The sequence below is a fragment of the Trichosurus vulpecula genome, chromosome 7 (genome assembly GCF_011100635.1).
Source record: "Trichosurus vulpecula isolate mTriVul1 chromosome 7, mTriVul1.pri, whole genome shotgun sequence".
Taxonomy (NCBI): Eukaryota; Metazoa; Chordata; class Mammalia; order Diprotodontia; family Phalangeridae; genus Trichosurus; species Trichosurus vulpecula.
In genome coordinates, this window is record NC_050579.1 from 236,202,780 (window position 1) to 236,274,868 (window position 72,089).

At 39.4% G+C, this 72,089-nt stretch overlaps 1 protein-coding gene across 1 annotated transcript; it reads left to right on the forward strand.

Moving 5' to 3' along the window:
* The first annotated feature begins 886 nt into the window (after positions 1-886).
* ADGRF1 (adhesion G protein-coupled receptor F1) lies at positions 887-54,825 on the forward strand. The gene is made up of 14 exons (XM_036769453.1): positions 887-964; positions 2,649-2,706; positions 4,643-4,792; positions 6,705-6,878; positions 23,819-23,919; positions 28,397-28,455; positions 35,690-35,841; positions 38,120-38,283; positions 40,476-40,664; positions 42,299-43,672; positions 45,256-45,297; positions 46,637-46,702; positions 51,799-51,862; positions 54,752-54,825. Exons 1-14 carry the CDS (start codon positions 887-889, stop codon positions 54,823-54,825), a joined length of 2,745 nt encoding a protein of 914 aa, XP_036625348.1.
* The last annotated feature ends 17,264 nt before the right edge of the window (positions 54,826-72,089 follow it).

Genomic DNA, 72,089 nt, shown 5'->3' on the forward strand with positions numbered 1-72,089 from the left:
TCTCATTTTTTTGGTCCTTATTCTTCCATCCTTACACCAATCAAGATGAGGAAGGGAGAAGATATTCTTTTACACCTGGCCTTACCTTTCTTTAAAAAATAATCTGTAGTTGACTTTGCTCTAGGCTTTTTTTAAATTTATTCCAAACAAACTTACTGTCCCTATATTAGATCACAGAATTCAGAACTACAGGGGATCTTTCAGATGAAGAAATTGATATCCAGGGACTTTTCCCAAGTTACATAGTTGTCACGTTAGTAGCAGGGTCAAGATTTGAACTCAGGTTATCTGGTTATAAATGCAGTGCAAATATTTGGGGGAGGGAGGGGACTGGGGAAGCTAGAAATGAAATTTTGCCAGATCTCATGAATTATGCTTAATTTGTTGCCAGTTAGTAAAGCCTCAAGGAGGCAGGTTTTCAAGGTTGGTTGGCTCTTATCTCTCTATATATAATGAAATTCTGTGTTATTTATACTCTAGTATAATAAAAAAGGGCAGCATGATCAATGTTCCTAAATATAAAGGAAAGTGCATTACTTTTTTTTAAAGCCCAAGAGCCTGTACTAGCGATACCTGTACAGCTCCAAGGAGGCTGAAGATTGATCTCTTAGTAAGACCACAAAGTCACTAAAAATCATTTTTTTCTGCAAAGAAAGCCCTAAAGCATTGCCCCCTCTGGTAGCGTAGAGTAGAAGTAGCAATTTTATCAAGCTATACAGAGAATATGATCAATGTAGAAATCTCAGTTTATATTGGGTTTAGTAGTGCTTTATCCAAATTTTTTAAATGGCCCAATAGAAGAATTTATCTTTTGATCCTGAACTATAATTTAACTCCAACCTACATGCCCTGCTATTTATATTCAGTCTAGGGTACAAAAGAAGAAATGGTGAAGATGAAATTTTGGGAACTCTGTCTGGTTTTCCTCCTAACTTTGGCCATGACATCTGAGAGCCTGCTCTGGGTGAGTCTATTTACCTCGTCTACTTTCCTTTGTCACCGCTCTCATCTCAACTCTCCTGGGATTCTTTAAAAACCAAGCAATTTAAGTTTAGAGTAAAGAACATTGGATTGGAAGTCAAGAGACCTGGGTACTAGTCCTGGCTCTGTAACCAATTAACAATATTACCTTGAACAAGTGACTGAGTTTCTTGGATTTCAATGTCTTGGTGGTTGGAATACTGGTAATAGTGAGTCAGAGCTGTTATATCTGATGGGGTGGGGTCCTCCATGATGTCACAAAAGAACTTACAAAGCCCAGCATCAGCCTTGGACCCTGGAAGAGGTCTCTTACTCATCTTGAGATGACATACCTTCAGTTTTATTACAAGGGAACAACTATTCCCATCTGAAACTGGGGTCATAGCTTTAGAGCTGGAAAGGACATTGGAAATCATCTCCTTACAAATGAGAAAAACATGGTCTTTGAAGTTAAATTAACTTCCCCAAGATCTCATAGGTAGTAAGAAGCAGAGCTAGCATTTAAACCCAGGCCCCAGGACTCCAAATCCCATGTTTTTAGAGGCAACTGGGTATTACAGTGAATAGACCATTGAACTTGGAGTCAGAAAGACCTGAATTCAAATACTGCCTCATCAAATCCTGCCTATATCTATGAACTGTGTGACCCTGGACAAGTCCCCTGACCCTTCTGAGCCTTCTGATTCCTTGATCTGTAAAATTGGGATAATATTTTAATAATTATATTATCATTAATAATCAAAATTAATTAATAATATTGATCACTCAATATTATTAATAAATTAATATTAATACTATTACCTACTTCACAGTTATTATGAGAAACAAATGAGATAAAGTACAAACTTGTTGGTAAAGTACAAATCTTAAAGCATTATATAAATAGTAACATTTTTTTTCTATGACATGATATAGACTCTGTAAGACCCAGCTCAAGGTACTCATTGTGCCATCTAAAGAGACCAAGTCTGTTCTCCATTCTGCTAGGAGTTGCTGCAGAGGTGTGTCTCTGAGGTATAAAATCCTGTGAAAGCTTGCCTTTAGACCCATTTCCCCATAATTCCATTCCTCCGGTGTCCAGTGTCTGGAGGCCCTTTCTGCTGCTTTGTTAGTCAGTGTCATCTGTTTGGAGCCAGCATCTGATCTCCCTGACCATGTTAAGTGTATATTCCTACAAATCCTATGATCTTGGACTCTAAGTCAGAAACCATACGATATTATTTGTCCCCAAAAGAGAAGAGTTCCTTTGCAGGTCTCTGCTTTTGTGGACAGATTCAGAGGTAGGTATTGAGTTGGTTGGCCAAGGTAAAGAAGTCATCACCTATTTATTACTGAGTCGACCTCAACCTAGTCTGCAGACTAGTGTCTGAGAATGTTTTTGAGGCACTCCCCGTGACTGACAGTAGAGGGCGCAACTGGGATAGAGACAGGATCCTTACTCTTAGTTCTAAAATTCTATCTTTGATTGGCGATGTCTGAGGCAAAGGTGTGTAGGGAGAGATCACACAAGATGATGCTAGCAAGCAGAAAAGGACACTGTGGCATTTCTCTGATGCTGCTTTTATTGAGGGTTTCAATCTATAATTTCAATTGAGCTCTAGTTCAGAGAACATAGCCAATTAATTTAAAACACAACTTTTAAAAACCTTATCACGCTTCCCTTTCAGAGAAACAAGGGTCTCAGAACAAAAAAGGACCTCGATATGAGCAAGGAAACACATCCAGGTGAGAGTTTTCAGGTCCCACAGGCAGAACCATAGAGCCATATTCTCATCTGGGGACAAAAACTGTGTGTGTGTGTGTGGGGGGGGTGTGCGTGCGTGTGTGTGTGTTTGTGTGTGTGTGTGTGTGTCTGCACATGCGCGTGTGCAGCTAGGAATGCTATAGAGCAGAAGATGAACATTTTTCATTTCAGGGACCTAGAATTTAGTATAGTAAGCTATACTATTCCTTAGGATGTTTGGTTGCCTAGTGGACCTTCTTTAGTTTCAAAAAGCATTTTACTCTATAAGTCAATTGTCTTTATATGCTTAAATTGACTGCATTTCTAATCAGCCAATTTGGAGAGGAGGTAAGTGGATGAGACCTAGGACATTTCTTTGGATAACCACAGAGATACAGTGAGAAATTCTCAGGCGATCTTTTTAGGGTTATGGACTGGACTGTGATGCCATTGATATAAAGATGGGATTCTTAACATGGGGTCCCTGAATTAGCATTTAAAAATATTTTGATAGCTCGATTCAATATAATTGGATTCTTTCATAATCTTATGTTATATTTTATGTATTTAAAAATATTTTGAGGAGTCCATGGGCTTCGTCAGACTGTCAAATTGACACAGGTAAATGTAAAAAAAAATCCCTGGTATAAAGAGCTCCCGGGTGAAGAAGCTCCCTCTATCAATGCAGAGCCTCACCTTCTCTGTGATGTACAGTGTAGGACTGACTAGAGCATTGAGAAAATTCAAGTGACTTGCCCAGGATCACCCAGCTACTGTGTTAGAGGCAGGACCTGAATTTAGGACTTTCTAGCTCTGAGGCTTATTCTATTCTCTATATCTTACTGCCTCAGGAATTCTTTTGCCAGGGCAACATCAATTGAATGGGATCATCTACAAACCCAACACCAGTTGGGCTTCCTCTCAATCTGAGAGTGTTATGATATGACTCCAAGCAGCAGGCTATGCTAATCAATCAATGAGGATTCGTTAAACAGCTTCTATGTGCAAACAGCTAAGTGGAACAGTGGATGAAATACAGGGCCTAAAGTCAGGAAGACTCCTCTCCTGAGTTCAAATCTCAACCTCAAACCCTGGGCAAGTCACTTAACTCTTTTTTCCTCAGTTGCTCATCTGTAAAATGAGCCGGAGAAAGAAATGGCAAACCACTCTAGTATGTTTGCCGAAAAAAACCTAAATGTGGTCACAAAGAGTTGAACACAATTAAAATTAACACATGTGCAAGGCACCCTGCTTGACACTAAGAATATGAAGGGAAAAATGCCATAACTCCTGCTCTCAAGACACTTACATTCTACAGGAGCTTTTGTAGCAGTGAAAAAAGTACTGTCTGCACTATTAATGCACAATTTCCAGCTAGCACAGCACCTATCTACCATCCTCTCAAGCAGATAAAATAACAGGCAACTTACCAAAATTATTGTGCTCTATGCTTCCCCTTTTCCCTCCCAAATAAATTTTCTCCAGAGTCAAGAATGGAGGAACAACAGTGGGAGAATGCAGACTCCAGGAAAGACCCTGTGGATGGCAGGCTAGTGGAGGACTTTAAGGAAGAGGGATGGCAATAAAAGACCACCAGGGGCAGGAAATGCAAAGATCTGGACCATCCTAGCCAATCTGGGCCATTTGTCCAACTCATTAATTAATGGGTAGGGTTTCCTGTTTATAGAAAACTTCCAACTCCAGGGAGCCCTTCCTATGACTTCACCTCCTTAATGGTGAAATGTGGAGATTGGATGAGCTGGGCATGAAGGTCCCTCTCACATTCTGAGATTCTGTGGCTCTGAGAACATAGTATCTTACTTGAACATCCCTTTGTATCTATGCAATGCTTCACGATCTGTTCATCAGCATTTTTTTCCCATCTTGACTGAAATAAGTAAATAAGTAAATTCTGATCTTTCCTATTTTTTCCTTTAGGCATGGTACAGGTATATGAGCTGTTGCTTCAGGTAACCTACCAACATGCAGCTGAAAAAAGGAAATTTCAGAATTTTCTGAAGGACCTGAAGCATCAATACTCCTGGCCAAATGGGACATTGGAAATTATCAGAAAGAAAGCTACTACAAGTGAGCCGGCACTTTTTTGTTCAGGATTGGTCTGAGGAATGGATCAAGCATGAGTGAGCCCTAAATATTTAGAAGGGGGGGAAACAGTGGAGAGACCACTGAGGTTGGAGCTATGAAGACCAGAGTTCAAATCCTGCCTTAGAAACTTAATAAACGTGTGACACCAGACAAGTCATTGAGCCTCTCAGCTCAGTTTTCCCATTTGCAAAATGCAGGGGTTGGCCTTAACAGCTTCTAAGGTCCCTTCCAGGTCTAAATTTATTTTCATAGTCTGTCCTTCTCACCTTTTAAGATTTACTCCTTCACTTTCAGAACCCTATCCCACAGAGCCTGACCTGCCTGAACCAGGACATTCATATTTTATCTCAACCTCCTCAGTGTTTATCAAAATCTCTAAGGTTCTAAGCCCTAAAAAACTAACTTTCCCAGGTGGTGGCCTTTGTTATTTTTTTTTTTTTTGGTCACCTGGAGTTCGTGATTGCCAAGCTCTGGTTTCCCTTCTACTCTCTTCCCCACTGAAACTTCCTTAGTTTACGTAATTAATGACTGACAGTCAGCCAACAAACATTTATTAAGCCCTTACTAGATGTCAGACATTTATATACATCATTTCATTTGATCCCCATCACAATCACAAAAGATGAACACTTCAATTTCTACTTTACAGATAAGGAAACTGAAACTTGCAAATGTGAAGAATTTGTCACAGTCACACAGGTTATAAATGCTAACAGCAAAATCTGAGCCTAGGTCTTCCCATTGCCAAATAAAACACTCTTTTCACTATCCCTTGAGGCCTTTCCAATACCCTAATGACTAAAGTAGTGTTCTGTGTTGATCTGAGTAAACTATTTCATCATTAATGTATGCTAATGGCAACAGGTGTGGGGAGATGCCCTAGGGCCTTCCCTTATGCCAGGTAATGCACAAATATTTTCATGTTTGTCTTATGGGGCCCAAGGTTTATGGTCTGACCTAAGAAAATAACTCTAATTTTGGGAATCCTGAGCCAGGTAGAAGCAAAGGTCAATAATATCATGGCAAGACAGGGTAAGAACTGCTTGTTCTGCTTAGAAACAAGGACAACCCTAGATGGGAGGGAATATCCTCTGGTAAAATCACAACCAAAGAGAATCTCCTTATCTGCAGAGAAATTATCTGGATCCCACCAAATAAACCCCATAATTCAGAAATATTACTTTTCCGTCACCCCTTCATGGCAAACAGTGTCCAATGAGCATATGTATCCTTGCCCTGAGACTGTGGTTCCTCTGTTGTAATAACTGAATCTTTTAAATTGCGCTTTTCCCTTGCTTGAAGCCTTCCTACTTTGATAACTGGTTCCATTCCTTAAGTTAGGTGGAACATAGGATCATAGATTTTAAGCTGGAAAGAATTTTAGAGGCCATCTATTCCAACACCTCATTCTACAAACACAGAAGCTGAAGACCAGAAGAATTGAGGGACTTGTCCAAGGTTATACACATGATAAAGAAGAGCAAGGATTTAGATTTGGGTCCTCTGACTCCAAACCTAATTGCCTTTCCCCTAGATTGAGTGACTCAGTTCATATAAAACATTCTCCTCTTAGTGATCAGAACTAATGAAAAATCAAACCTTCCTTACAATGAGATAATATTTGTAAGCACCACTCGTAATAGGTGCTTAATAAACACTTGTTCTAGGGTTAATATGGTAATATGTTTTTCGCGACTTAACAATTGGTATCATATTGCTTAATTTCTTAAGAGTTGGGGGAGAGCTGGGAAGGAGGGAGAGAATTGGCAACTCAAAATTTTTTTAAGTGAATGTTAATTTTTTTATGTGTAATTGGGAAATATTTAACTAACTTAATAAAATATATTTAAAAAAATAAACACGTATTCTCATACTCCTTCCTCCTTCTGTGCAGACTGTAGCATCCTGAATAGAATCCTGAGATGTGCTTGTGAAGATGGTTACCACTGGTTTTCTCACACTTGCCTGGATCCTAGGAGATGCCACTTTAACAAGACAGGGGCACATCAAAACTGTGACTGTCAGCTGAACAGTCTTCGTGAGAGCATCAACTTCTGTGAGAGAACAAGTAAGATCATAGACTACAGAAGAATCCTTGGAGGGAAGAATGGGATAAGCTTTCCTCTAAGCCAGGGTCAGGTGGATGGAGGGGTAAGGCTGGGGGAATGATCATATTCTTTCCTCCTGTGGTGCCCCTGACAACAATGCTTTCTTCCTCACCCTACCAGTGACCCCTAAAAGGATAGCTGCTGATAGCAGCTTGCAGTAGCTTGCCAGGGTCAAGATAGGGCCACAGTTGGGCAGCATGGTTTCCAGAAAGTATACCAGATTTAAAGTCAAGGGACATGGGTTCATTTCTCAGTTCTGCCTGTTTACTACCTGAGGGTTGCTGGACAAGTTACTCTGCCTTTCTGAGACTCATTTTCTTCATCTATAAAATGAAAGGGTTGGATCCTGTGATCTTTAAGGTGCCTTTCAGCTCTAAATCTATGACCCCATGTACATAGAGCTATATTAGGAAAATATTAGAACCTTGTTGCTGTATCTCCTGGCATCTTTACCCACTTGCCTTCCTACCACTACTGACTTCCGAAGGATGAGAGAGAGAAATGAGAAGCATGGAGTGGGTGGGTTAAAAGAAAGTTTAAAAAGACCAGAGCAAAGCAGAGATAGATTAAGACTCTGGTGCTAGAACCCAGTGTTGGCCAAGAGCACCGCTGTCAACTCAGTTATAGTTTTGGCAGGGGGTGAATTAGGTGAATTTTTGGGACTTCACGATTTGAGTGACAATATGGAACTGCTCCTTGACCAACCCAATGAAGTCAAGCTAGTTTTAGTTGCTACTTGCCAGAATGGGTCAGAGAAAGTGGGAGACTCAGCTCAAGCAAGTTCATAGGGTCCCAAAGTGGGCAATACTGCCTTGGAGGGGGTGCTGGAACAATCTGAGGGGGTGGCAGTAGTCTTGGGTTACAATTTGGAGGCATTGAATAAAAATAAAGAGTAGTAGAAACAAAGAAAAAAAGATAAGAAAATTTTGAAGAACCATACGTGTTTCATTTGTTATGTAACAGAGTTAAAATCAGAGCGATTACATAATTTTACAAATAAACACACAAAATGCAAGTTATAACTGATCAGTGGTCAAGTCCACCAACAGGTCTTAACAAGCAAGTATTGGCAGGGGAGCTTCGTGCTCGTTGGGAAGTCCAGCATGCATCTGCAGGAATATATGTGCGTAATGACTTGTTTACAATACAGTACTATATGGTTACATGACACAATATTGTGTCATCAAAATTTCATTGCAGGAAAAAACCCTGTAAATTTACAACAAATGATTAAATTTAAAATGTGTCATTTAAAAATATTTTATATTTTTGAAACGATTCAAATTTCAAAAAATCATTAAAGTGTTAAAGAAAGTAGATTTCCAGGAAGGTGATGAGTAACTTTTTTAAAAAGGGAGCAATAGGCCAAATAAGTTTGGGAGCCTCTGTTCTACATGTCTTTATTGGCTCTCCCAGCTGTTAGCATAATCCTTCCCTAAGCTTCCTTCTATTCATTTGAAAATGTTATGTAGATAATTATATATAAGCACATTGTCTCCTTTATCAGAATATAAGATTCTTGAGAACAATGATTGATTCACTTTTGTTGTTACCACTAGTGTGATGCCTGGCAGATAGCAAGTGCTTAATAAATGCTTGTTAATTGATTGATTAAGCAATTAATTAGCTCTGAAACTTTGAGCAATTCACATCCTCTCTGGGCTTCAGCTTTCTCATCCATATAATGAAAGGATTAGACCAGGATCATAAATCTGACATTAGAAGAGAGCCGAGAGGCCATCTAGTCCAATCTCCTCATTTTGCCAAATGAAGAAAATAACATCTAAGGAGGTTAAATAATATATCTCTAATGGCCCTTTTAGCTCTAAGATTCGAAACTGTATGGTCTATGCATAGAGTGCTTAGGAGACTGTCCAGACTGGAATGGAAAGGACATATTGGAAAACAGTGAAAGATGAAGCAGAAGGGGGCCAGTTAAATGAGAGCCTTAAATGCCAAGCATTTGGACTTGTTCCAAGAGACCATAGGAAGGAAGACATTATACTTGTTTGTTTGTTTGTTTTTAAAGTAAAGGAGTGATTTAGAAAAATTAATCTTGTAGACTGGATTAGAATAAGCTAGAGACATGAAGCCTGGTTAGGGGTGGAGTGGGGAGAACAAGAGCATTTAAAAATCTATTTCAGTAATTCATGTGCTCGCTTTGGGTGAGTAGGAGGCTTCCTTAATAGCTCCATTACAAACAATATGGTGGAAAGGACTACTACAGTAACAAGAGAAACGGGGATAAAAGGCTCCCCTTACCCACTGTCTGGCCCCAGCTAAATTGTAGGAATGTCCGAGTAAAGCAGAGGAGAAAATTTCAATTGATCGTCCTAAACCTATCCCATTTCCCAAAGTTGTCCCTAATGTCGATGAATCATTGATTGCTTCTCCTCTTCTTTGAATTCAGCTTTGCTGTAGACTATGAAATCTAAGAGCGATCCTTTATGAATATGGAGAAGGTGTTGGCTCAAATGTAACCCTTGTATTAAGAAGCTTATGCTGTGGAAAGTCCAAAAAAATCTCAGGGCTTTCACATTTTTCTTGGCTCAAATTCCCAACCTGAAACTTTGGGAAAATCCATTAGGCTATTATCAATTGTCTAATTTACATATAAATCGTTCATAATATATTGAAAGGATTTATTAAAAGAAAAATCAACAAACCGTTTCTGTTTGTGTAACCAGGTTCACATTCCCTCTCCGCCTCTTATTGTCTATGTGATCTTGGACAGTCTCAACCTCTCCAGGCCCCAATTTTCTAGGTTTGGACAAGATAGCTATAATATATCGATATATCTATATCTATGTATCTATGTATGTATGTATCTATCTATTTATCTATGTATCTATGTCTATTTCTATATCATCTCTATCTACCATCTCTCCCTCCCCGCCCCACCTCTCTCTCTCACTGTCTCTTTCAGAGGGGCAGTGTGGCATAGCACAAAGAAATCTCTTCTCAAAGCTAGGAAGACAGGTTCCAGTACCATCTCTCACATACAGTAGATATGTAGCCTTGGTCAAATCATCTAACTTCCCTTTAGGCATCTCTCTAAGATTATAAAGTTACAAAGGAAGAGCCAAACCATATTGATAGAAAGAGCTCCCTTACTTGGAAGTTTCCTATACCAAAGATATTACAGGTCCAATCTCTATCTATCTATCTATCTATCTATCTATCTATCTATCTATCTATCATGTCTATTTATCTCTCATTCATCTATTATTTATCATTTGTCTATCATTTATCTATCTACATACATGTGTGTAAAGTATATATATTACATATACACAAATATATACATGTAGTGTATATATGTGCACTATACACACACATATATTTATGTATGTATGTATCATATACACACATATGCAACAGACAAATTAGAATGACTCTGAGGGCCCTATTCTTTGTTATAGTGTGTGAGTGAAAAATATATTTATGTTAGAATGGTAACTTCTCTGGCTTGACCCACTCACTCCCATGAAGCAGAGAGATATCATAAAACAAACAAACAAAAAACCCCATCGCATTTGGAGTAAAAAGAACTGGGTTCGAATCTTGGCTCTTCTTCAATACCTATCTCAACTTGGGCAACTTCATTTCATAGCTCAGAATCACTGACACTCAGAGTGGAAAAAGACCTTAGAAACCACAGAGCCCAATCCCGACCTGAACAAGAATGAACGCCTCCTACAAAAAGCCTGATAAGGAGTCATCCAGCCTTTGGCCAAAGACCTCTGATGAGGAGGAATCCACTACCCTCCTGAATGGTACTGATTTGGAATCACCTGTAGATAGTTCTGTTAGGAAGCCTTTTTCTATCAAACCTAAATTTACATCAATGTAAATTCTGTTTTGCTCTAGTTTTGATACCATGAGGCTACAAAATAAGCTATTCCCTCTCAGACTTGATAGTTGTTCTTGAAGGCAGTCATTAAGCTTCTCTGCCCATAAGTTTTCTCCTTTCTATCCCCATTTCCTTCAAAAAATTCTTATACAGCCCCATCTCAAGGTCTGTTACCATGCTGCTTGCCATTCTCTGGACATTCTCCAGCTTGGTGTTTTTCCTAAAATGTGGCACCCCAAACGGAACACAATACCGCAAAAGGTACAATAGAGGAAGATTATCCCCTTCATCTTGGACTTGCGGCTTTTCTTAATGCAACCTAAGATGGCATTACTTAATTTAATAATATCACATTCTGGACTCACATTGAGCTTATAGTCCACTGAAACCCCTAGACCTTTTGCAGATGGTCTAGCTAAACCTTTTTTGTCTTATCCTTGGAAAGTCTATTTTTTAAAGTGTTAATTTTTTAAAGTGTAAAACTTTACATTTTATCACTATTAAATTGTATCTTTTTAGATTTAGTCCAATATTCAAGCCTATTGAGATATTTCGTTGGATTCTGATATGTTCTTTGTTATCTGTAAATGTGATCATCTTTACCCTGTTCATTGACATAAGAAATAAACCAAACATATCCTAGTAATGCTCCACCAGAAATTTCTCTTCTGTGGTGATATTGAACCATTAATGACCATTCTTTGGATCTTGCCATCGAACCATAAGCACCTATTCTCATCTATCCCACATCTTTTCATCTTGCCCTTGAGAACAGCATTCAAGCCTTCAACAAATGTTTCCCTAAATTTTAGGTAAATCTTATCTGCAGAATTTCCCTGATCTACCAGACTAGTAACCCTCAGAAAATAGGAAATGTGGTGGGTGTGACGAGATCTGACTTTAATAACACTATGCTGGGGTGTTGTTTTTTTTTTTTTTGGTGGTCATTACTTCCTTTTCTAAGTCTTCACTAACTATCTCATTCATAATACATTTCGGAATTTTTCTAAGATCAAAGCCAATCTCACTCGCCTGTATTTTTCAGACTCCATTCTTCCCCTCCTCCACCTTATTTTTTTAAAATCAGACCATCATCAGCTTTTGTCCAATCCTGCAATGCCTATTCTGTTCTTTGGGATCTTAAAGATTTTTGACAGTGGTTCAGCCATCTAATGTGTCAACTCTTTCTGTAGTTTGTAGTTCTTTTGGACCAGGTAACATATTTACTAAGGTCAGCTAGGTGCCCTCTTAACATCATCCTACCCGTCTTCACAGAATTATGAATTCTAATATTAGGGGCAGATTCAGTTACCCTCTAGTCATTAAAAAAACTTCACTATAACATATTTAACAAATTGTCACTCAGCCTTTGATTAAACATCTCCAAAGAGGGAGAACTCACAACCTCCTAAGGCACTCTATCCCACTTTGGGACTGTAAGTGTTAACAAGTCTTTCTTAATATGAATCCTCAATTTGCATCTTGGATACTTCCATCCACTTTCATTCCTCAGTTAACAAACAGAATAATTCCAAACCCTCTTCCATATGACAGCCCTTCCAATGCTCAAAGATAGCTACCATGACCTCCTTCACCTTGAGTCTTCTCCAGGTTAAATATGCCTAGTTCCTTCCATGTAATCAGATAGGGATGGATTCAAAGCCTTTCATCATCCTGATTGCTTTCCTTCAGATGCTTTCTGGTTTAAAAATTTCTTTCCCTAATTGCAGTACCCAGAACCCCTCATTTTTGTCCTGTCCTTTTCAATCCAATAATTACAGGATCATGGATCTAGATCTGGGAAGGACCTCAGAATGAAGAACAACAACAAGCCTAGCTAGGTGTTGGGGATCATGTGGGAATCGTGACAAGGACGGAAGACTAAAATCCAAAGTGCTGAGATTAGAACCAGGAAGCACATCCTCAGTGCTCTCTAGCTTCCCCTTATCCTCAATGTATCAGGAGGGCAGAGTTTATAATCTCAAAGAGGATCATAAACATGTCTGAAAGGTTCGGAACCGCCGGATATAAGAAACTCTCAACGTAGAAGGCAGAAGAATCAAAACATTTATTTAGGCTCCACAGTAACCAACCCATGAACCAGAAGCCCCATTTTGATATGTTGATCAAAATCTTCCAGGCCCAATAAGTACGCCTTGCAAGAGTAACCAGGAGGCTACAGAGAAGCATGATTGCGTAAAGCAAAATCATGCTTCCCCCTCGATGGTAATAAGATTACCCACTGGCCTGAAGTCTTTGTTCAGCTTCCTCCCGTAGATCAGCTCTGCTACTGGCAGCTCCTGCCTCAGCTGTGTCTGTGGCTGAAACTGACGTAACTGTCGTAACTGCCTCTGTAACTGCCTCTGGCTCCAACTGTCGCTGTAACTGTCGCTGTAATGGCCTGAAGTCTTTGTTCAGCTTTCTCCCGTAGGTTAGCTCTGCTACTGGCAGCTCCTGCTTCAGCTGTGTCTGTCGCTGTGGCTGTAACTGACGTAACTGTCGTAACTGCCTCTGTAACTGTCGTTGTAACTGTCGCTGGCTCCAACCAGAAAAGGAAGAGAGAGAGGATCTTCAAGCTGTCCTCTCCCCTCTTATAGAGTTTTTGACATCATCAAGCTCCGCCCAAATGACCAGGGCCGATTGGTTCCTGAGTTGGCTCCTCCCCCTAGGGTAGACCAGGTTCTGGAGCTAACACCTCCCCTCAGCCAGCCCCATGACTCATCACACAGGAAGTTCTGGTCCTGCCCCGGAAGAGCAAGCCCCAGCGTCCAGGGAAGCTCAATGAGGTAAACTGAGTCATTCAAAGAAAACAAAAGCCATTCTGGTTACACTCCACCCCTTGTTATAGGATACATAATCTAATCAGCCATGTATCCTAGAACATACATTGTGATCCAATTACAAAGGAAACTAAAACATATCATTCATTATAAAGCAAAACATATCATTTGGTGACATTCCTAAACATTGGTTTAACGATTCAAATGCGATCCACCCCTAGGTCCCAGCAAGATAATCTCTTCAATCAATCATCCCCAAAATAATTATTAATAATTCAAATGTCCACCCCTAAATCCTTGTATCCATTACATAGGATCAATAATATCATAACAATAAAACAACACAGCAAGGATAACACAAAATAAGTAAACAGAACACTATCATCATTTCCACCCCCCCTTGAACGATTGGGGCTCAAAATCTTGGGGTGAGGGGTGAAGGTCTCATTTTCCATAGCTTCTTCATGCTGAAATTGGATGTAGAGATGGCCCTGCCCCCAAAAAGTCCCATTCCAGAGGTCATTTCTTTAACAAGCTGGCAGGAATTCCAAGAATGCTACATGCTTAGGCAGTCACCGGAAAGTGCAGGGTGCTTAAGCCTGAAGGAAACAAAACTAGCAACAAGGTTAGCCAAAACAAAGGACAAAAAGAATAGTCTGTGAATCTATTATTATAACCTATTCACGGTAAAATATATGGTTCAGGGGTACGATTTGGTAATTATTTTCCCCTGAATAGACAACTGTTACAGTGTTGTCCTTCCCATGGGCTATAACTTCTGCAGCCTTTGGAATATCATCTGGCTTCCGTTTTACCCATACCTTAGCTCCTGACTTTATTCTATCAATGGAGCAAGACCCTTTTGCCCCTCTAGTAGTTATTTTGGGAGGAGGGTCAGTTTTCACAAAGGGTATTTTTTCACAGGGGATAATAATGACTTGAACCATCCTATCATTTCTACAAAATTGTACAGGTTTTTTACCCATATTCTGGAGTGTCACAACAATTTCTTTTTGATAATTAGAATCTATCACTCCAGCCAATACATGTATTCCTTGAGCCGCTAATCCTGGTTTAGGTAATATCCGTCCAAGATGATTCTTGGGGATTCTCATACATACTCCAGTAGGGGTTTTTCTTATCTCTTTCCTATTTAACCTAAAATTCTCTATGCAATGTAAATCATATCCTGCTAAACCAGGTGTTCCTGGACTTGGTAGTGGGACATCTTCCCTCACAGTCCAAATTCAATGTTTTGGATCTCACATGTTTGCTGTTCTCTGATCTGCAGATTTGGGGTCATCATTCTGGCTAAAGGTGTACTCCCCCCTAAGGGTCTATTATTCAAATTACGTAAGGCAATAGACAAATTATCCTTCCAATGTCGATATGAATTATTTGAGCTTAATTTTCTCAGCTGTTCTTTCAACAATCCATTCATTCTTTCAATTAGCCCAGATGCTTGTGGGTAATATGGAATATGATATATCCATTCTATATTATTCAACACACAATATCTTTTCACTTCTTTGCCCTTGAAATGTGACCCATTGTCACTTTGAATCTGCATTGGGGTTCCATAATATAAACTTACAATATCTAGAGTTTTACAGGTGTTTTTCTGAGTTGCGTCTTTATAAGGACAAGCCACTAGTACACCTGAATAGGTGTCAACACACGTACATACATATTTACATCCTTTATCCTGGGGTAGTGGGCCAATATAATCTATCTGCCAAATTTGGGCTGGAACTTTTCCCCTTGCTATTTCTCCAGTAACTATCCTAGGAAGAGTTCGTTCTTTTTCTAATTGGCATATACAACACTCCTCTGTTATTTGTTTTAACAACGCATGAGAATACTGATACCTCGATCCTGTGCCCATCGATGGGTGGCCTGGACCCCTAAATGGCCAGCAGTCTGGTGGACCCATCTTGCTAAGGCTGGGTCATCAGTTGGAGTCGGAGTAGGGACAATACATTCAGTAGCAATCTTTGCTAGTCGATCCGCATGTGCATTGTACTCACGTTCTGGTGTGGTCAGGGTTGCATGAGCATCAACATGAAAAACTGACAGATCTGTAACCAAAGACATGTCCCATATATTTTCCCATAACTCTTTACCCCAAACTTGTTTGCCATGAATCTCCCAATTCTGATTCTTCCATATAGGCATCCACGTAGCTAATCCATTAGCTACCGCCCACGAGTCAGTAAATATATGACACTGTCCTCCTTTCTCTGCTCTGATGGCCTGATGCACTGCCATCAGTTCAGCATATTGGCTACTTCCACCTATCCCAGAACTTTCCAGAGTTCTCCTTGTACAGGGGTTATAGGCTACTGCTTTCCAATGTCTCTTCTGTCCTAAATATTTTGCTGTCCCATCAGTAAACCAAGCATGTTTCTTCTGTTCTTCATTTAGTCCGTCATATCCATTATTCCATTTCACTAAGGATGGTACCATCTGTTGCTTAGATTCAAGGGGCTTTTCATTGCTCTCAGTATCAATGTTCGCCACAGATTCATGTAGAGCAGAAACTCCATTTTTGCCTGCTCTGGACCTATTCTGAATATACCACTTCCATTTGATTATGCTTGCCTCTTGTGCATGTCCAATTCTGTGAGAAGCTGGGGTACTCATTACCCAAGTCATAATTGGAATTCCAGGCCTTAATACCACTTCATGACCCAGAGTTAGTTGCTCAGTTTCTACTAAAGCCCAATATGCAGCTAACAGCTGCTTCTCAAAAGGTGTATATTGCACTCCAGATGAGGGCAGTTTCCTTGACCAAAAGCCTAAAGGTACACTTCGGCTTTGTTGTTTTTGCCACAGACTCCAATTTGCATAGTCATCTTGTACAGTCACTTGTAACTCCACTGGCCCATTTTGCATAGGCCATAAGTCTAGAGCTAATTGAATAGCAGCCTTTGCTTCCTCAAAAGCTCTACTTTGTTCAAGTCCCCAGTCAAATTCATATTTCTTTCTGGTGACTTTATACAAGGGTTTTAAAATCTGTCCCAAATGTGGGATGTGGTGTCTCCAATAACCAAACAGCCCTATGAACTTTTGGGCCTCTTTCTTATTGGTAGGGGTGGGAAAATCCTGGATTTTTTGTCGAGCTTGTGGGAGAATTTCTCGCAGTCCTCTATTCCACTGTATCCCCAAGAATTTTACAGTTTGAGCTGGCCCTTGAACCTTTGCGGGGTTGATTTCCCATCCTTTGCTTTTCATATGGTCAATTAATAATGCTAAACTCTCCTCCACCTCCTTTATATTCTTTCCCTGTATCATGATGTCATCTATGTAATGTGTAAGCTGTACACCAGGTAACTTTAATTCATCCAAATGTTCAGCTACAATCCTGTGGCAAATAGTTGGGCTATGAATATATCCTTGCGGCAGGCGTGTAAATGTATACTGTCGGCCTTGCCAAGTAAAAGCAAACTGATTCCATTGCTTGGGGTCTATTGGGATTGTAAAGAAGGCATTGGCCAAATCAATAACTGCATACCAAGTCCCTTCATGTTTTTGTATTCTCTCTATTAAAGTAACCGTGTCTGGGACAGCAGCATACAAGGGAGGAGTCACTTTGTTCAGCTGTCTATAATCTACTGTCATCCTCCATGTTCCATCTGACTTTCGGACTGGCCAGACGGGGTTGTTCCATTGAGTAGTTGTAGGGACTAACACTCCTGCCTCAACACATTCTCTTATAGTGTTGGCAATTTCATCTTGCCCACCTGGCACACGATATTGCCTCAAAGTAATTACTTCAGAAGGTTCGGGCAAAGTGATTGGATCCATCTTGATTTTCCCCACTAAGACTGCATTAATGCCTATTTTCCTCACAGCAAATTGGTATTTCCCTTCAGGTAAATTTAAGGTCATACCCTTCAAATGTCTATTCCAATGATGTATTCAGGAATAGGCACAATAACCACACTATATTCTTTCTTGGGCAACTGTCCAATTTTCATCATCAATTTAACTTGTCTGGCTGATATTTCAGTCCCTCCTAGTCCTGTAATGGTAATAGGAGTTCCATGGCTGAACTTGTCTGGATTTCCATAAATAAGGGTGGCCTCGGCCCCAGTATCTATTAATGCCTCAGTTACCGTACTTGACCCATTTTTCCAATATATGGTCAAGTTAATGTGAGGTCTACAATCCAGCCTGTGTATTTCCTTAATTTGGGCTGGGGCCTGGCCTGTTCCCTAGTATTCCCTTTCATGTGATTCACTTGGGTATGAAGGTTCAACATCTGTAGCATTTGCAGGAGCAGTTCTGATTTCCCTATCTCTCCTGTTATCAAGGCCTTTATCTCTGTACATTCTATATAATTCATTGGTTGGAATTCCATCTATCATTTCAAAACCTACTCCTGCTCTCAATAAAGCAGTAAACATTTCTTTCCTTGTTACTCTCCTTTGGCGCCAAGTTTGCTGGTTATTCACCCTTCTCTCTTGAGGAGATCTATCCCTTCCCCAGTCACCTAAGTCATATAACTGTAAAATCTTATTTATCACTGTTGTAAGACGGCTCCCTACTTCTCCAAGTAATAAATTCAAAATTAGTTGTTTATAAGCAGGGGGAGCTGTCCTAATTATTAAATTCCTATGAGGCAGTTCCATTGAATCATTGTAATATTTGTCTGCAGTTCCTGTCATAATGGCAGTCTTCATTACCTCCTCCTTTAGTCTCATGATACAATCTCTAAGTGAATACCAGGGTCTGTGCTCAGTGGGCCACATAGAATCAGTAGCATATCTCTTATTGCATCCCACAGCGGCTAATGCCAACAGAGTAGTCCCGCTATCACCATCTCCTTGCTGATGATGTTCCCTAAAAGCTTGTTGAACTAGAGGATCATGGCTGATACCTATGAATCTCATGCAGTCTGTCCCATCTACTGATATTCCACCGGCCCCTTGATCACTGAGTCTTACCATCCAAGATATCAATGGTTCTCCTATTCTTTGGCTGAATCTACTCAAAATATCTGTGACCTCTTGCGGTGAGAAATCTTCCTGAATTTCCCTTGTAACTGAATCTTCACCTCGGGTTTCTGTCTTCCTCCTTTGTATGGGTCGAGCCCTTGTCTGATCATTTAACCATCTCCTATTCTCTGTGTGAGGCACATCCTGAACCCCAGTAGTGTTTTGTGCCTCAGCCCCTAACATTGTCTCATTCTCTCCCCACTCACTTCCTCTGCCACCATGGCTAGGACGAAGCAGGCAGTCAGGCTCTTTCTGGGCTGGGTTGAAATGCACTCTGGGCTTTTTTGGTCTCCTGTTGCTCTTAGCCACATTAATAGAAAAGTTCTCATTTGAGTCAGTTTGGTCTCCTGCTATCTGAGATTCCTCTTCTTCCTGTGGGGTAGGAGTGCCCCCATGTCTTTCACTTAATCTCAATCTTTCGTATACTAGCCGGTAGGCTGATAACACTATCCAGCTTTGCCTAGATAGTGATGCCCCTGACTGAATCCCAACTTCTCGTAAACACTTTTCCAAATCCCTAGGATCTCCTCTCCGTAGCCTTGGTTCCCAGTTTTCACAGGGTCCAGCTTTTTTAGCCAATTCTTTTGCTAGGGAGGAATAAAATGGATCCTCCCATCCTGGGATATTCATCTCTTCCTCTGGAATTGTTCTGCTTCTAAATAGAGATCTTATACCTAGCGATCCTGTTCGTGACGCCAAATGTATCAGGAGGGCAGAGTTTATAATCTCAAAGAGGATCATAAACATGTCTGAAAGGTTCGGAACCGCCGGATATAAGAAACTCTCAACGTAGAAGGCAGAAGAATCAAAACATTTATTTAGGCTCCACAGTAACCAACCCATGAACCAGAAGCCCCATTTTGATATGTTGATCAAAATCTTCCAGGCCCAATAAGTACGCCTTGCAAGAGTAACCAGGAGGCTACAGAGAAGCATGATTGCGTAAAGCAAAATCATGCTTCCCCCTCGATGGTAATAAGATTACCCACTGGCCTGAAGTCTTTGTTCAGCTTCCTCCCGTAGATCAGCTCTGCTACTGGCAGCTCCTGCCTCAGCTGTGTCTGTGGCTGAAACTGACGTAACTGTCGTAACTGCCTCTGTAACTGCCTCTGGCTCCAACTGTCGCTGTAACTGTCGCTGTAATGGCCTGAAGTCTTTGTTCAGCTTTCTCCCGTAGGTTAGCTCTGCTACTGGCAGCTCCTGCTTCAGCTGTGTCTGTCGCTGTGGCTGTAACTGACGTAACTGTCGTAACTGCCTCTGTAACTGTCGTTGTAACTGTCGCTGGCTCCAACCAGAAAAGGAAGAGAGAGAGGATCTTCAAGCTGTCCTCTCCCCTCTTATAGAGTTTTTGACATCATCAAGCTCCGCCCAAATGACCAGGGCCGATTGGTTCCTGAGTTGGCTCCTCCCCCTAGGGTAGACCAGGTTCTGGAGCTAACACCTCCCCTCAGCCAGCCCCATGACTCATCACACAGGAAGTTCTGGTCCTGCCCCGGAAGAGCAAGCCCCAGCGTCCAGGGAAGCTCAATGAGGTAAACTGAGTCATTCAAAGAAAACAAAAGCCATTCTGGTTACACTCCAGATCCGGGTTTGCTCATTTTCTCAGATCCCTTTGATCCAGAACCTTAGAATTCTTTTAAACTATTTCCTATCCAGGACATCTGATCAGCTGTGAACAATTATAGTTCATTGTTACATAGCACTTAATGATTTGCAAAGCGATTTCCTCACAATGGCCTTGTGATATAGGCTATGTCAACAGTGTCATTCCTATTTTGGAGATGGAAGGAAGGAATTAGCATTCATTAAATGTCTGTGATTATGTCTATGTGCCAGGTGCCCTACAAATATTAACTTATTTGATTCTCACAACAATTCTGAGAGGTATGTGCTATAATCATTATCTCCACTTTGCAGTTAAGGAAAGCGAGGTAGACAAAAGGTAAGGGTCTTTCCCAAAGTCCTAAAACTAGTGTCTGAGGTTAAATTTGAACTCAGTTCTTCCTGATTTTAGACTTAGTGTTCTATCCACTACATCACCTAGGTGCCTCTACCATCTTCCTCAGATGAGGAAACTCAGAATTAAGGAGGCTAAGTAACATGGCCAAGATCATAAATGCTTGAGGAGAGATTTGAAGTCAGGACACTTTCCAATCTGCCAAATCTGACAGAAGCTATCTCCAGAATGTCTATCAAATCCATCTCCTTATGTCTGCTCACACAGTCACTATCCTAGTTCAGGTCCTCATCATTATCATCAGCACCACCATTATCACCATCATTCTCTTCATCATCACCACCACCACCACCATCATCACCACCAACATTTGTATCATGCTTTAAAGTTTACAAAGCACATTACATACAGCATCTCATCATTTCCCTCCTGGAAAGTTGGCTCTTTACACAGATATCTCTCTCTGTGTTACCTGTAGCTAGGTGGCTCAGTGGATAGAGCCCTGGGCCAGGAGTCAGGAAGACCTGAGCTCAAATACAACCTTAGAAACTTACAAGCTGTGTGACTCTGGGTAAGAAGTCACTTAACTTTAGTTTCCTCAACTGTAAAATGGAGATAATTAATACCAGCCCCTGCCTCTCAGGGTTGTTGTGAGGAACAAATGAGATAATGTTTGTAAAAAGTGCTTAGCACAGTTCCTAGCACATAGAAGGTGCTAATGCAAATGCTTATTCCCTTTTCTCCCCCTTTCTCTACTTGTTTCCCTCTCTAATTCCTGTTGCACACAGCTGCTAAAAGCATCTTCCTAATGCACAGGTCTGACCATATCATTCTTGCGCATAGAAATCTTCAGTGGCTCCCAATTATTTCTAAGATTAAATATAAACTCATCCAGGCAAGTGAAGGCCTTCCACAATCAAGCTCCTACTTATATTTTCAGCCTAATTTCACGTTACTCCCCTTAAGACATTTTAGACTCCAGCCAAACTAGACTGCTAGCTATTCCCTAATACCGTTCTATTCGCTATGACCATATCCTTAGCTTGTCATGCTCCATACTTGAAACATACTCCCTCCTCATCTGTCTCCATTTATTGAAATCTCTATTGTCAAAGCCCTGTTGTTACAACTCACCATCCCTATGCCAAACCAAAAACATCCTTCTCTGGCTACAGTTCCACAATTTTTGTTGTCCCTCACTATTAGAATGCAAACTCCTTGAGGAAAGGGACTGTCTCATTTATATCTGTATCCCCAGTGCTTAGCCAGGAAGACCTGGGTTGAACTCCTGACTCTTACATGTATCGTATTCTAAAGTTACTGTATTTCTCAGTGCCCCCTAATGACTAAGTATGTAAACTGCAGGGAAGGAGTTGCCTATCATCAGTAGAGGTGGTTTCTCATCTAGGAGTTCCTTATATAAATGAAATCCCAGATACACTCTCTAGTTCCCTTCTTTTCTCTACCCCACCCCATACCCCAAATTGAATTTAAGCGCCTTGTGGGCAGGTTTGGGGTTTTTCTGCCTTTGCATCTTGTATATCTACCATGTTTGACATAGTAGGAATGATAAATGCTTATTGGATTGGATTGAATAGGTCAGAATAGGCTTAAACAAATTAATGAAGTTCTAATGGTGAAATTTCAAACACAGGAAAAGCCTGATTTCGGAGATATTTAGAGGCAGAAAATATCTTCCCAGTGCCCACAAAGTATACCATACAGGTTACCATGTATGTTCCTCACTAATTTCTCCTTCACTGACTACACTAATACCTTTGACTGTGTGGACCACAACAGAATGTGGCAAGCCCTCAATGACATGGGAGTAGCCAATGATCTTGCTTGTCTCCTAACAAGTATGAGGCCAAGAAGCAACCATTAGAAACAAACATGGCACAACTGATTGGTTTAAGATTGGAAAAGGAGTATGACAAGGCTGTACTTTGTGTTACCTTATTTATTTAACTTATATGCAGTGCATACCATGTGATATAGGTGCTGGATGATGCCAGGCTGGATGAATTAAAAGCTGGAATTAAGGTTTCCAGGAGAAATATCAACCATCTCAGATATGCGGACTTTACCACTCTGATGGCAGAAAGTGAAGAAGAATTAAGAAGCTTCTTGATGAAGAGGAAAGAGGAGAATGCAACAGCCAATGTGAAGCTTAGCATAAAGCAACAATAACTGAGACCGTGGCAATTGGTCCCATCACCTCCTGGCAAACAGAGGGAGAAGAAATGGAAGCAATGGCAGATTTTATATTCTTGGGCTCACAGATCACTGCAAATGGTGACTGCAGTCATGAAATTAATAGATGCTTGCTCCTTGGAAGGAAAGCTATGACAAATCTGGACAGGATACTAAAAACAGAGATATCACCTTGCCATTATACGTCCTTATAATCAAAGTTTTGGTTTTCCCAGTAGCAATGTATGGCTGTGAGAACTGGACTATAAGAAAAGCTGAGCGCTACAGAACCGAGACTTTCAAATTTGTGGCACTAGAGAAGACTTTTGAGAGTCCGTTGGATAGCAAAAAGATCAAATCAGTCAGTATTTAAAGAAATTAATTCAGACTATTCATGGAAAGGTCACATATTGAAGCTGAAGCTTAAATACTTTGGCCACATAATGAGAAGACAGGACTCATTGGAAAAGGCACTAATGTTGGAAAAGATTGAAAGCAAAAGGAAAAAGGGACAGCAGATGGATAGATAATGTCATGGAAGCAATGAACATGAGCTTGGACAGATTTCAGGAGATAATAGAAGACAGAAGGGCCTGGTGTGCTATGGTCTCTTGGGTCACAAAGAGTCAGACATGACTGAATGACTGACAACATTATTTCATAACATTTTCCATTTTTTGGGACTATCCTTAACTCTATGATTGAAAATTCTAGATAAAAAACTGTCCTCAGAATTAGGCTATTGAATTAAATAATGGGTGTGAAAGCATTTTAAAGTAACCTAGAAATTAAGGTTATTATTGTTAGAATTAATTTGATTTTGGGACCATCATCCAAAGGAACTGAAATATGGCTTGCAAAGGTCAGTAGGCATCGAACAGATGTGTTTAGGAAGCCTATTGCTTCGATTTTATGTTAACTCTAAAATCCAGTTCATGATTTGTATATAAATTTTCATTAAAATCTCTCTCTCTCTCTCTCTCTCTCTCTCTCTCTTTCTCTCTCTCTCTCTTTCTCTCCTCTCTCTCCTCTCTCTCTCTCTCCTCTCTCTCTCTCCTCCTCCCCCCCTCCATTCCCCCCCCCCCGTCTCCCTCCTCCTCTCTTTTGAATCTCACAGAAATTTTTGGCACTTTTAAAATTCATGAGGAATTTAGAAAAGATCTCCTGAATTCATCATCCGCACTATACTCCAACTACACAGCTGGCATTGAAATCCAAGTAAGCATTTTCTCATTTGTCAGGGAGGATATTGGCAGAATTCATGTTTATGTATTGTTTGGACTAGATGAAGCCCCCTTCCAATTTTGAGACTCTGGGATTCTCTATTATATAACGAAGTGACTCGATAGATAGATAGATAGATAGATAGATAGATAGATAGATGTACATATACACAGAGCTATACAAGTTGATGTGTATCTGTATCTATGTTTGTATCTATCTCTATATTTATATCTATGATTATATCTATGCCTAGATGTCTGCCTTTTCATAATTATTTTTATATTGTCCATTGATAAGACCAGCAAGTGTTCTCAATCTGTTAGGGGCAGGTCTAACTTCAACACCCTGTTAATTCAGATTTGATGTTGAGAAGTCTTTGAACAGTTAACAAAAGAAGGGTGACTTTGTCCTAACACAACAAGGATATATACAAGGTACATTCAATCGCAGCTTAGCAGGGCTGGGTATGGTGACTGTGACATCTTGAGAAATCCATCAAGTCATAGGGGCTTTGACTCCATGTAGATGGAATTTTTATGTCCTCAGGTGAGTCAAAGAAAGCAAGGACCAATCGAAGAACAGGGACAACTTTGCTGCTTTTTTAAAGTTGTTTCAGTTGTATCTAACTGTTTGTGACCCCATTTGAGATTTTCTCGGCAAAGATACTGGAGTGGTTTGCCATTTTCTTCTCCAGCTCATTTTACATATGAGGAACTAAGGCAAACAGGGTTAAGTGACTTGCTCAGGGTCACACAGCTAGGAAGTGTCCAAGACCACATTTGAACTCAGGTCTTCCTGACTCCAGGCCCAGCACTCTATTCACTGTGCCACCAAGCTGTTGCTTTTTAGGGAAAACTAATGCTTATTATAAGGAATGGGGGAATCCTAGACTTATCATAGTATTACAGATTCCTTTGGCAATCTGGTGAAGTTTATGAGTCAATACTCAAGATAATATTTTTAAATAATTTGGGAAAATGCTAAATTTCTAGTAGAGGTTAGTGAAAACAAAGATGATAGACCTCCTGAAATCTATCCTTATACCCTTTAAAAACCTATGATCTAGAGATAATTTGCTCGGCCGATAAATACAACATTCTTGAACCAATGTGATTTTATTCCTGGGGCCTCAGTTGAGCCATTCCTTCTTATGGGAGTTTTGAACCTTTAGAATTTTGGACCAAAAATTATTTGAGAGAAGAGAAATCTGTAACTATTTGTAGGTTGAAGGTGCACAGGGATAAACTAATTTAAATTATAATTGCCCCCTCTCCAAGTCCTGTAATATTTTAGGGTCTTGGTACTTAAATGTTAAAAATTAATGGTTAGGAAATATAGTTCAGAAAACAGAGATTAAAATGCAGAAACATGCATTTAGCTTGATAGGCTGGCTAGGAAAGCTTCGATGTTTCATCCATGGCATGGAGGTGACGTTGAGTTCTCTAATAAGTCAGTAGAGTATAAGTTCCAGTAAGTCCTACAAATTGGAAAGATTTCAAGTATAATCCATGTACTTAAAGTGTCAAGTATCTATGAATCATCTCAGCCAAGTATTGAGAGAGACATAGCAAAATTGGTCAGAGGGTAATTACTTATTTGACCATGCAAATCGTGGAGACTACTTATTAAGACACAGAAAGATTTAGATATATCTTGAGGGAATATTCACACACACACACACACACACACACACACACACACACACACACACACACACATACTTTATAGGGTCTGGGAAAGGCTAAAATACCAGAACTGCAATTGAATGAAGGTCAACCTCTGTATTCCGGATTGAATTAGGGGAAGCAGCATGTGATAATAGAACAACCTCTGGTTCAAGAGTCAGCAGACCAGTGTTCTAGTTCATCTTTCCTTCTGCGAAATCTTAAAACTATTGTTTAAACTTCCCGAACCTCAGTTTCCCTGTCTGTAAAATAAGAGAACCAGATAAAATGATTCCCTAAGGTTCCTCCTATCTCTGAAAGATTATAATTTCATATAACATAATAATGCCAGGAAATTATTTATGAAGCTTTATGTTTTCATTAATTATTGTTTTTATAAGCTTTATTACTGAAAGAGGAAAGTAAACAAAGGCTTCAAATGTCCCTAATATGGAAGTAAATATGCCACGAGAGGAAGAAAAATTTGTCCTCTTCTTACTGTCTGTTCCTTACTCTCTTGAGTAGGTTATAAGCTCAGTAAAAGCTTTTTTGGCCAACTGCCATGCTTTCATTCTCTCTGTGATCTCTTTTGGAGAGTAAACATAGTCATTTAATTTATGTATCTATTTCTAAAGAAAGCATATCTACATGATGGCTTTTAAATGTGTTACAATGGTTTTTTTTAAAAATAAAGTCTAGTGTCCATCCCTGATATTTTCTTAGCCTCGCACACAATAAGTACTCTATTTCTTTATTGTTCCATTTTTACCACCCAGGTATTTGTATTTTGAAATTAGTTGATTTTTGTCCATTTCTTTCATGCATTTTTCATTCATTCATTTATTCATTCATTCAATAAGTATTATTGAATACTTACTGGAAGAACTACATGATGTACTATTTCTCTCTCAAATACTGTACCGGATGTCAGCAGATCAGGGTTCTGGCCCTGACTCTGCTTGCTGTGTGACCTCAAACAGCTCAGCTTCTCTCTATGTGCCTTAGTTCACTTAAATTGAGGGGATTGGACAGAATATTCTTGAAATTGCATCCAGTTCTAAATTTTGTGATGTGCTAGGCACAATGGGAGATACAGTGATAAATACATTTGAGTGCCACTAAAGATATCTTGATATTTTGTGGTATGTTTATGGTGGTGTCAAATTTTTTACTCATGGCACAGTATGATTTTTATATTGTGAGGAATTGAGGCAGACCCCAAGAAAGGTAGGTGATCCATATATGCAATTGCAAATGAGATTCCATACAATTTGTGGCATATCTACCCCAAACTTGGGGTTCATTTGTGCACCAAAACACGCACTTTGAGAACCACTGATCTATAGAAATTAGCTTTTTGTTAACTTGCTAATAGCTAGTATTTATATGTCATCAACTATGTACTAGATACTTTACAAATATCTCATTTAATCCTCACAACAACCCTGGGATGTAGATGCTACTATGATGCTTATTTTACAGTTGAGGAAACTGAGGCAAACAGTGACCTAAAGATCACAAAGCTGGTAAGTACCTGAGGCAGGATTTGAACTCACATTTTCCTGACTCCAGAACCAGCACTCTATCCACTGTGTCACCTAGGGGCCTCAACCTGTTGAACAGTGAAATGGGAGTAAATTTGCAAGAATTCCAGTTCATGAATAGAATAGAGTCTGTGACATATGCCTATAGACAGATTTCTTCTCAATAGGAGGGAAAGCATCCTAACAATTTGTACTGTGTAAAAGTGCAATGGGACATAGTGGTGAGCTCCCCATCAGGCAGAGGCTGCATGACCACGTGCTTGTCAGGAATATTACACAAGGGATCTTTCTCTCGGGTATGAATTGGCCCAGAATCAGAGGTGGGAATCTTCGGACTCGAGGCTACACGTGGCCTCCAGGTCCTTGGGTGCAGCCTTTTGACTGAGTCCAAGTTTTACAGAATAAATCTTTTTATTAAGAGGATTTGTCCTGTCAAGTTTGGATTCAGTCAAAGGGCCACACTTGAGGCCGCAGGTTCCCCACCCCTGGGCCCTAGATGGTCTCTCAGGTATTTTTTAACTTTGAGATAATGTGATTTTGCATGGAAGACCATTCTCTAGAGTGGAATTCTGGACTCTGAACTTAAGTACTGACAAAAATTATGAAATCGCTCATGGAAGTCTTCAGAAATCACGGGTTGGATTTTCTTCAGTTTAGGATGATTCAGATATGGTCCTAAGTAATGGCAGTCAGGTTTGGCCAATTGATCTGCTAAAGTGTTTTTCTAGAATTTAATTTAATCATAAAGTGAAAACCACTGCCTCCTTATATCAGGGGAAAAGGGTTTGGCCTGAGTATGTAGGAGTACCTACCGTCCAAACTAAATTCAGCTCCCATCATAGAGTGTTATTGGCTCATTCCTTCTACAACCCTAAAATAGAAATATATGTGTGTGTATGTATATATGCATATGTGTTTGTGCGTGTATATATATATATGTACATATATATACAAATATATATGTACATATATATACAAATATATATATGTACATATATATATAAATATATATATGTACATATATATACAAATATATATATGTACATATATATATAAATATATATGTGTGTGTGTGTGTGTGTACACACACACACACACACACACAGAGGCGACTGTTTGTTTCGCTTGTTTGATTTTGAGATCCTGCCCACTGCTTTTCTTGTTCATCTAGTTAATTTCCTGTCTGTCTCCACTGGTTGTTCAAATGTCTTTCCCAGGCAAAAGGGATGAGATCAAAGTGTTGCCCTCTGTTCTCTTTCCCAGCTTAAGGAAGCCTACAAATGGGTTCCGGGTTTTGATTACGTTCGTGTCACCCAGTTTCGGTAAGTAACACAATACCCCCGGAAGGGTAGGCCCCTGGATTGCATAATGAGCTGCAAAATGTCTATTGTATTCCCCAACTATTTTACAGAACTTGGTAAGAGGTCATTCTTTTAAATATTTTTTATTCATTTGTACAGTTCACCTATATATCCATTCATTTATCCATCATGCATTTATCAAGTGCCTACTGTTTGTAAAACCCTGTTCTAAATATTCAAAAGGATACAAAGATGTATAAGACCTGGATTCTGCTATTGTGAGCTCATAGTCTCATAGAGAAGAAAAGACACATACACAAACAATTATGATCTATTGTAGAATGGGAAAGTGAAGGACAGCTAAGAGAAGGCATAGAGGTTCTTAAGATCACAACATCAAAGATTTAAAGCTTCAACAGATCTTGTACAATATTGTCATTTCCCTTGGAATTCAAGGCTAATGTCTTACCTATGGCTTGGAGTGCTAACTACAGTAAATATTTAAGTGATTTATTAATTAAGTAAATAATTAATTTAATAAATTTATTAATTAAATTAATTTAATATTTAATTTATATTTATTAATAACGATCTAATAAGTAAATATTTAATTAATTAAATGATTAAGTAAACATTTAAGTAATTTATTGTAAGCTTAAATATTTACAATCTCCTAGAGGATTTACACTTCATGCTATTTAAAACATCACCCATTTGCTAACTGGGTGACCTTGTGTAAGCCACTTTGCATTTCTATACCTCGATTTCCTCATCTATAAAATGAAAGGGGTTAAACTATAGGGCTATCTCATTCATAATAGAAAGATATTTCATCAATTTGCTCTTTGTCCTGCTGTTGAGGGAGAAATGAACCCAGGGATGTAAAAATCCTAAACCAAAGTTCCCAAGGCAAGGCCGCCTGGAATGAATTCATGGACCCAAGTATTCTTTAAGTCAAGGAGGCAAAGATTTATTATGCTTTACGTAAATAAAGCAGGCAAGAATTCTTAGGGAACCTACAACCACACAGGACTACAAGGAAAGTTTAAGTACAAGATTTGAGGATGAAACCTGTCAATTAGGTGTTTTGGGGTGGGATTAGGGAGTGGTTTAGGCGTGATTAAGGGGTGGTCAGTTCTTAAAGGAACATGCACTTTTTGTATCTACTGAGCAGGTATCTTACCCAGAGTTCACTGGGAAATAGCCCAAGGGGGTGGCCAGGAGGAGATGTGGTTTTTGCTGTGAAACGTTACTAAGTCACCAAAAGTTCACGGCTAACTGGGAATATCCAGGTGGATTCCATCACGTTTCTTGTTAGACAAGATTAATGTAAGGGAGTATACATTTGACTATGTCTAGGATATATGTTAGACTCAGCGTAGTCAATTATCAACATCCTGAATCAATCTATAATTGGGCATAGCTGCTTACTGAGCTAGAAGCAGAGATAATTTTGGGGCATGCTGCCCTTTAGCTAGAAAGAGAGACTGCTAGGGCCAATGCTTTGAAGCTAGGGAGAGATGTGATTTTAGAACTGGAGTTCAGGCACAGGCACCTAAGCAGAGGCTAAGGGGAAATGTGATGTTAGAATTAGGGTCCAAGTGCAAGCACCCCATCACTGCCTTGCTATAGACATTGGTCTTTGGCCACACATACATATTCATAAATCCATCTCCATTTCATCCTTACCATAAGGGATTGTAAACTCTGACATTTAAAGCTCTTTCCAATCCGACTCCAGCCTAAAGGGTGAGGCCTTTTATACATGACTCCCTTTGACTCTATATTCCAACCAAACCGTATGCCATTTCCTATTTCTATTCATTTGCACCAGCTGCCCCCTATGCCTACAACTCCTTGCCTCTTCATATCTACCTCATAGAAATTCCTGACTTTCTTCAAAGCTCAACTAAAGAGCTACTTCTTACAGGAAGTCTATTTTGCCCTCCATCCCACTCCACCCACTTGGTAATACCCTCCTTGTGGAAGTGACTTTGCATCTATTTTGAATATGTTATATGTTGACTCATCTGTGTACATGTTCTTTCTCTGCAATAGAATGGAAGCTCTTTGTTATCAGGGACCATTTCAGTTTTGTTTGTGTTTCTCCAGTGCCTGGCATATAGTAGGTGCTTCATAAATGCTTATTGATTGAACTGTACCTTGAGCTAAAATACCCCTAGGACTGAAGCACAGCTGAGTAACCCTTGAAAAATTACTCAAATAACTTAAAGATATCAGCAGGCAAATGTGGGAATCTCTTGGGATATTATAGCCAGAAAGGAACCTCATCATGTACAAGTGAAGAAACTGAGGCCCAGAGGAGCTCAGTGATTTTTGCTATTCAGTTATAAGTTTTTTAAAAGCAGAATCTGTGTCAGATGTACTTTTCTGTTTAAAACTCCTATTACAATGTTTATGGGCAGTGAGGTGGCACAATACTTAAAGCCCTGGGCCTGAATTTAGAAGGTTCAAATGCCACCTCAGACACTTACTGGCTGTGTGACCCTGGGTGAATCATTTAACCCTATTAGCCTCAGTTTCCTCATCTGTAAAATGAGCTGGAGAAGGAAGGCAAACCATCACAGTGTGTTTGGGGTCACAAAAAGTCAGACATGGCTGAAACAATTGAACAACACCAGCAACAAAGCTTTTATTAGGTGTTTAACAAATAGTTGTTTAGATTAATTGAAATTCATTGCCCCATGTCACAGCATGTTAATGGCAGAACTGGGACAATAAACCACATGCCCTGATGTCCAACATTTTAACAACTCTACCAGGCTGCTTCAAAGACATATTAATCCAGAAGAAAGATTTCTTTGATTACAGAGTTCCTTCCTCAGGGCAGTATAGATACTGAGATAGTGTAGGTAGATATTGAGTAGGAAGTACGACTGAGATGAGGTTATTTGTCTTAGCTGGGCAATCCTAGAGACTATGGCAATTGACAGCTCATTAACTAGGAATCCTGGCACCTGGGGCAAATTCAGTGGGGTCAGGGAAAGGTCTTATGAAATGTCCTTTTGAAGTAGACTGAAGACAGAGAGGAGTTGGAAAGGTAAAAACCTGAGAAAGAAGTGTATTCAAAGAAGGCAGAGACTGGTGTGGAGACAGGTGTCAAACACAGGGTCCATAGGTAGCATAACCAGATTAAAATTTGATTAGGAAATATTTAACAAAATAAATAAAAATACAATTAAAAGTCAACATGTTGCCTGCAGGGGGCGGAGCCAAGATGGCAGCTGGAAAGCAGGGACTTGCATGAACTCCCTGCCAGGTCCCTCCAAAAACCTATAAAAAATGGCTCTGAACAAATTCTAGAACTGCAGAACCCACAAAATAGCAGAGGGAAGCAGGGCTCCACACAGGACAACCTAGATGGTCTCCTGGTGAGATCTATCGTGCACAGAGCTGGCAGCAGAGGGGAGCAGAGCCCAGTGTGGGCAGTGGCAGGACCAACCAGACCAGGAGCCAGGCAGAACAGGCCCTAGCACCCTGAATCAGTGAGCTGTGGCAGTTACCAGACTTCTCAACCCACAAATACCAAAGACAACAGAGAAGGTTAGTGGGAAAAGCTGCGGGGGACAGAGTGGAAAGAGTTCACAGTTCGGCCACCGCCCTGGAGGCAGCGGGAGGGGGGTGCAGCTGCAGAACTACAACTGCAATTGCTTCCGGCCCCAGGCCCACCTGGTGGGAGGAATTAAGTGGAAGATCAGAGCAGGAGTGCAGAGCCTGCTTAAGATCTGAGTCCATTCCAGGTTGGCAGTTCTTGGGGAAGGAGGAGTGCTGGTGTGGCAGAGCTTGCTGTATAGAAATAGCTCTGAAAACAACAGTGCATCCCCTCAAGCTTGGAACAAAGTACTCTTTACTTTACAAGCAGTCATACCCCGATAAAAAACTCAAGGGTCGAGTAAGTTGGCTGGGAACATGGCCAGGCAGCGAAAATGGACTCAGATTCAGTCTCAGACTTTGGAATCTTTCTTTGGTGACAAAGAAGACCAAAACATACAGCCTAAAGAAGACAACAAAGTCAAAGAGCCTACATCAAAAGCCTCCAAGAAAAAACATGAACTGGTCTCAGGCCATGGAAGAGCTCAAAAAGGATTTGGAAAAGCAAGTTAGAGAAGTAGAGGAAAAATTGGGAAGAGAAATGAGAAGGATGCAAGAAAATCATGAAAAACAAGTCAATGACTTGCTAAAGGAGACCCAAAAAAATACTGAAGAAAGCAACACCTTAAAAATAGACTAACTCAAATGGCAAAAGAGCTCCAAAAAGCCAATGAGGAGAAGAATGCCTTGAAAGGCAGAATTAGCCAAATAGAAAAGGAGGTCCAAAAGACCACTGAAGAAAATACTACCTTAAAAATTAGATTGGAGCAAGTGGAAGCTAGTGACTTGATGAGAAATCAAGAGATTATCAAACAGAACCAAAGGAATGAAAAAGTGTAAGACAATGTGAAATATCTCATTGGAAAAACCACTGACCTGGAGAATAGATCCAGGAGAGATAATTTAAAAATTATTGGACTACCTGAAAGCCATGATAAAAAAAGAGCCTAGATACCATCTTTCAAGAAATTATTAAGAACTGCCCTGATATTCTAGAGCCAGAGGGTAAGATAGAAATTGAAAGAATCCACAGATCGCCTCCTTAAAAAGATTCCAAAAAGAAAATTCCTAAGAATAATGTTGCCAAATTCCAGAGCTCTCAGATCAAGGAGAAAATACTGCAAGCAGCCAGAAAGAAACAATTTGAGTACTGTGGAAACATAATCAGAATAATCCAAGATCTGGCAGCTTCTATATTAAGGGATCAAAGGGTTTGGAAAACAATATTCCGGAGGTCAATGGAGCTAGGATTAAAACCAAGAATCACCTACCCAGCAAAACTGAGTATCATGCTGCAAGGCAAAATATGGATTTTCAATAAAATAGAGGACTTTCAAGCTTTCTCAGTGAAAAGACCAGAGCTAAATAGAAAATTTGACTTTCAAACACAAGAATCAAGAGAAGCATGAAAAGGTAAACAAGAAAGAGAAGTCACAAGGGACTTACTAAAGTTGAACTGTTTTGTTTACATTCTTACTTGGAAAGATGATGTGTATTATTCATGAGATCTCAGTATTAGGGTAGTTGAAGGGAATATGCATATGTATATATATATGTGTGTGTATGTGTATTTATATACGTGTGTATATGTATGTATATATGTTTGTGTGTGTGTATGTATATATAGATATAGATATAGATATGTAGACAGTAGACAGAGGGCACAGGGTGAGTTGAATATGAAGGGATGATATCTAAAAAAATCAAATTAAGGGATGAGAGAGGAATATATTGAGAGAGGGAGAAAGGGAGAGAGAGAATGGGGTAAATTATCTCGCATAAAAGTGGCAAGAAAAAGCAGCTCTGTAGGAAGGGAAGAGGGGGCAGGTGAGGGGGAATGAGTGAATCTTGCTCTCATCGGATTTGACCTGAGGAGGGAATAACATACACACTCAATTGGGTATCTTACCCCACAGGAAAGAAGGAGGAAGAAGATAAAAAAGGGGGGATGATAGAAGAGAGGGCAGATGGGGGAGGAGGTAATCAAAAACCAACACTTTCGAAAAGGGACAGGGTCAAGGGAGAAAATTCAATAAAGGGGGATAGGTTAGGAAGGAACAAAATATAGTTAGTCTTTCACAACATGAGTATTGTGGAAAGGATTTACATAATGATACGCATATGGCCTATGTTGAATTGCTTGCCTTCTTAGGAAGGGTGGGTGGGGAGGGAAGAGGGGGGAGAATTTGGAATTCAAAGTTTTACAAACAATGTTCAAAAACAAAAAAAAGAAAAGTTTTTGCGTGCAACTAGGAAATAAGATACACAGGCAATGGGGCATAGAAATTTATCTTGTTCTACAAGAAAGGAAGGGAAAAGAGGATGGGAGGGGAGTGGGGTGACAGAAGGGAGCACTGACCGGGGAACGGGGCAACCAGAATATATGCCATCTTGGACTGGGCGGGAGGGTAGAAATGGGGAGAAAACTTGCAATTCAAACTCTTGTGAAAATCACTGCTGAAAACTAAATATATTAAATAAATTAAATTAAATTTAAAAAAATATGTTGCCTGCAGAGGTCCTTATGTATGGATTTCTTGTTGTTCAGTTGTGTCTGACTCTTTGTGACTCCATTTGGGTTGGTTTTTTTTTTTTGGCAAAGATGTGGTTTGCCATTTCCTTCTCCAGCTCATTTTACAGATAAGGAAACTGAAGCAAACAGGGTTAAGTTACTTGTCCAGGGTCACACATCTAGAAAGTATCTGAGGCCAAATTTGAATTCAGAAGATGAGTCTTCCTGACTCCAGGTCTGGCACTCTATCCACTCTCACTTAGCAGCTGTGTATGAATTAGTGGCTCCTTTTTCTATTTGAGCTTTACATCACTGGAGAAGATTTTGAGTCAGTTACTGAACTTATTGACTGTGAGCTGCAAGACTAAAGATAGCAGCAGTAAGGATCTGGATAAGACAGAGTGACCTTTTGAGGAAGAAAAAGACTTGTCAATGATGACAGAAGGGGGAAGGTCTGAAAGTAGCTCTAGGGAGCAAGGGATATATCAGCGGCTTCTCCCAACTCTGAGTATCAGGGCATGTGAGAGAAGCAGCAGCCAGTCATGGAGAAGGTCCCTAGAGATGAATCTTGGGATCACAGGATTTGGTATCTTCAAGAGGACAATAGATTTTATACAGTGCCAGAAGATGCAAAGATGAAAGGGACTTTGTTAGTCATTGAGGAGGGTTCCAGAGGACAGAATGGAAAGGAAGGGCAGGGCCAAATAGAAATTGGGGGTGGCTAGAGTTGAATTTATTATGGACATAGAGGTGAGAAGGACTTTTCTGAAGCAGCCAGCATGTGCTGTCTCTGAAGCCAATCTCACCTGCTGATCCCAGTAGCTTGTTCACATGGTGAGGCCTCCAGAGACATTTTTCTCCTAGTGGGTACTCTGGACCCAGGAGAGGACCATGATGGCCATATGACCTTGGAAAGTAGCAGCTCAAGCGGTGGCAAAATGAGGTAGTTGACTGGGTGGCCAACACTCTGCTACAGGGAAGGAAGCATCTCCTCTGTTGAGAGGAACTACATTCCCCTAAATAGAAGCACTTGGGACAAATTCCCAATAGCCCTATACAGGTTCCATCTTGGTTTAATGCTACTCCATTTTCTGTTTCACATTGGTTGTTCTTTCCATATGATTCTTCTAGGGAAGGAGGCATCATTGTTGGATATGAAATCATTGGTTCCAGCAACACATCTGAGCTTTTGGCTGCTGTCACGGAGGTCTCTGGAAAGGTGAAATCAAACCTTAAAAAGTACTATCTAATAGAAGAAAGCTCCTTCCAAGTGTTTGGAAAAGGTAATACTATTTCTTAGTCTTCTGTGCAGTGGTTTGCTTTTCTTTTTCATGGGAATCAAAGAGCTGGAAGGGACCTTAAAGGCTATATAGTCATACTCACTCCTTTTATGGATAAGGAAATGGACAGAAGTTAAATGACTTGCCCAAGGACACATATCATACTTTTTACATAAAACGTATGTTACTCGTAGAAACATGGGAAGATAAAAACTTACATAGTATTTCTCATTCATTCATTCAACAAATACTTATTAAAAGTCTACTACAGAAATGTCTAATCCAAGATTCAACATTCCCCAGTATAGCAGGGAACCAGATTAAAATGTAATTAGGAAATATTTATCAAAACAAATAAAAATACAATAAAATATAGATAATATCACATTTTAAAACTAAGTCAACATGTGGCCCCCAGGTATCCTTATGTATGGATCAGTCTCCCCTCCCCCCTTTCTATTTGAGTCCAACACCACTGGCCCATGTCATGCATGCAATGAGTTCCTTGGGCCAGGTGATGGTCTTGATTGGACTAGGATGACTGACACTTTCTAGGCTCCACTGACTCATTCGGATGTTTGCTGCTTACTGATGTGGTCTTTTGTCTCTCATGCAAAAGAACCTCGGTGTCACTGGAAGCTATTGTTGGAATGATTGCATAATAGTAACTGGGATGTGGCCCCCTCAGGAAACCATGTTGAGAATACTTAACCTTCCTTCTTTCCTAGGAATTGACTGAACTAAATCTGAACCAAAATGACTCACTCTTTTCCCCAGGATGCTTTTTCTCAGTCTTTGTCACTTGAACTTAGATCTCTCCAACTCAGATTTGCCTCACCTTCTGTCTCCACTAAAGAACATAGGTAGCTGGATTTGCATGAGATCTGGGGAAGTGGTGTGGTACAGTGCAAAGAGAGCTGGGTCTAGAGTTCAAATCCCAGCTCTCCCACTCACTATTTATATGATGTTAGGCATGTCACTTAATTTTACTTACCAATCTCAGATTTCTCATCTGTAAAATAAGGGGCTTGGAATACTTGACCTTGGGGATCTGTTCTACCTCTAAATCTTTGGGCAGCTCAGTGGTACAGTAGATAGAGCGCTGGGCCTGGAGTGAGGAAGATCTGAGTTCAGATCTGGCCTCAGACACTTCCTAGCTGTGTGACCCTTGGCAAGTCACTTAACTATGTTTGCCTCAGTTTCCTCATCTGTAAAATGAGCCAGAGAAGGAAATGGCAAATCACTCCAGGGTCTTTGCCAAGAAAATCCCATATGAGGTCACAAAGAGTTAGACACAACTGAAAACAACTGAACAACAACCACATGGTTTAACTAGTGAGCGAATAGTGTGACCTAGAACCCCACAATCTCTGATATTATCTTAGACAAATTTAAATATGTATTCAGAACTAAGGAGATGATAACAACAGATCTTGGACCTTTCTTTCCTCCAGGTTGTCATGGTTGCTGTTCAGTTGTTTTAGTCACATCTGACTCTTTGTAACCCCATTTGGGATTTTCTTGGCCAAGATACTAGAGTGGTTTGCCATTTCCTTCTCTAGCTTATTTTACAGGTGAGGAAACTGAGGCAAACATAGTTAAATGACTTGCCCAGGGACACACAGCTACTGCATCACCTAACTGTCCTAACAGTTAGAGCCAGCCAAAAGTAGAACGAGCTGCCTCATTCTACTTTGAACCCACTGGGTTCATCCCTGGTAAAAATCTTCAAATGAAAGCTAGATAACCACCTGTCTCGGACATTGTGGAGAAGATTCCTAGATAGACGTGATTTGGATAGACAGTCTGTGAGGGTCCCTTCTAACTTTGAACATTCTATGATCACACCAAATGGAGAAACAACCTGGAGGAAAGAAAGGTCCAAGATCTGTTGTTATTATTTCTGATTAGTCATTTCTGATTCTCTATGACTCCATTTGGGATTTTCTTGGCAAAGATACTGGAATGGTTTGCTATTTCCTTCTCCAGCTCATTTTACAGATGAGGAAACTGAGGCAAACAGGGTTAAATGACTTGCTCAGGGTCACATAGCTAGGGAGTGTCTGAGGCCAGATTTGAACTCTGGAAGATGAGACTTCCTGACTCAAGACCAGCACTCTATCCACTGTGCCACCTAGACTTACCTCCAGGTTAGCTGTAGCTATATGGCTTTGAAAGCATGAGCCAGCTCTTAGGAGACTTACATGTGTTTGGGGACCAGACGTTTTCGCTCTAGCTCTCCTCTCACCCTCCCCACCCATTTGTTTCCGTTTTTGCCCAGCTGACTGTGACAGCGTCATCTTTGGATTTGGTTCTGAGAACGACCAGTACACCCTGCCCTGCAGCGCCGGCTACGTGGGAAACATCACTGCCAGATGTCACTCTTCATCATGGCAACTGGTCAAGGAAACGTGTGTGCCCTCTCAGCTGGAGGAACTGAGGAAGGTCAAGTATTTCCACATGATGGGGCTTATCCTGGGTTTGGGTTTCACCAGTGACCAGCCCTCAGTGAATGTGACAACTCCAGTTGTCCTCAGTGGGAGTCAAAGTAATTCGGTTAATTCAATGAGTGCTTAAAAACTGCCTACTAGGTTCCAGGCACCGTGGATACAATGTCAAATGTGAAAATGGTCCTGACCCTCAAGGAACTTAGCATAGAGCAACAACTTATTGAGGCAGCTGGTGATGCAGTGGAGAGAGCAGGGGGACTGGGATCAGGAAGACTTGAGTTCAAATTCAGCCTAAGACATTATATGACCCCAGGCACAGTTAATCTCTGTTTGTCTCAGTTTCCTCAACTATGAAACGAGTGTAATAACAGCATGCAGGGTTGTGCTCTGAGGATCAAAAGAGGCAATATTTGTAAGAAAACACTTAGCATAATGACTGACACACAGTAGGTCCATGTGAACACTTATCCCTTTCCTTTCCCTTCCTCTTATCAATGCCTAGACCAGCCTCAGAGCAGCCTCAGAGCCAAGGCTGGAAGTTGGGACATAGAGTTCTGGAGGGGAGGGAGTCTGAGCTAGGCAAAGCAAGAGATTGCCAGCCTAGCAGATAATCGAAAATCCAGAATCACATACCAACTAAAGGTCAGGATGAGGCCTGGTTGTGGCATACAAGGCTCATATATTAGCTATGTGGTACAGTAGAAAAAGCATTAAACCTGGGGTCAGAAAGGTCTGACTGTAAATCCAGCCTCAGAAACTTACTAGCTGTGTGACCCTAAGCAAGTCACTTCACTACTGTCTGGCTCAGTTTTACCAACTGTATAAAGGGTATACCAACTGTATATAGGCTTAGCCCAGTAGATGGCACATAGTAGGCACTTCTTCCCTTCCCCTTCTTCATTGGTGTTACCATAGCCAAGGACAGAGAGCTTCAGATGACTGTCTTTATTATGCTTGTGTCTCTCTCCATGCCCAGCAGAAGGTTTTGTACAAAATAAGTGCTTAATAAATGGCTCGAATGAATAAGTAACTAGGTTGAGAAGATGGTGAAGAACCAGGAGACCAAGAAAGAATTAAAGGGGTAACAAAGGTTTTCTTTTTCTTCTCCTTCATTTTTTTGGCCCTCACCCCCATCCCCACTGGGCAAGGAGGGAAGTAAGAAAGAAAAAAAATGTTGGCTTCTTAAAAAAAAGTAACTAAAAAAAAGAATTAAAGGGACAGAGAAACCCAACATTTGAGGCACTAGGGGTTCAGAGACCTTGATAACGAGGCAGACTCTTATCTTTGGAAGGTTTCTTTCATAAATTCACTGAAGCCATTCCTTTGTGAGGCCTACAGGTGCACTCAGATAAGGGTGTACACTATGTTAGACTAGAGAGGGTGAAGGGCAGGGGTAAGAAATGATCTTGACACAGTTCAGTGTTTAATGATCAATGGAGAATAATGGCACTGTTACCTAAAGGGAAGAGGAAACCAGTGAGTACAGGAACTGGGTTCCTTTGGATGTTTCTAGTTGACTGGAAGGGAGCACCTGCTCATACCAGCTAACCATGAGAGCATGGCTCAGTGGCCATAGAAACAGGCCTTGCGTAGGAAGCAAAATGGAGAAACCAATGAAGCAAATAAAACCTGGCCCAGGCCTAACACAGAGGATCGGAGACACAAACAGGCCCACATAACAATTTGTTTTGCATGTTTCCATTTTCTTATATGTTCCTCTATGAGCTTCATGAGGGCAGAGACTATACATTATCTAAATTTCATCTCTACTCCCACCATCTATTTCAATCTTCTGCTCATAGTAGAGGGCAAATAAGTACTTGACAAATTGTGGTATTGAACTAAGTTGAATTGAATTAGATTATGTAGTTCTCAACAAGAAAATTTAAAAGTAGGGTGATAATAAAAATGAAATCATATTTGTGTGGTGCTTGAAAGCATGTAAAACACTTTCTTTGCAATGAAAATGGTACAATGTAAGCCCTTGAGGGAAGAGACTATTTCTTAAGTGAGTGTGTGCGTGTGTGTGTTTCCATCCCCCTGTGCCTTGTTCTTATTAGGTGCTTAGTAAATGCTTGTTTAAAGGAATTCAATTTAGTTTGTTGATGGCAGTCAACAAATCTCATGGACCTTAGATGTCAAGTAAGCATTGCCTCATTTTCTAAAACTTTGACTATCCTTTACTAGAATCTCAGTGCAATTGAAGGCAACATCACTGAAGCAGCTGTGTCTACCATAATGCAAGAACTTTCCACCATCATTCAAAAAAGTCCATCCACCACGGCTGGGAGCTTAGGATCTGTGGTCTCAATTCTGAGACAGGTTTCATCTCTGTCATTCTCCAGCCATGTCCAACTCTCAGCCCCAACAACAAAGGTATCTGGTCCTGGGTGCTTGGCAACGTTTACCCCAAATGTTCATTTAAGTGGGTACAGTTGAGATCTATTCAACCAAGCTGTAACAACCACCTAAAGGAATCACAGAAAGGCTAGCCACTTTCTTCAACATAGGGAAAGAATTCAGGATCTAAATTCTGGGGCTTAGAAATGAGTTAGAACTAGCTTTAAGTTAGCTGTCTATATGATGCATGACAACAAGAGATGGAGTCACCATTCCATGTTCAAAGCAAGCCTGGGTGGGTGGGCAGAATGCTGGAAGTCAGGAAGACCTGGGTTCAAATCCTGCCTCTGAGATTTACTATCTTTGTGATTTCGGATAAATTATTTGATCTCTCTGAGCCTCATTGTCCTGATACAGTTGAATTATCAAAGACAGAAGGATAATAGAGAAACAAAAATTTGTGCCTGCCAAAAAAAATTACCTAAACTCTAATTTTGTAAAACTTAAGTTCACTTCCTGGAATGAAGTCAAAGAGACTATGAAAGGAGTGTGTCCTCAGAACACTGGAATCAAAGAAACAGCCAGATGAGCAGTCTAATAGGCTTGAAAGAATGGGGCAATACAGAGGCAGTGGTTATAAGCAGAGATGTCTGCAAGAGAGAGAAGCATATGGGGATTAAAAGAGAGAAGACAGAGTTTGTGGAAATTGGATGCTTCAACCCAATCCCTTCAGCCCCAGGAAAATCCAAAATGTGCACAGTATGCATTCCGAGTTAGCATGGAATTTTGCTGTCTTAACTGCAGTAAACATGGAAACATGAATAAACACAAACTGAAACATTAATAAAAAGATCATGAATTTATTAGTAAGATGAGTGCAATATGGGAAAAGGATTTCAAGACCCACCTTAATCATTCGACTATGGTCTGAGTAATATGATGGTCACCACTGCACCCTCAAAGTGATAAGTGCACATGGGTGGCTCTCTCTGTAGCCATGTCCCCTCCTTTGCATCTGCTGAATCTCCAGTGTCCTCATAAAAGACCTAGAGTCATTGGCCCTGGAGACAATCCCTTGATTCTGCTGATGTCAGCCACTCAACCCAAAGTTCTTGTTGTACACCTCAAGGAAGCTAATTTGAGTTGGTAGATTTTATGTTGTGAATTTTGTGGCCTATGTAATAGTTCTGGTTTTCTATCACATGACTATGCCCATCACGATGGCCACTGACTTCTCCCTTAGCCATGCCTTTCCTCTCACTGAGCATCATTCTCAGAGACAAAACTAAGGCAGGGCAATTGTGGTTTCCCCCCAGGGCCCAAAATATAAAGGATTATAACAGCACTTTACAATCCTTAAACACCATAGAAATAAGTTTAGCACCCAGGAAAGAATGATTAGTCAAAATAGGAAGGTACTAGATAGCATGTCTGGAGTGAGTTCCTCTCCTACCCTGACTTCCTCTCTCTGAACAGAACAGTTTCCCCAAATTGGGGTCAGGTAGGGAAATTCTCTGTGCAGCTTGCCACAGGCATGGTTAGTGGTACTTGCTTGGGGCACAAAAATTCCTACTCATAGCTTTGGCAAGTCTTTGTTCATTTTTCATGTACTTGCAATGGTTCTCCTTGTTCCTTTAAAATACTAATTAAGTTCCCACTCTGTATTTCAGAATTTCTTAACTGTAGCCGACCACCTCCTTAATTCTACAGCCATAAGCAACTGGATGGTTTTGCTGCAGGAAGAACGGAACGCCAGCTCACAACTGCTAGAGACACTGGAAGACATTAGCATTCTGGTTCCTTCTAAAATCATGCCTCTGACGTTTTCAGGAAAATTCATTAATTGGAATGGGATTCTAGCAACAGCAAGCCAGAAACAGGAGGGTTACAACTATCAGATAGAATTCTTACAGGAAAACAGTTCTAAGCCTATCAGAGGGACATTGTCAATAGGCAAAGACCAATTCCAGAAATCCCTTCCCCAGACTATCATCAGTATGGCCTCTCTAACTCTGGGAAGCATACTACCCAGCACCTCAAAGAGCAGTGCTGTAGTTAATGGGCCAGTGATATCAGCCATCATTCCAAACTATACATTAGATGAAGTTTTCCTGAATTTTTCCAAGATAGACTCCAACCTGAGCAAGCCATACTGTGTGTTTTGGGATTTCAGACACTTGGAATGGAATGAGGCCGGCTGCCAACTGTTGAAAGAAACTCATGACAATGTGATGTGTAGATGTACCCACCTGACCTCCTTCTCCATGCTGATGTCACCCTACGTCCCTCCTACCATCATCCCTGTGGTGAAATGGATCACTTATGTGGGACTCAGTGTCTCCATTGTAAGCTTGATCCTATGCCTGGTGATCGAGGCTATGTTCTGGAAGCAGGTGAAGAAAAACCAAACCTCCCACACCCGCCACATTTGCATGGTGAATGTGGCCCTGTCCCTTTTGATAGCTGACATTTGGTTTATCATTGCAGCTACTTCTGATGCCCAGAAAAATGCCTCAGGAGTTTGTGTAGCTGCTGTTTTTTTCACTCACTTTTTCTATCTTGCCTTATTCTTTTGGATGTTGACATTAGGCATCATGATGGTCTATAGAATGGTTCTGATTTTCCATCACATGACTATGCCCACCATGAAAGCCATTGGCTTCTCCCTTGGTTATGGTTGTCCTCTCCTCATAACCATCATCACCATCGCTGCCACGCAACCAAGCAATAGCTACCGAAGGAGAGATGTATGCTGGCTCAACTGGTCAGAGAATGCCAAGCCACTTTTAGCCTTTGTTGTTCCAGCCCTGACCATCGTGGTTGTGAATCTGATGGTTGTACTGGTGGTCTTACTTAAACTGCGGAGGCCTACCATTGGGGAGAGGCTGAGCCGAGATGACAAGGTTACCGCCATCCGCATTGGAAAGTCGATAGTCATTCTAACACCCTTGCTGGGGCTCACTTGGGGATTTGGCTTGGGAACAATAGTTGACAGCCAGTCTCTGGCTTGGCATATAATATTTGCCCTGCTCAATGCATTTCAGGTGAGAATAATAACAGTATATTTCAGATATAAGAATCTTATTATAATCATGGCTTAACAGGGGCCACAAGGTATAAAGACATGGAGGTTGGCTCCATGCTGGCCACCCAGTCCGTGCTCCTGTACCTCAAATTACCCAGAGAAGTGATTTTTTTAAAAGGAGAAATTGATGGCAAAAACATTAAAGATTACCTCTTGCCCCCACTCCCAGATAGGAAATGTCATCACCTTCTTCAGTAATCCATTTCAAGAACCCCAATATTTTCAGGAGGTTCTTCTATATATCTGGCCTAAATCCTGCCTCCTAATGATTAAGGGCACTTCCTTTGATTTGGGTGTTTTTTTTTCTTTGTTGAAATAGATTTTTTTGTGTTCTTCTTATACCATCTTTTTCCTGAGCTTTGAACTTGCTAAGAAAAATGTACACAATTTTTTAAAGAAAAACTATTATATACAGATTCTATTTAAAGGCAATGAATAAGTATCCATTGAATTGGATTTTAACATAACTATTACTTTCCTCTCTATGCACTCTCCAAACTTATTGTGTCTCACTTAAACTGTGAAACACAGCACTGAAGAGAAAACTAAGGCACTGATAATTGAGGGGTAAAGTGAAGAGATCCCCTTCATAAAACCTTTGCCATGAAAACAAAACATCAGAAAGGAAATCAAGGATGAATTAGAGAATTTAGGGGTAGGAAGAACTTTGGGACTCCTGGGGTGTGAGGTAAGGTTCTTAGGCAGTCAGCTAGATGGATTCCCATGGGTCCAGCACGGATGGATCCTAGTTTAGGTCAGTGCAATACTGAGGGCTCTAGCAATCAATTCAATAATTCAAAATTTCTGAAGTGCCCACTATTCCATCTTTGGCAGGCCCAAGCCGGACCATAATTAAGAGCAGCAACCAGTTCCTCCCTGTCTTCCTCCCTTCTCTAATATATCAGTATAAATTTGGGTGGTGCCCAAAGAGGGCAGGGTGTGTTGAGGTGTAGAAGTAAGGTACAGGCTTGCAGAACATGGAGAAGTGGTTGCCAGGTAGGATTTCCACATGCATTGCTTCCTGGGCTGATAGCGTTGGGATTCAAAGTTATGTGACTATAAATTACAGAGTAGGTGACAACCTGCATTGATTGAAAGAACTCCTTCATCCTGGTATTCTATCAATGAAATCAGTCCCAGTCAACCCCATTCAGTCCCTATCCTATGTTCACAGCACTGTGCCAGGGTCTAGGAGAGATATAAAGATAATACAAAGATAAACAAGATAGGTTGGGAAGCTTATAATCCGGCACTGAAAGATGACACGTACACAAAAAATTATACTTATTATAATTATACTAATTATAAAACTAATACTAATAGGTACATAAAAGAAGGAAAACTAATAGTAAAAAATATAATGAATAGAGAGTACTATGTGAGATCCAACACCTCTCTATCCACATCTAACATCTGGCCAAAGGAAGCAGTTTAGAACAGACCCAAGAGAATAGAGGGAGATCAAACCTTGTAGGTCTTTAGAAGTCTGTTTGGAAAAGGGTAAACAAATGAATTGTGGTTTATATGCTTTTTATTTCCTAGGGATTTTTCATCTTATGCTTTGGAATGCTTTTTGATAGTAAGGTATGTATGTCCCTTTTCCCCCCATGGCTCACTCTTCTCCATTATCATCCAAAGTCACTTGCTGACCTGGGTCTCAAATTCCTCATCTGGGAAATGATGGAATTGGACTAGATGAGGTCCAAGGTCCCTCCCACCTACAACAGCTCTAACACGAGACAATAGATGACTCAGCTGAGACACAAAAGAACCCAAGAGTAACCACTGATTACAGTATCACTTTTTGTTGTTGTCAATCAGTTGTTTTCTGTCATGTCCAAGTCTTTGTGACCTTATATGGGGTTTTCTTGGCAAAGACACTGGAGTAGTTGCCATTTCCTTCTCCAGTTTATTTTACAGATGAAGAAACTGAGACAAACAGGGTGAGGTGAGTTTCCCAGGGTCACACAGCTAGTAAGTGTCTGAGGCTGGATTTCAATTGAGGGAGATGACTCTTCCTGACTCCAGGTTCAGTACTCTATGCACTATATCATACAGGACCATTTCTAATGCAATTTTTGAAAATGCCCAGGTCAAGAAAACATTATACAAAATGATTACAACGATGTAAATTGGATGGACATAAAAAATCAAAACTAATTAGGATGGCCAGGTTTGACCCCCTCAGAAGAGAGATGAATTACAGAATCAAAGATTTACAGTAGAAAGGGCATTATCAGTCTAACCCCCTCATATTAAAGATGAGGAAACTGAGTCTCAGAAATAGTAAGTGACTTGCTCAGGGTCAAACAGTAAGTAAATGACTACAGCAGGATTTGAAATCAGGTCTTTCTGATTTCCAGTTCGTTACTCTATCCTTACTGAAACTACACCTCCTTTTTTTCTTTGCACAGGTGGGGAGCTATGAGTGTATAACTCTGCATAAAATGTGACACTTGGCTAATGTGTTAGATTCCTTAGTTTCCTGAATGGCTTCCTCCCCTTCCCCTCACTTTTGTATTCTTTATATTAACAAATGGCTCTCAGGAAGGGGAAAGGAGAAGGTTATTTTGGGAAGTGGATAATAATATAAAAAACAAAAGATATCTATAAACATTTAAAAAAGATAAGAAAATGACTGCCCATAAAGACTAAACCACCTGTATGTAGAGAAATTCTCCACCAGCTTCTTAATCCCAGCTCTGATATTTACTCTCTATGTGACCTTGGGCACATTACAACTTATCTGTGCCTCAGTTTCCTCATCTGTAAAATGAGGAAGCTGGACTAGATAATTCTTTTTGTCTCTAGATTAGCAATCCTAAATTCCTGCTCAAAGACCATGAAAGCGGAGTAGCACCTACCAAGTACTAACAAACATGTGTGAGTATTTTATCTCAGATTTCCTCTGTTGCCCTTCTAGATTCGTGAACTTCTATTTAAGAAGCTGTTTCCAATAAACTCATCGTCATCAATGCAGCCAATGAAGGTAACTCCCGATAATGATGTACAATTGCAGAAAGGGTCATGGACCCTTCTTATATAGTCACAGGAATTTCTTCTGAAAAGGAGATCTAGTGTGGAGTCATGAAAAGTCATAAGTTTAGTAATTATAATAACTCACATATATGTCTTGAATGAGATAACATATTTAAAGTGCTTTGAGAACCTTAAAGCACTATATAAATATTAGTTATCGTTATTATATTAGTTAATAAAATACTATTTATATTTATTCATTATATTTAATTATGATGATATAATTAAATATTTTTGTTCAGTTGTGTCCAACTCTTTGTGACCCCATTTGTGGTTTTTTTGGCAAAAATACTGGAGCAGTTTGCCGTTTCCTTCTCCAGCTCATTTTACAGATGAGGAAACTGAGGCAAACTGGGTGAAGTGACTTGCTAGATAGTAAAAGTGTCTGAGGCCAGATTTGAACTCAGGAAGATGAATCTTCCTGACTCCAGGCCTGGCACTCTATCCACTGTGCCACCTAGCCACTCCATTATTAAATATTAGTTGCATTTACTTATATTATAATAATATAATTAAGACTTAATTGTTGTTACATATAGAATATAGACTCCTCCATAATCAGATCAGGAAACTGAGGCCCAGAGAGGTTAAGAAACTTGCTGAAGATCACTAAAATAGTAAATAGCAGATGCAGGATTTGAATTCATGTCTTTTGAGTCTAAATCCAGTGTTCTTTCGTCTATATCATACTGCCCCAAGGGAGGTCAAGGAGTATGCCCATTCACCTGAAATTCAATTCAAAAGCATTTCTCACAGAATCAAAGGATTTACCTTGAGAAGGGAACTTAGTCCACTCCCCTCACTTTACAGGAAACTGAAGCCTATCAAATGACTTGAATAGGGTCACTTAGGTAGTAAATAAGTGGCAGCATTGGAATTTGAACCCGTTTCATGACTCCATGTTCTTCCATTTGAAACATACTACTCCTTAAGATGTAGAAAGGAACTTCTACTACATTGCTGTACAGCTCCCCTCATCACAGCTACCATCTCTCATGCTGAGAAGTTATGTCCCTGCACTTCCACAGATGAATTCAGAAACTTTCCTCTTCTAGACACAAGCCTCAGTCATGTGGTTCTATCCTCTCCTGACATGATGTGTTTGAGAAACCTCTCATTGCTACCTCTTGGGTATTTGGGCAAGAACACATGCAACTACAGCATGCCTTTATTCCAAGGCAGGGACTGTGGAGAAGGGCTCTCTAAGTATCCCCTCGGATCATCCTTGATAAAGTTGCTTTCTTCTTGTTACAGGTCCAGTTAAAAGGAATGTCCAGTTCAGAGTAATTTGAATTGAATCATACCTCAGAGTCTGGGGTTCACTCACTCATCCTTAATGGGGTGCAAATAGACCAAGTATGTAGAACAAGGAGATGTCATTAATCCTCTTAACAAAATGTTTATGGGTATATCCACACCCTTCTATTGGGGTATGCCCCTATCAAAGCCACAAACAATGCTTCACTGCCCTATAGCTTTAGCCAGTTGTTTGGGCTCCCTTGATTGAGGACTATTGAACTTTAAAGCCTATATATTTTATTTTTTGGTCAGGATCTGTGATTTCATTGGTAGAAGGAAATCTTCTCTGCAAATCAGAAGCCATTTTGTAACTTTTAGTCTTAGAGCAGGGCTTCTGAACTTAGAGCCCACAGAACCCCAAGGGGTCTGTGGATAGATTTCAGGGGGTCCATGAACCTGGGGAAAAATTACATCTTCATTTTTACTATCCTCTAATTGAAATTTGCCATTTTCCTCCAATTCTGAAGGCAGGCAATGAAGATTACTCTAAGGAGTCCATAGGTTTCACCAGACTGCCAAAGGGGTCATGGCACACAAACAAATTAAGTTCAGAAAAAAGGCCACGGAATCTAGAGAGTTTAAGTGACTTGACTCATATTAAAAAGCCAATATGTGTCAGTTGTATAATCCCAGGCAAGTCGCTTACTTCCTCTGACTCAATTTCCTTATCTGTAAAATGGGGACAGTAATGTTTATTAGTCCTCATTGTTACTGTGAGGCTCAAATGAGATAATGTATGTAAAATGCTTTGTAAACCTTAAAGCAGTATATATGTTTGTCTATACATGTATGTGTACATGTGTGTATGTGTATATATACATGTATAGACACACATATATACTTATACATATGTTTTTATATTTATATCTATGATTGAGGAACATTTTTGCATCTTTCACTTTTTAAAAATATTTGGATTTTTTTCTTTTCTGAATATTTAAACAATATAACATTTAGATAAAACCAATGTCACTCATGGTGTAGACTCTTTTTGTTCTTGCCTTGTATCTTCCTCTCTGTATTCTCCCTAGGCCATTTTCTTTCCCCAGAAAAGTAAGGAGATGGTCCTGACAATTCACCTCTCAAAGGAAAAGGCCACCTAGATTTTCTGTCTGTTACTGATCCCACTTCATTTCTGACAAAATTTTTTCTTATTACTGAAGACTAAAAATTTCTTTATAGAAACACCAGGTTCCAATTTCACTCTGCCAGAATAGTGTCAGCTGAACACAATAGTTAGAAACAAATATATTTGTTTGGGGTTTGGGGTTTTTTTACTCTGGCTTTGAAATTTGGTCTTGGGGAAGTTAATTAGGACCCATCCATCACTCCTGTCCTTAAGCCTGATTGCTAAAGTGAGAAATCTCCAGTGTTTCAGTGAGTCAATGAACTCAATTGCATGGAAACCTACATAAATCTTTGTAGTTTTGTTGTTGCTTTTAGAAAAAGTTTAAAAAATTCACATTCCACACTTGCTAAATGATAGTAAAAAAAATTGCCTCTGACGTTAGGTATCATTGTCAAATCTCTTATTCTACAGCAGGAGGAGTGTAGGATTAGGAGATAGGGAGAATAGGGCCATAGATTTAGAGCTAGAAGCTACCTTAAGGGCTATCTAGTCCAATCATTTCATTTTACAGATGAAATAACCGGGGTGCAAGCAAGGTGAGAGATTTAGCTAAGGTCATACATTTAACAAGTGGCACAGCAGAGATTTGAACCCAGGTCCTCTGAATCACGATCCACTATCCTTTCCATTGCACTACTCTGTCTCCAGTTGTAGCCAGCACTGTACCCATCTCTGTGGCCTTGGGTAAGTTCCTTAATCTATCTGAACCCCAATTACTTTATCTTTTTTTGAGGGAGGTATGAGACAATCAGGGTTAAGTGACTTACCCAGAGTCACACAGCTAATGTCAAGCGTCTGAGGTTGGAATTTGAACTCAGGTCCTCCTGACTCCAGAGCCAGTGTTTTACCCACTGGGCCATCTAGCTGCCCTACCTTATCCTTTAAATGAGATGGATAGAGCAGATGATCTCCAAGATTCTCTTTTACCTCTAACAATTTCTTTGTTAGGATAAGCTATTATTATTGTGTTGATGCTCTTATGACGCTAAAAGTCTAACACTTTTTATATTTGTATCCATGAAACTGAAATCAGCTAAAATCCTTTAACTTTTTATGAATTAATTTTTTAAAATGAAATTCTACATTTTCTCCATTCTTTCTCCCCCTCCTGTTAAGAAAACAAGAAAAACACAATCCCTTGTTACAAAAATATATAGTCAAGTAAAACTAATTGCTGTATTGGCCATGTCAAAATACACACATACATAATATATACAAATGCATGTATAGAATGGCATATCTATCTGTCTATCTACCCATTTATCTATCTATGTCTCAAACTGAACACTGAACCCATTGTTTCTCTATCAGGAAGTAGTTTTTTAGAGAGTTTGGAGGGGAAGTCAGAAGGGAGAAAGAAATAAATGCTTAATAATTGAAAAAAGAAAGAAAGGGAAAAAAATCCAAGTTGGATTTATAGAAAATCCTCAAAGTAGTTGTATTTCCATCTTTCAGATAAGAATACACACACACACACACACACACACACACACACACACACAACACCTTGTTCTACCAGTGTTTATCCATATTCTTAACATAGCTGGATGAGATTTTTCAAAGTGGTTTGTCTTGTAGAAAGAAAATATGGGATAGTAGAAAAAGTTCTGGCTTTCTAATCAAAAGACCTCTGTTTGAATGATATGTGTGGATCACTATAAGGGATCTTAGGGGAATTCGAGGAGTTTCATTTTTATATCTCTAAGCATAAAGGGGCTGTGCAACTCTAATTAGTAAGTAGTCCACTGATTGTATTATTAATAACAAATACTTAAAATGTATATAGTGTTTGATAATTGGGAAAAATTACAGCATGTAAGATCAAGATGTTTTCATGGTTTCTCTTAATATGTTTTCATGATAGTGTCTTTAAAGAGGATGCTTTTATCAGCCGATGACAGTGCTCAGAGTCAGTTGACTAATTTCAGAATCTAAAATGATAGCTCTAAAAAGTTGTCTCTAGCAAATATATCAAAAAATGTCAAAAGTACTGACAAGACTACTGTCAAAAGTATAAAAGTATCTGAAAGCTGTCTCAATACTGTCCAAGTATTCTCAGGATGCAATGAAGCAAGAATCTGGTGCATCATAAAGGAAGATATTTCCCAGGGTTCTTTGGAACTACGTAATAAAGGAGACAATTTATAAATGGTTTTACTTATTGATATGAAAACAAACCATAGAAAAATGTGAGGACAATTTCCCCCCAAAACTTGGTTTGTTTTTGTTTATATCCTCTTTCTAGTGAATATAAAAACTCAAGGACACATTTGGTAAAACATCATTAGGCATTTAGTATCTTGAAAAAAAGAGATTAATGTGCCACAGAGATGTAGTAAAGAATTATTAATTGATATAAATACTTGGGATATGTAGACTACCACTAACAAAGTATCACTAACAAGTCCTCTTTCTCCTTCTCTTCCTGCTCCTTTTCCTCCTCATCTTCCTTCAAAGAAAAAGAAGAGAAAGGCAAAGAAGAAGGAAGATGGGGAGGAGCAGAAGAGGAGAAGAAATAGAGAAAGAGGAGGAGAAGAGGGAGGAGAACTAGGAGAAGGAAGATAAGAGAAAGAAGGAAATATTATTTTTTAAAATGCTGTTTTCTTTTTTTCTTGCAGAGTACATCAGATCTAGCAATGGGGCCCAAATTCCTGAAGACATTTAACCCATTACACCAAAAAGGTGAGTTCAGATAACCCCAGGGATTTTTAAGGGGATGGTGTGTTAGGAGAAGGATGGATAGCAATAGTATTCTGTAAAGAAAACTTGAAATAAACCATCCCTGAATCTACAGAATCACAGAATTTGAGAGTTGCAAGGATCTCAGTGATCATCTTGTCTGACCCACAGCCAAAAGGAATTCCCATGCCCACCCATAATAAAACTGACAAGTATCTGTTCAACCTTTACACAAAAAATTCCAAGAAGGGAGACATCTATGACTCAATTCTCAAGGCAGTTCATTTAATTTCAGGAAATACAATTTTCAGGAAGCTTTTTTTTCTCCTTACATTAATCCTAAATTTTCCCCTTCGCAACATCTACTCTCTGTTCCTAAAATCTATGCCTCTCAAGGCAGCGTAAGATCCATTTACTGCTCTCATCTATCACATTGACTCCTATTGAGCCTAAAGTCCTCTAAAACCCCAGATCTTCTTTTTCCCAGCCAAGCAATGAACATTTATTAAGTATCTACTATTTTCTAGGTACTTGGTTAACTGCTAGTGATTCTAAGAAGGGCAAAAGACTGTCTCTTCTCCAAGGAAATTAGTCTCATTGGGGAGACAACACAAACAACCAGGTACAAAATGACAGCTGTCTAATCCTAATAAAGTTGAGAGTATGACAGCTGAAGCTGAAGCTTCTAGATACAATTCAGCTGGATGGAGAAAGAGTGGGAGGGAGGGGAAGGGTGGGGTAGGGAGGGAGGGAGGCAGAGACAGAAAGAGACACAGAGAGTCAGAGACAGACAGAGACAGGGAGAGAGAATACACACGCATGTGTGTAAAATACACGCATGCATATATGCACACACATGTGATTGTATATACACAATGTATTTATATTGCACATACACATGTGTATATACATGAAGACATGTGTGTGATTCTGTGTGAATACATACACATGCAAAAAATATGTATACACACATATATATGTATGTTGTTCAGTCATTTTTCAGTCATGTCCGACTTTTTGTGACCTCATTTGGGGTTTTCTTGGCAGAGATATTGGAGTGGTTTGCCATTTCTTTCTCCAGCTTATTTTACAGATGAGGAAACTGAGGCAAACAGGGTTAAGCGACTTGCCCAAGGTCACACAGCTAGTAAGTTTCTGAGGGTAGATTGGAACTCAGGAAGCTGAATCTTCCTGACTGTAGGTCCAGCGCTCTACCCATTGGGCCACCTAGCTGCCTCATATATATGTGTATACACACATATGTATTCATATACAGTATAATATAGATAGGTGATAGAAAGTGATACAGAAACAATATGCTAAAAAAGGTTTTTTGGGCTTCTCTATTATGGTGACTCTTTTATATAAGTTAGATTTCCCTAAGAAATTAGGATAAAGTTGACATTTTTACTTCTAAAAATAATTTTATTAATGTATTTCATTTTTAGAGAACCTATATTTTCCAATATATCCTTCCCTATACCTCCTCCCAGAGTACTATCCCTTATAACAAAGAATAAATAAATGGGGGAGGTAGAGAGTTTTATAAAACAAGTCAACACATTTTTTATGTTGACATTATATGCAGTGTTCCACATCCTCAGTTCCCTATTTTTGCAAAATAAGAGGGGAGGTGCCTTCTCATGATTCTTCTAGCTTGATCATTATAATTTCATGGCATGTGCTGTCTTTACATTATAATGACCAAGCTAGAAGATTCACATGAAGTGATCGTTTGGCTCCATGACCTACCTGGTTATCAAGGATTCTCTTTAAATTCAGGGTTGAGATATTGATCACAAGAAGGAACTCTTTAGGGGAAGTGATCCAGGAAGAAATTGAGTGTTGATTACTCTGGAATGTGAACAGCAAACTATATTTTAACAGATTGTGATCCTATTCTTTGTTACAGATTCCTGTAAATGCTAACTAAAATCTTCTAGGTGAAAAGAGTCTTGTCAGAAGGGAGGATAAATTATGCCAGTTTGGACATCTTTCTCTCCAAGCCACAAATGGCTTGGATATTTAGATCAATGTTAAATTCAATAAAAAGCACAATTGTTTCTGGCAAATTTGAGCCTAAATCACAGAGTACATTATTACTATTTTTTCCTTTGACAAATCTTTTCTTTTAACAGAAGAGGAAACTGAGGCACATGGAGGACAAATATCTTGCCCAGGGTCACAAAAAGTAGGAAGCATTCTTAGAGGTAGGATTTCAGAAACAACCTTCTTTTCATTGGAGCTTTTGCTACTTCATTGCCCATATAACTTTGACCAACTTATTTGTCTTCCTTATTCCTCAGTTTCCTTTTTGCACAGTGAGAGTACTATGTATAGTACCTACCTCAACAAGATTTTTGTGAGGATGATACATAGTAATCTATGTCAAGTGTTTTCCAAATCAAAGTGCTATATGAATATCAGTTAATCACTGATACAAAGTCTGTGAATTTTGCTCTGTGGGATAAAAATGCAGCCAGACTCTGGCCAAAATCTCTCGAGTTAGTATTATAGGGAAAATCAGATTTATGAAAAGTATGAAATCCTATTTTATCTAATCTACTTCATGTCATTTCCTGAGAAAGCTAGATAATATCTATAACATCTGTAGATAGATAGAGATACATAGGTAATAGATAGCTTTAAAAATAGACATAGACATAGATATAGACAATGAGCCATTATACTCAAAAGAGAAGTGACAGATACATCAGTGTCTATCATTACATCATTGAGCTGATGCCTACTGGCCAAATATTGTATTCATACCTATCCTTAATGGCCAGAGTTCACTTCCATAGCCATGAAAAAATACTTTTGGCTTATCCTGTGCATTTCAGCCCATTGGATTCTCATGTGGTTAAATAATTTGCTTGTCCTCTCTTTCAGGCACATACACACTTTCTGGTTCAGGAGAGTCCACAAGTGACATTATGCTCACTCAGTTTTTATCATCTGAATGATCCTGGGGAACACAAAATTAAATACGAATCGTTCTGCACAACTTAACATTTGCAGCTAAATGTCAGGAGAGAAATTACCCTCAGCATTAGGTGACTTTTATGGCATCGTTGTTAGTCATGTTAGATTGTGAGGTTGGGGCCAAGATAAGGAGACCACAGATGCTCTGCCAATGCCCCTTTTGTCTTCAGTCAGATGGATGGTTTTCCTCTCTGGCATGATGGCTGATTGAAAATTATAGCCTGAAAAAAGGAGATGCCATTTTGATGACACAGAAGAGCACGGCTCATACCACTTACTACTCACTTGCAAAATTAATCGCATATCCCTGGGATTGGCAGAAGTCATTCAAGAAGAAAAACTTAGGACAAACAGATGAGTCTGTACTTACTTTCTCTTAGAAGGCAATTGAGCTAAATACCACCCTTCAACACACACACACACACACACACACACACACACACACACACACACACACAAAAGCATGAATGTGTTATCTTCCCCAATTTTCCACTGAAATCCTACACTATTTTTTTTCTTTTTGAGTTTGTTGACTTCAATTTAAAGCCATATTAGGAATACAATATGTCCTGGACCTTGGTCCTTTCTTGTTTACCCTCTTAAATCCCGTTTCAACTTCTGTCTCAGTGCTCACTGAGTAGCTCAGATTTTGCTCCTCGGGTGTTATTTCCAATTCATCTAGGTTCTCATTTGTTGAATTTCTGATAGATGCACTAGACCAGAAGTATCAAACTCTGGCTAAGAACTTTCCCAGTTTAAAATATAAATAATGTTATGTGTGGCTTAGTTGGTGCCCATTTCTATTTGAGTTTGATGCCATTGTACTAGATAAATATATGTGGGGAATACATGTTGGTTGAAAATGTTCTCTCAAGGTCAGGGTGCAGAGGAGTTTTAGCAAACTATTGGAAAGAACCTGACTCAGTATGCTATAGGTAGGCAATGTAGCAGCATAGAAAGTACTTAATTTTTCTTATTCCCATTGTCCTTGTGAACTGGCTTGTGGATGGAATGCTTAGTGGCTAAATGTCACATTTTTTTTGAAGAACTTTCTAAGATTTGGCTAAAAAAATGTTAGCTTCTATCTGAGACAGTCTATACTTGAGGGCTCATGTATACAGATAGCTTTTTGAAAGTGCCAAATTTTCTGTAGAACAAATGGTAACTTGAATAGAGCAGGGATCCAAGTGGCACATTTTAGAGCGGGAGTTCTTAACCTTTTGGTTTGTGTGATGGTTCCCTTGGCAATCTATGCCCATCCTTCTTGGAATGATGTTCTTAAATGCATAAAACAAAAGATACAGAATCACAAAGGCAATAACTTATATTGAAAAACAGTTATTAAAATGTTTTTTTAAGTTCATAAAACTCAGGTGAAAAACACCTGTACTAGAGACATGATTTGTCCATATCAGAATGGTGATATTTCCTTGAGATAGTAGTTCATTAAGCAAATAAAGTCTCAACTGATACCATAGCATGAAGGTAATATCTACAGCTGTAGGACACCAGCCCCCTAAACACACATATACACAGACAGACAGACAGACAGACACACACACACACACACACACACACTTCCATAGTCTTTTCATTCATTGGCACCTGCCACAGCCGTAATTGTGGATGGAGCTAAATATCATATACTTATCTAGCGCTCAGCTCTATTGAAAGACTATGGTTCTCAACTCCCTAGATGTCCACCTGAAAGACTATGGGGCTGAGCCTGCAGGATCTCCTATTCGTGTTGTGGTAGTCCTATAATTCATTCCTGGAGGAAATGTATCAAGGGACTGAGGATCATGGCATCCTAGATATGGAGCTGAAAGGGAACTAGATCACTGTGTCCAACCACCTCATGAGGAGTTAAGTTGGGCAAGTGCCCAACATCATGCAGATAGTAAGTCGAAGAGCTAAGTTTTGAGTTGCCACCTCCATGCCTTCCCCAGCTGTTCCCTGTGCTCAAAATGTTCCCCCTTCCTTACTTCCACTTTTTAGAATATGCAACTTTTCAAACTATAGCTCAAGTGCCACCTCTTAAAGGACCCTTTCCTGATACTTCCAGTTGATAACATTATCCTTTGCATATAATTTTGCTTTTACGTATTTACTCTTCCATTTATGTGTTGTTTCCTCCACCTAAATGTAAGTTCCTTGAAGGTAGGGTCTGTCATTTTATCTGTGTCACATAGTGCCATGTATACAGTATATACTTAATAAATGTTTGTTGAAACAATTATATGAAAAAAAGAAAGGGAAGACTACTTAGACTACCCATATAGCAATAGTTGCACCATTCCCTTCTCTCTACTACTCAAATCCATGGAATTGTGGCCAGTCTTACACCTCATGCCAATAGTAACCATCTTCTTTTCTCTTTATGTATCATGTATTACAGCTAACTACCACCCCTCACCCTGAAATAGTGGCACATTTACTCTTTGCACATAGCTTGAGTATTCCTCACCTCTGTGGTTCCAGCCATTTCCCCTAGTAGTCCTTGGATTCTATTACTGGCTCAGTCAATGAATTAGCTGAATGACCTTAGGCAAGTTATTTAACCTTTGTTGCCCTCGATGAATAGAATTACAGAGCTAGATGAGTCATTAGAGAAAATACAGTCTAACTCCCTCATTTTATAGAGGAAGAAACTGAGTTCCAGAAAAATCAATTGACTTGGCCAGTATCACTAAGAAAGCTAGTCCAGTCTTTTGGCTTCCAACTCTTAAGATCATAGGTCTAAAGCTGAAAGTGACCTTAGCATCCATCTAATCCCACCCCATCATTTTTCAGATGAAGAAACTGAGTGACTTGTACACATAGGTAGAAGAAAATGGAAGGGCTGAACCTTGAATCAGGGCTCCAAGTTGAACCAAGGTCCTCTGACTCCAATCCAGCATCCTTTTCACCGCACCATGGTGCTTCTTCTGTTTCCATTCTACCATGTGTAAAAGAAGGGGGTATATATGCAGTGATTGCTAAGGTCCTTCTATCTCTTAAATCATAATTGTAAGAATCTATGATGTATCAAATTGCCCACACCCCCTGTTCAGGTTATTGGGTTTTGGTGAATAAAATCATGTACCATCTTTTCATTCTCCCTATAATGTTAGAAAGCAGGTGCTCTTAACTTGGGTTCCATGAACTTTTTAAAAAATATTTTGATGATGTGTTTCAATATAATTGGTTGCCTTTGTAATTCTATGTATTTTATGCATTAAAACATTATTCTAAGAAAGGGTGGATTGCAAAGCCCCAAGGAAGCTCAGAAACCCTGAGTCACCCTGTAAGTCCAACAGTAATGGTCCAAACCCCCTTCTGGGGGTGGGTGGGAGCAATTTACAAGGAGTCTTGCTTTTCCCTACTAGCATGAATCAGTTCCAGTCCTCAGGAGAAGATTCCTTACTCCTTTCTCTTAATTCCTTGTCCTGGTAGATCCAGATAAGAACCCTATAAAATCTCCTAGACTTTACTGGTTTGGTGAGAGGATGCTCCACTTCCTCTAGTGTCCCATTGAGGCACCAAACTCTATCCAGGACCCCAATGGATTGCCCTGTGTCCCTCCATCCTTTTGTTTTGTATCTTCCCTTAATAAAACCTTCTTGCTTTACTGTCTTCTTGAGTGTTGTGTTTTCCCTTGTAGAGGACTTTGGCATTCTGACTCATTCTAAGCTTCTATTACGGAAAGGTCCATAGGCCTCGCCAGATTGCCCAAGGGGGTCCATGATACAAAAAGGTTAAGAACCATTGTTTTTATACATATATATATATATATATATATATATATATATATATATATATATATGTGTGTGTATGTGTGTGTATATATATATGTATGTGTATATATGTGTGTGTGTATGCATATACACATATATATGTGTATGCACACATATGTGTATGTATGTATACACATATATACATGCATGTAAACATTTACAATTTTATAATATCTTGTCTCAGCCTTTCATAAGTCTTGATTATTTAAGTCTATTCTTATAAAGTAGACCCTCCATGCCCATTGTTTTGGCTACCCTTCTTTGGTCATGCGATCATAGATTTAGAGCTGGAAAGTCCCTTTGAGGTCACCTAGTCCACTTCTATCATTTTGCAGATGAGGAAAGTAAGACTGTCAGAGGTTTGATGACTTGACTAAAGTCATACTAGATTGTTTATACCTTTCTTGATGGACCAGATCCTTGGTATTCTTGGTATAAAGATCCTACCAAGTCTTAGAGAGTGCCCTATGCTGCTGTTTTAACTATGTTAGAACTCAAGAACTTCATTTATAGCTCTGAATCTCTCACAAGCTGACTTAACAATGTCCTACCCATAACCACAATGCTACTTTCCAGGACCTAGATACTTTAGGTGGCTATTTAAGAAGCTCTAGGCAAAGGGATTTGGGAAAGACAACTTTCCAAAGTTGTTTACCTGAAACTGTTTGGGGAAGATTCATGATAGAATTCCATGTGACTTCAATTTTTTTAACACTGGCTTTGGTTCTATTCATTTCTTGTTTATTTTAATCCTCATCACAATAGAACAGACATGTAGAGTGTTATGGGCCTGTGGTTTTTTACTCAAATAGAACTACACCTAAGAATAGAAGGAGGCTGGAATAGGAATTTGCCAATATAACCAAAATTATGATGATACCTAAATTAATTGACAGATTTATTGCTTTAATCAATCACACCACTAAAGGGTTATTTTATAGAACTAGTCAAATAATAATTCATTTAAAAAAAAGGTCTAGAATCTCAGGAAAAAATAATGAAAAAAAGAAAGAAGACTAATATTCTCAGAGCTCAGATTATTATAAACCACTAATCATCAAAGCTATTTGGTGCTTTTTAAAAAAATTAGAAAAGAAAACAAATGTAATAGATTATATAAAGAAGCATCAAAAGCCATTTAACTCAGTAATCCAATGTCTGATCAACCCAAGAATGAAAACTACTTGGGAAAGGCCTCCCTATACAACAAAAACTACTAGGAAAACTGGAGAGCAATTTGGCAGGAAGTAGATTTAGACTATCTTACACTACATATCACAATAAACTCTAAACCAATATACGACCTTAATTTATAATATAACCGAAAAGGTCACATCATTTTGTTCATAGACAAATAGATACAGATATATAAACATACTATCCACACGTCTGTCTGTCTATTTATCATCTATTTATCATCTATCTATCTCTCATCTATCAATCTATCATCTATCTCTCTACCATCTCTCTATAATCTATCGATCTATTTTCTAGTTATCTATGTATTCATCCATCATCTATCTGTCTATCTATCTATCTATCTATCTATCATCTATTTATGGCAAGAGGAGGTACAAGCATCAGGAAACTAAAAGTTAAATCAATCCCAACTCCTCTTACATTCCAATGAGAGTAAGAGCTGTTTTCTTTTTGTGTCTCCAGGGCTTAATAATACTTATTGAAATGAACTGAACAGAAAGTAGTTATGGTACAACATGAGAATCCTCAAACACTAAGCATTAATTCCTATCTAGGATATGATGGGGGTGGGGGAAGGGAAGGGCAAAATCATTTATGTAATGCCTAATATGTGCCAGGCACTGTACCGAGCCCCTCACTCCCTTTAAAAAAATATGATCTTATTTGAACCTCAAAACCAACTCTTCAAGGTACATGCTATTATCTGTTTTACAACTGAGCAAACTGATGCAAATCGAGGTTAATGACTTTCCCAGTATTTCATAGCTGCTAATAGCCTGGAGCTGAATTTGAACTCGTTTTCCTGCCTCCAAGCCTAGTACTCTATTCACTACACCATCAACTTCTACTGATGAACATGCATGTGTTTCCACTTTTGCATGTATTTTTCTCTCACTGAAGTAAATAGGTTTTTCGGGTATATTAGAAATGAGACAAGTTTTTTTTTTCAATTTAACAAAATCAAAATCATAATATCAGGCAATACAAAAACCACAGAGCAATGAGGTAATACTTCACAGAAAAGCTTAAGGCATAGGGAATAAAAGTGGCAAGATTATATATTGTTGTTCGGTGTTAAGTGTTGTTCAATCCTTGAGGTTTTCTCAGCAAAGATACTAGAATAGTTTGCCATTTCCTTCTCCAGTGTGTCCCCATTTTAGGGGGAGGCGAATAGGGGTTAAAGGCTTTGCCCAGGGTCACACAGGTAGGAAGTAACTGAGGTTGAATTTGAACTCAGATCTTCCTGACTCCAGGCAATGTCTATCCACTGCACCACCAAGCTGCCCAGCATATCATAAAATAAGTATAATACATTTATATATGTTAGGAAGCTGTTATTTATAAAATCCAGCCTCTTTGGCTATACTTCTTTCCAGTGACTCAAAATGGGATTTCTAGTGATTTCTTTCAATTCAATTTGACAAAAAGTACCTACTATGTGCAAATTAGAGTTATGAGAGGTTAGAGAGCTGGCCTCAGAGCCAGGAAGACCTGGGTTCAAGACCTGGTTGAGCAAGGGACTTACCCTTTCAGTGCGCTGAAAACTCATCAAAAGATGAGAAGTTGCCGAGAGGGTGCTTACCCTTTACTGGTAGATGGAAGTTTTTCATTTGGAAAATGAAATCAAAGATCTAGTCCTTTCCCCTGTCCCCATGCCCTATGAATATATTCATAAAAGTGAAAACAGTACCAGCCCTCGAGAATTTACATGCAACTGGAATTTACATACTATTTTTCAATCTTTATTTTACTTTTTAACAGTGATATGCATTTTTAAAAATTTTTAACATCCATTTTTCATTTTGAATTCCAAATTCTCTCCCTTCTTCCAGCTTCTCCCCAAGCCTTTGAGAAAGCAAACAATATGGTACCATTATATATCGGAAGTCACGCAATACTTATTTCCAGATTAGCCATGCTGCAAAAAAGCAAGAAAAATAAAGTGAAAACTATATGCTTTAATCTGTACTCAGAGTTCATCATTTCTCTCTCTGGAGATGGATAGCATCATGAGGCTTTGGGAATTGTCTTGGATCATTGTATTGGTCAGAGTAGCCAAGTCTTTCACAGTTGATCATCTTTGCCATGTTGCTGTTCCTATATATAATATTCTCCTGGTTCTGATCACTTCACTTTGCATCCATTCATATGTCTTTTCAGGTTTTTCTGAAACTAGTCCCCTCATCATTTCTCATAGCAAAATGGTATTCCATCATAATCTTACACCACAACTTGTTAGGCCATTCCCCAAACGATTGCATCTCCTCAATTTCCAATTCTTTGCCATCACAAAAAGAGCTGCTATAAATATTTTTGTATATATAGGTCCTTTTCCTTTTTCTTTGATCTCTTTGGGATACAGAAAAAAATTACATACTATTCATTAACCTAAGTAATTAACAAAGTTAATCAACACATGCAATGCTTATGGATTTGAAAATTAGAGTAAGATTCCAAGGGCTATATGAATTGGAGTGGGAAGAAAAAGATAGCACGATTTATATAACTATGAAACTAAATGCAGAAAAGCTAAATATTTCCCATTCTCTTAGATCTGTGTGAGATAGCATCATTGTTGTTGTCATTCAGTTGACTTTTTGTGACCTTGTTTGGGGTTTTCTTGGCAAAAATACTGGAGTGGCTTGCCTTCTTCCTCCATCTCATTTTACAGATGAGGAAACTGAGGCAAAAGGGTTAAGTGATCTGCCCAGGGTCACAGAACTAGAAAGTGTCTCAGGCCAGATTTGAACTCAGGAAGATGAGTTTTCCTTACTTCAGACTCAGTATTCTATTCACTGCAGTGCCATCTAGATGCCCTGGGACAGCATCAGAGGAGCATAAAATGTAAGAAAGAACTAGAAGGGTCTTCAGAGTTCATGGAGTCCAACTTCCTTATTATAAAGACAGATAGCTAATTCTTGTAGTGCCAAATTCAGAACTGTCCCTTGATTTCTAGTATAGACGTTTTCTTTTATTCACATGCTGCCCCTGAGGAGGAAATCACAGTGACAGAATTTTAGATTGGAAGGGCCTTAAGAGATCCACAAACCCTCACTTTCCAGATGAAGATCCTAACCTGGGGGTCCTGTTCTGATCCTCAAAGGGAATGAGGAGCTGTTAAGGGTGAGAAAAGAACTTAGAAAACACAAAAAGTAGATTTTTTTCCTCTAAGAGCAAAATGAAAGCTAGTTGAGCTAGTCTATAGTGAAGTTTTCTTAACTCATTTCATGCCTGTCATCCTGATTTCCATCAAATAGAAACACATACTGTAGTATGTCTTTCTAATGCCATTCTGTATTTTTTGTGGTGCCAATTTTGCTAAAATAACAGGGACCTAGGTTAAGAAATATCTCCTCTGCAGTACATAACCTTGGCATGCATTGCAATTGGAGATATTTGTAACAAAGTCAGCCTTTCCAGATGTGGGAGTGGCTCTTTTTTTGAACTTTTAATTTTTTTCTTGTTCTATTTCTCAATGGAAGGCACTCCAAGAAAAATCAAGCTTCTGAGGGGCTATAGATAGATGCAGACTTTGGTCAGTACCCTAGGATCACCAGCCCAAGTCTTGAGGGAAAAGCCAACTTAGCATCACAGGAGCACATAATCATTATCCTGTACTTACCCGTCTTTAACTACAGGGGGAGAACTCTACCCAAGAAATTAGAGCCTGGGTGGAAGAAACTGTTGGTTGCTGCAGGAGGACTTGGAATCTTTTCTTAAGCAACTAAGAATGACTGATTTGTTAATCCCACTAATCTAATTAGGAAAAACCCAAATTGTTGCTGCTTTGCTCTTTATAATGAGAGGGATTAGGGAGTTGAGAACATAATGACTCCCCTTTCAGGATGGCAAACAGAAGGCTTGATTTACTGAGCTCCAGTCAGAGGCTGCCAGGGAGTGCCAGGAAACAATGCCCTGGAGGTTCCAAGCAAAGCAGGAATGAGAATGAGACTCTCTTCTGTCATGAGTTTCCACCTGTCAGAAAAAAAAAAAAACCAAAACAGTGTTTTGTTTGATTTTCAGCTGGGCTAAAGGCATCATATATGATTGTAACAAGTCAGTTTTTCCAGCCTGTGGTCCAAAAACTGATTTTAAAGATAGTCTGTCTTCAGAGCCCATCCCTAGAGTTTTTGCCAAGGGCAACTTGGTCAGGGTGGGACGTTTCATCCAATTCAGGCTGCTGAACTTTTGAGGAAGAACAAACCAACCTCTCAAGCCCTGTTCTGTGTCTGAAGTCCTGAAATAAATCAGAAGGGAAAACAGAAATGTAGGGGTTCTGACTCCCATTCCTGGGTTTAGCAAGGAAAGGGCATTCCCTGCCTTATCACACCAGCTCAGTATAGACTGAGTCAGTCTTGAATTAAATTTTGGATTCTTATCCTTTGTCACTCAGGTTTTGGAAGGGCATTACACATTGGCGTTAAAATATTTGGGCCTTGAAGACAAAACTTAAGAAGATTTTTCTGTATAAAAATATCTCCCCAAGGAAGCACCCTTGGAATCTGAAATTTTGTCAGTAATAAATAATGATAATAATTTTTAAAATAGTAGCTATCATTTATAGGGAAGCTAGGTGGCACAGTGGATAGCATGCCAGGCTTGGAGTCAGGAAGACTCCTTTTCTTGAATTCAAAGCTGGTCTCAGAACCTTACTAGCTGAGTGACCTTGAGCAAGTCATTTAACCCTAATTGCCTCAGTTTCTTCATCTGTAAAATGAGCTGGAGAAAGAAACAGTCAACCATTCTGATATCTTTGCTAAGAAAACTCCAAATGGGATCGTGAGCAGTTGGACACAACTGAAAAACATCTGAAGTGAACAGAGCTAGCATTTATATATCACTTTAAGGTTTACAAACATTAACTCATTTTATCTTCACATCTGGAATGTAAATAGTGTTAGTATCCTCACTTTTACAGTTGAGGAAACTGAGGCAAGCAGAGGCTAAATGCCTTTCCCAGGGTTCGCACAGCCACTAAGAATCTGAGTCCAGATCTGATCTCATGTCTTTCTGACTCTAAGGCAAGCACTCAATACTAGCTGTCACTTAGAGATCCATACCTTTAGATTAATAATTGGATTGTGCAGTTTCCTTTTAAAATGAAAATATACTAGATGGGAAAAGCATTAAATTTCATATGAATAACATTATTCATTAATATTGAATAAGCCCATAGGATTTAAAGCTGAAAAGGACCTTCATAGCTACCTAGCACCAACACCCTGATTTTATAGATGAACGAATTTCCCAAAGAAGAAAAGTTACTCAGCCAAGGCCTTTCTTTCCATCTCCCTGGCTGCTGCCCCTCTGAAATCACCTTCAATCTACTCTGTATGTATCTTATATGTACCTAGTTATCTATATGCTGACATTGTGTATATATATATATATATATATATATATATATACACACACATACATACACATATATATACACATTAGGACATAAGCTCATTGAGGGCAGGTATCTTTTTTTTCCTTTTGTGCCTTTCTTTATATCTTTAGTACTTAGTACAGTGTCAGGTATGTAGTCAGTGCTTGACAGATGCTTATCAACTGACTGACACAATCATATAACAACATGAAATTTCCATTTCTAGAACTCCTGGTGTGGTAAAGGTCAGGAATGGTAGCAAGTAAGAAAAGATCGTAGGTAAGGCAAGAATTGAAAAGAGACCTTCTGGAATCCAAGCTCCACTCTCAGTTCCCCATAGCATGCTGCTTCTGTCTGGATCAGAGGTGTCAAGCACCCAGCCTCCCCCTCCCCCATGCTCCAATGCTACAGGAATCAGATTAAAATGTAATTGGGAAATATTTTAACAAAATAAACATCCTATTTCTTGTTCATTTGTTTCAGTCTCTTCAAGACCCTATTTGGGGTTTTCTTAGTAGATATTGGAATGATTTGCCATTTCCTTCTCCAGCTCATTTTACAGATAAGGAAACTGAGGCAAACAAGGCTAAACGACTTGCCCAGGGTCACCCAGCTAGTAAGTGTCTGAGGTCAGATTTGAATTCAGGAAAATGAGTCTTCTTGACTCCAGGCCTGGCATTTACCCACTGCACCACCTAGCTGTCCTAGGTTCAACAGAATTCAATAGAATAGATTCAACAAACTACAGGTTCGGTAGAAAGAGTCAATAGAATGTATAGATAACATGTGGTTTTCCAAATCATTATGCAGCCATCAGGGATTCTTACATGCATCCTGTTTCTACAATTGAATTTGATAGCACTGGTTTCGAGCAGCCATCACCATTCTTACCCCCACCCTCATTTAACTTCATTTCTAGCCATATACATCCATGAATAATCAAAATAATAACTGACTTTTATGTCAATTTGGTTTTTAAGACTACTGAAATTGGAGTCAGGAAGACCTGGGTTTATATCCTACCTTAGACACTGATTATGTAAATACATGCAAATTACTTAGCCCCTCTGAGTCTCAGCTTCACCTTTGGTAAAACTGGGATAATAATTACCTGAATTACTTATCTCAGAGCATCATTATGAAGCTCAAGGGCAGCTGGGTGGCATCATAGGGCTCAGAACATTGGGCCTGGACTCAGAAAGACCTGTGTTCAAGTGGTCTTCAGAAAGTTACTAGCTGTGTGGCCCTGGGTAAGTTATTTAACATCTGTTTGCCTCAGTTTCCTCATCTGTACCATGGGAAAGACAATAGCATCTTCCTCTTTGGGTTGTTGTGAGGATGAATTGAGATAATACTTGTAAAACACTTAGCAGAGTGCCTGGCACATGGTAAGTACTATCTAAATGTTAGCTATTATTAATTATGTAAAGCATTTTTGAGAGACCGTGTGATATAATAGTTTGAAGGCTGGACTAGGAATTTGAGAACCCGGGTTAGAATTTCACCTCAGATACTTTCTGGGTGTGTGACCCTGAGCTTTGTCAGCCTTAGTTTCCTCATCTGTAACATGAGAATCAGAATAGCCTCAATTTTATAGGGCGGTTAAGAAGATCAAATGAAATAATGTACATAAAGTGTGTCACAAACCTTAAAACACTTTGTAAATGAGGGGGCAGTAAGTAGTAGGACCAGGATTTGAACCCAGACTCAGAAACATTATTCTTTCTGCAACCCTGCAGTGTTATTCTCTAGAACAGATTGTATCAGTGGTCACTAATTCTACTCTTTCATTTGCATTTCCGACCTAGCAAAAATCATCTCCCATGCCATAATTTTGCCCAAGTCTAAGCTTGCTTAGGATAATGTAATAATAGGACCCAAGGAAAAAATCCACAGATTCAAGGAAAGATGTTCCTTTACACTACCTTCACAATCTTTGTGGCAATGAATGGAGATCTCACCCAACTGGTGTCTCAAGAATAAGGCTTCTTATTGTCATGCCTTTCCCCCAGTCAATTAGGACTAACAATGATAGCTTGCATTTTGGCACAACAACCCTGTGAGACAAAGTAAATATGTATTATTACTATATGTATTATAGATAGGGAAATTGAAACACTCGTGTTATCTGAATAAATCTGGATACTGTGTTCATGAAGCCCCAACACTGTGACTTAGATTCAACCTAAAATAACTACCTGAAGAAAGGAAATCCACAGTGGCTACTGGCACCTTTAGAATCGTCAACTATGATATTGTCTGAAAATGGGAAGAAGGTTGTAAAATGATTTACAATCAGGGAGAGAAGAGTAAAAAGTCACTGCTACAGGAACACATTCTCTAGAGCATTGTGTTTGGTTCTGGGTGCCACATTTTAGGAACTAAATCGATGGGACTGGGAAGCATCCAGACAAGGTGCTGGCTTAGCTATCCCAGAGACCAAAGGCTATGCAAGTGTCAGGTCTTGCCTCCAAACTTTTAGCTCAATGGGAAGAGCTAACATAAAGAGGAAACATGCTTCCTTGTCTCTGGGTAGAAAGAGGAGGTAAATGGTAGAGTGACCATGAACCTAGGTACAGGAAGTCAGAGACAGAGACATAACTGTGGAGTACATGAAGAGAGTACCAGAGAACCCCAGAAGATTTATCAATACCAGGGCTAGAATTAATGGAAGCATGTACAAAGTACGGTTTATGCACAATGAGGGTTTATTCTGGAGTTGTAAACACACCTGGAGGTTCTTCTCAAATGAACTGGTTGTGAGAGCTATGGTCCTCACAGAAGGCAACAAGTCCCATCTGTGGGAGCCTGAGAAGGGCAGATGATAGCCAGTAGTCAGAGATAGAATGACCATCCTGCTACTAGCTTCAGGAAGGAGACAGGTGGGAAACGGAAATACAGAAGCCAATAAATGAGGCTAGAATTATATCCCTGCTATGGGCTAATGGGAGTTTCAGGAATGAATATTATGAAAGATACCAACCTGGAGGAGTGAGTGGAGATGCCATCTAAGAGCTGCAGAAAGCAAGCAGATCTATAACTCCCATCCACCCCTGACAGAACCATCACCAGCCATAACAAAGATATTCTTGCAGGTTGTTCTAAAGTACGTGGAGGAGAGAGAAAGTTGTTCAGCAGCCTTTTCACCAGTTGTTCACTTTAATGGGCTCACATACAAGCTCTATCTATTTGCATTAACCTGTAAACAGAGTTGTTCTTGGGTCAAGCCTTGACACTCTATATCCCAATAAGAGTAGCTAGTGATGACACTTGGTGGGGGAGTTCCAAACTTACAGACCCTAGACACCATCTATTCCAATCCATATCCCCCCAAAAAGAATCTTTGCTAAAATATATTACAAGAGTACTCATCCAATTTCTCCTCAAAGACTTTTAATCAAGGGGAACCCATTACTTTCTTAGAAAACACAGTCCACTTAAAGAAAAGTTTAATTTTTTTAAAGAAATTTTACCTGATATTAAGCTTAAACCATTTTTCCTGCAACTTCCACTCATGGCTTTTGGTTCCTCCGTTTGAGGCCAAACAGGCCACATCTAATTCCCCTCTCACATGATATATCATTTCAAATACTCAAAGAGAAATCTCATATCATCTGGGGAGAAACAATGAACCAGAGGAGTGAGAGATACCTGTGATGTACCTGAGCCTTTCATTTGAAGAGAAAGCATCTAACACAAGGTTGACAGTTTTCTACTTGGTCATTTACTTGGTCTATTCCTTTGGGGGTAATGGAGGCTTCTTCCTGAGACATGGCTCCAGAGTAAAGTGAAATAACAACCACACCGCCTGGATTTGCCAAGATGCCATCCTGTTTGGCAGGTGTCCTGGATAAAACTCTGCCAACAACAACACCTATTACACACAACAAACTGCATGGCAATACCCCCTTTGAAATTTCAACCTGCTGCTTGAAACCAGAGCGGTTGACAGCCTCCGTCTGAAGTATTGCCAAGTGATACATTGGCTCAGTGCAGAAGGTTAACTCATTCTTTGTCCACAACCGTTTCACTCAACAAGGCAAAACCCAGGCAGCTGTGACTTCTCTGATACTTGGCTGGGTACTGCCAAGGACAAACTGTGGGCTGCATGAAAGAATTGTCTGGTGTAGGTGATAATGTGACCTTGGCTTTCCTCAGGGGGATTTAGAGCAGGCCTTTCCTGTCTGCTATCTCAGCTAACTGTGGAAAGTTTGTGCAGAGAAAATAAAAAATTACAATAATAACAGATAAGAATTCTATAAATCTAAGGGACTGTTCATTTCTAGACTTCACATTTGGAATTATATGAAAATCTGGAGCAAAATAAATTATTTATGAAATACAGTTTGCTCTGGCACAAAGAATGATTATAAGATATTATAAGAAAGTGGTGGGTGGAGGCCACACAATGCCCATTGTCTCTGATCTTTCTGAAAATTAGCCCACTTACTGAGTTTTCAGCTGCCAAAGCTAGTCATCTATTCTGGATGGTAGACACCTACCTAAAAGGTTAAAAGATCCCATTTGTGGTCCCTTAACCTCTATAATTCTGTGGTTTTGTTAGGGCTGGAAAAATGTTAAGTCACTCTTTAACTTTTATTTTTTTAAAATTTTGCCATAAAATCTCTAAAATAGCCTAAAGAAGTTATTAGTGACCTTTGACAAGTAAGAGAAAGGGTTGGAACTCTCTGAAGTAGATTTCACAGAAGGAATAATGCAGACAAAAGATAGATTCTTGCTTAAGATTATCATTCATTCATTTATTCAGTTCACAGAGAGGCAATATGATCCAATGGAGGATGCCCTAGGTGTCAGTAGCTTCTGGCTTCAAGTCATGCCCTGACTTTACCAGCTATGTTGCCATAGGCAAATCACTTAACTCTTCAATACCCCCAGGCAACTCTAAGGCTGTAAGTTGCCAAGCTGCCAGTCTGCATGAAATGCCCCCAAATGTGAGTATAGTTAGAAGGGAAAATCATTTTCATAATAAAATTTATTTCATAATAAAAATTTGCCATTTATCTTTAAGAAAAATCCTTAAATCCACAAATTCCAGTCATTACATGTGCAGGTAGATGACCCAATGGCTACAATGCCTGGCTTGAGTTGGGAAGACTCATCTGGCCTCAGGTGTTAGCTGTGTGACCCTGGGCAAGTTGCTGAACCCTGCTTGCCTCAGTTTCCTCATCTGTAAAATGAGCTGGAGAAGGAGATGGCAAACTACTCCAATATTTTTTGCCACAAAATTCCAAATGGAGTCATGAAGAAGTGGACATGATTGAAATGACTGTACAACAACAACATCGTTACATGATCTTCGATTCTCCTTTTATTTTTCCCACTCTAAACTGGAAAGGCAAGGGTCTGAAATAAAAGTTCCTCCATATCTTACTTGTATTTTCTCTACCTTGTGTATGTCTTCCTTATCCTAACAGTAAAGATTCTGATTTTATTTCAAATTCGATAACACAAGAATATGCATTTAATAGATTATATAAATGAACCAATGTAATTGTCTGGTATAGACAAAGCAAATGAGAATTGGCTATAAGGTAATAAGAATGATTTAAAAAAACATTTCTGCCACATCCAAATGAATGCTATCCCTTTCAAAGTTGCTTCCTGTCAAGTCCATATGATAATTCCAACAATGTTGCCATGGCTCAAAACATTTTTGAAGCTCCTATTTGGGAACTGAACTCCTTAGATCCAATTTATCAGCAACTGACCACATAAGAAATTCAGTCTCATTATTTCATAGACTTATTTCATTTTTCTTTGGTTATCTGTTTTCAAAGTAAAATAGAATTTTCAGCCTGGTCACCCATCTTCTTCACCAAACTTTGCTTCTGATGACTTTTTGCTATTTCTAAAGTTCAAATCCATCCTCAAAGGATGAAGATTTGCTGTCAATGATGATACTCAGAAAATTGCCTTGGGATCTGAAGGCATTTCCAAGGGGAATGTTTCTAAAATGTCTTCAGCAATGGCAGCTTCCTTAGAATAAGTATGGTCTTCATTGGAGACTACTTTAAAGGGTACAATATGATAATGGCCATGAGGATGTGTAAGCTGCCACATGTCTGTTTAAAAAAATTACTCTCACTAGATAGTCCGACTTCATATAAATTGTATAATATATAATGGCAAGAACAAGTATCCATATGGAAGGGGGCAGCTGGTTGGCACAGTGGTTAGAGTGCTGGGATTGGAGTCAGGAAGACTCATCTTCCTAAAATCAAATCTGACCCCATACTTCTTAGCTGTGGCAAGTCCCTGGGCAAGTCACTTAATCCTGTTTGCCTCAGTTTCCTTATCTATAAAATGAGCTAGAGAGGGAAATGACAAATCACTCCAGTATCTTTGCCAAGAAAACCCCAAATGGGATCACCAAAAATTGGACACAACTGAATAACAAATGTGTCAAGTATCATTCATATGTAAAACTATGTACTTTACTTTCCAAATAAGTGACAGAACTTTGTTAATGATGTACTGGCAGATTTAAAAAGAGCTAATTTCTATGAGATGTTCAAATAGACATTGCTAGGGCCAGAATGTGGTTTTCTCCAGGGCAAATGACAGATTAACTAGGACAGCATCCCATTAATGGAATATAAAACTCAAAGTTTATAAACCAGAACCCATTGTGGGGAATCTTATACAATCAAGTGGAAAGATGTTTACCATGTGTTTGAGAAACAGTTAGCCAGGCAAACAAGTAATTCCTCTCTTTCGCACTGGAATAAAGATTCAAGAATCATTCCAATTTTTTTTGGTTGACAGTTCTACCATGTTGCCCATTGGCCACTAGCTTGTGAATCATCCATCCTGTTTGTAATTATGAGTTTTGGTACAGATACTTCCCCTTCCTATGCCCTTTGAAGTTGGCAAA

Excerpts from the sequence above, each read along its gene's own strand:
- ADGRF1 (XM_036769453.1), top strand. The coding sequence starts at position 887 with ATGGTGAAGATGAAATTTTGGGAACTCTGTCTGGTTTTCCTCCTAACT. Across the intron at positions 28,456-35,689 it reads GTTCGTGTCACCCAGTTTCG|GGAAGGAGGCATCATTGTTG; the intron begins GTAAGTAACACA and ends TGATTCTTCTAG. Across the intron at positions 46,703-51,798 it reads CATCAATGCAGCCAATGAAG|AGTACATCAGATCTAGCAAT; the intron begins GTAACTCCCGAT and ends TTTTTCTTGCAG.